Genomic DNA, 53,492 nt, shown 5'->3' on the forward strand with positions numbered 1-53,492 from the left:
TTGCAGTGAAGCCCGTGGAGAAAAGAATCAGATAAGTAAACCAGAAAAGTCCACGAAACCTGTTACTCCAGCAAGTGGCTCAACGACTGCTTTTAGCAGGATACATTGAAGCAGCAGAAGAAGAAAAACCGAAGATAACAAGGAGGAAGAGGAAAGGCTTAGGAAGGCAGAGGAATGAGAAAGGAAAAGGAAGCGGTTAAATTGAGGGAGCTACGTCGGCTGGAGGAGATAACTAAAGCTAAGGAGGCACTGGAAAGGAAGAGGCGAAACGCAGAGAAGGCCAAGCTCGGGCTGCACTAAGAGCTCAGAAAGAAGCTGAACAGAAAGAGAAGGTAAACTCATCTATATCATCCACACTATAATTCTGCGTTGTCTCCATACGGATTCAGTGGAATTATCCTGGGTGCAGGAAAGAGAAAAGAGGGCAAAGAAGAAGGAAAGAAGAAGGGAGCTGCAGCAGCAGCAATGGATGCAAGTGTTACAGATGAAACCGAATCCGCTCCGACTTCGGAAACTCCAGCTGAAACTCCACAAGATTCTCAAACTAAAGAGACACCAGTAACAGTGACAAAGAGGTCTCAAAAGCTTCCCAGTTCACAAGCAGACAAAGGCGAAATCCATTCCCCCGCCACTTCGGAACCGTGGCAAGAGAAAGATGCAGCCATGGATGTGGGTCCTCCTTACATGCGCGGTAATATTTACTTGTTTTTGGTGGGAAACTATAACTTCTTCTCATTCAACTTTGGGCTTCTGCAAAAGTTATACTTCTAAACATTTACACGTATATCGGCTTGGCTTAATAAGTAATCAAATATAGACCCGGTATATCCATATTTGATATAGGCAATTCTTTGTGCTTTCTCGGGGTGGGGTTTTATTTTATTTTATATATCTGATTTTCTTAATTATTTATTTTCCATAGTTTATGTATTTTTAAGTTTATTTATTTTAAGTATAGGATTTTTTTTAAAAAAACTTGGATTATTGCATATTTAAAATTTTAAGGTTGAAATTATTATGGGATCGGATTAGTGGGACTGAACTTTTGGGTTCTGGCCTATTTTGTTGCATCTATTGACAAATCCAAATAAAAGGATGGGTATATTACTAAAAGAATCTCTTGAGCTATTTCACTTGTTTTTCCAACTCAGCAGCTCCTTATATCCATATTACGTTGGTGTCTATATTTATCTCCAGCTTAACCAGCTTTGATATCCTCTTCCCAACGGCTACAAGCTCTCAATTTTAAATTTAAATAAATCAAACTCTGACTCTCAATTTTAGAATTTAATTTAATAATTAAACCGTTTTCTGTTATTATTTATATGGGTAAATTATATCGTTCATTGAATTTTACGCTCTTTCCTATTTTTCTCACCCAACTTTCAATTTGATCAATTTGATTACTGAATTTTACAGATTTAATCATTTTGTTCACTTTTCTGTTAACTATTTAACGGCGTTATGATATGGCACAGGCATCAAAACGATGTCGTTTTGAAAAACTCAAATATACGCCAAAATGTCGTCGTTTCGGAGAGTAAAATAGAGGAGAAAGTAAAATTCTCATGGTGTAATTTATCCTTTTTCCTTCTCTTCATTTTCTCTCCGTTGGCCACCACATCATTTTCATTCCGGCCACTCTTGACCACTGTAAATGGTGGTTGTTCGGTCCTAAAATAGGATGGGCCGGTTCGTCTCGACCCCTTGAGTCCGAATCTGGTAGTTGTTTCACCGAAAAATGTTCCAAAACTCGTGAATTTGGACTGAAACGTTTCTGTTTTCTCATTTTTAATCTCAAATTCAAGGACATCGGAGCAAGTTCAGAAAAATGGAGGTTGGATTCGGAATCAAGGTGTTTAGGCGAAGCGATCTAACCCATTTTATGATTGAACGACCACCATCTACAGTGGTTGATGGTGACCCAATTCGGTCACCTTATGTTTTATTTTATTTTTAATTATTTTATTAAATAATAATAAAAATGCCACGTTATCAGCTGTTAGAGAGAAATAGTTGAGTGAGCAAATTGATCAAATTGAAAGTTGGATGAAAAAATAGAAGAGAGAATATAGTTTAGTGAGGAACGATATAATTTACCCTATTTATATTTACCCCTAATCTATCGTCCCGACTCTATTTTTTATTGTAACGTCAAATATTCTTTTAAATGTTATGTGCCTTTACCTAAGATGTCTCAAACCCGACGGGTTTTAATCCGATTCAATTAGATTGATTTTTTTTAAAAAAAATTAGATTCAGGTTGAGGTCTGGTTTTTATAGATGTTATGTTTAAATCGGATCATGTTCAAGCTTAAGGTGAAAAATATCTAACCCAACTCTACCAAATAAATTATAATTTTAAATCTTTATTTTTATTAAATAAAAGTATTATTTTTAATAAATATTATTTCGGGTAGGAACGAGTTCGAAATTTATCTAAAAAAGAGGATCATATTCGGGTCAAATGGAAGGTGTATATCTTTCAGGTTGGATTCAGATCAAGTGGAGAGTGTTTAATTTCCGAGTCAAGTCAGGTGAACCAAAAACTTAAGTCAACCGGACCCAAACCCATCCCTACCTTCACCTGTATTTTTTGGGTATGGAATCATTCTTCGACGCCATTAGGCCCATTACCACTATTTGTTGGCTAAAAAACTCCATTTTTGTTTAGACTTCAATTACCGAATGACACGAATCTTTGGAATCACATTCTTTTTTTCTTGCCTCTGCATCCATAATGAGTAGACGTCAACAAATCCGATACACGAATTCAACTAAAAGTATGGATCAAACTCTTGTTTAATCAAGACAAACATTGCTTGGCTTAAGGTCATCAAACTTTGGCCGAGCACGAGAATTGAATACCTTTTTTATTTAATAAATGAACTTTTAATCAAACGAGTTTGAGTAGTTCATTTTTTTTTTCTTGAATGGACAACTTAAAATTTGTAACTTAGATCGAGCTTAAGCCAAATTTCGACCTCGAATTTCGACTTGGGTTCTACTTGACTCGATTACATGCCATAGATGTGTCACTGCATCATGATACAAGGAAATGTGTTTCAAAAGGGAGAGCGCTTACGTTGTCGGCATCAACTTCGGATATTATTTCCTTGATTGTATCGTCATCACCCATTTCATGTTCTTTCATGGCCGCTTCTAGCTCATCTCTTGTGATATACCTGCAAAAATATCGACAAACAAGTTATTCACCCCTTCAATATATGCTTTAATGGATAAATCGAGTCATGGTGCGACTGATTCAGAACATCTAATTCTTATATGCTGCCAGATAAAACTCAGAATTTAAGGGGCTAGTATCCTAAAATGATGCTGCAATTACTAGCATGCTTATAACCAAACTAAGGCAGAATTCAATATACAAAGACAAGACCAATAACACGACCGACATGGAAAAAGAACAATACAGTTATCGTCACTGCTACGACAGAAAAACTTACCCCCTTTAGTCCTCATCAAAATGCTGAAAAGCTTTGTCAAGAGTTCGTCTCTTTCAAGCCTACGTCTATGCATTGTACCAGTGATAAATTCGATATAGGCAATAGAGCCATTTCCATCCACATCAGCCTGCAACAAGTAAAACCAAAGGGTTAGTAGATATCATACAAATCGAAAAAGATAAGCGTAATATAGATATAATTAGTATCTTACGGCTTCCATTAGCTGCTGAGCCTCAGTCTCCGTGAGCTTTGATCCAAGTTGAGCTAATCCAGTCTTAAGTTCCTCATAGGTGACCGTGCTACTGTTGTCAGTGTCGGTGTTTGCAACATTTGCTTCAGACCCTGGATTCTTGGCTGGAAAGATTTTCAGCAATGACCTATAATCCACCAGGGGCATGTAAAGTTACATCACCAATGGAAAACCGAGATTGTAAAATGACTATCTGGTTTGCTACTGTATATCAAATAACAAGCATCTTGTGGCTACAAATTTCGGAATACAACTATACCATTTAAATAATTTCGAACTTACCTTTAAGGCAAGTCAGCTTTAGTTTGTTCATTCTTCTGAATTGCTTCATTCTCGAGAGGACTGCACTGTCTAGTGGTTTGTCTGATGCATTTCCACCCTCTCTTATCCATGGATGCTCTGCATAAACCACACAATTTCAATCTTCGGTTCGGCTTGCAATGAATTAGGCAAAACCGTAAGCCAAGCACAACCTGCCGGAATAAAACACGCACATGCATATAGGATGTAACTAAGCACCTTAAAACCAGTTCTCCTTACAACACATACATGATGGAATTCCAAGATGCATAGCAGATGAAGATAGAATGACCGGTTAAATTATGAATCTTGGGAACTATTTCTAGAGATTAATTTCTTATACAAATTCTCAGAAATTAAAAAGAATATGTACTTTAACTAATTACCTAGGACTTGAGCAGAAGTAATCCGCTTTTTTGGATCCTGCGTTAACATCCTGCGGACTAGGTCCTTGGCACTGTCTGAAATAAATGGCCATGGATCAGATTCAAAATCAATTTCTCCTTCCAAAATATCATCAAATATCCCCTTCTCCGTTTCTGCAGCGAAAATCATTCATTTAAGTTATTTATTAACATTGAAGAAGCAAGTTTGAAGGCAATATAGTGAAGTGCCAGCTATAAGTTCTGAGAATTGATGACATTATTTTCCTTGATCAAGCTTTGAACTTTTACCTGCCCAAAATGGAGGGACACCACTGAGTAAGATATACAATATAATTCCTGCACTCCAAATATCGATCTCCTTTCTGTATCTACGTCTTAATACTTCAGGAGCAACATAGTATGCACTCCTGACGATATCCCGATACACCTTTCCTGCCAAAAGTACGAAGAACAATCAGAAAAGAACACCAATGGTTATATTACACACGAACATACAATTATTGCCAATGCATAGTGCATATTATGTGGATGGATACACGAAACTTCCACACAGTTGGAGAATAAAATCCCACCATCATGTAAATAGTTTTTTTTCCTCTTTCGACTCGGAATAAAATGAAGTCGAGATGGTAGAAGCTGTAAATTTCCCTTCCTTTATGCATAGTTGAAACTAGTTCACGGCTGAACATAAAAGACATAAAAGATACGAAAACAGACATAAAAGATACGAAAAGACGAAATATATACACACTCACAAATCGTATCACAATTAAACTGATTTTGAATGCAGATTAAGACAATGAATTAAAAGGTCCTGGACAAAACAGTTGGGGGAGATGACCTGCCATCTTAATTGGTAGCAAAAGACTCCCAAACCAACAGTATTTCACAATTCGATTCGACTTGAACTGACTCATTCTTCTTTCAGTATTCAAAATATCGTTTAGGGGTTATGGGAAAAGCTTAGAATCATTCGAGAGCAAGTGGTTAAGGTCAATTAAACAATTAACATGTACACCATAAAGATCCACAAGCACAACATGGTAAAAAACAACATGAATCTTCATCAAATTTACCTTCTTCAATGAACACCGACAACCCGAAATCGGTGGCCTTCAGAAGGGCATTCTCACCCTTGCTAGACAACAAGGAATTCTCAGAGTTAAGGTCCCTATGTGTTAGAAATAAGTTGTAATTAGTTGTTAGTTTGTTAATCTGTTTTGAGTTGTTATTGGGTTGTTATATTTGGGCTATAAAATACTCAAATTTAGTTTTTAATTGATACAAGTCATAGTTACAATAAAATTACTTTTAGTTCTTTCCTTTCACTTTCTTATTTCCTGAATCTAAATCTAAACACCCACAACCGTCGTTCTCCAACTCAGGCCATCGATCTTTCATCACTCTCAGCCATAGTAACTGCTTCCGCCGCCGTTAATGATTGTATCTCAGAACTTTTGATGGTCTTGCTATCGGTCATCTTTCCGACTCAGTTGTGTGTTGTTTGACTCAAATATTTAGAGATTCAATTTGGTAACTTCATACTTGAATTCTTGATTTTTTTTCTTCTGTTATTGGTTAGGGATTGCGATTCATTCTTGAGTTTTGGTTTCCTGCATTTGTTTGTTGCTGAAATTTCGCTTAGTTTGTTTGGTTGGGTTTGGAATTTGTTGAAATTTGTGTTGTCTTCGTGGTTATTGTCTACCATAAGCCCTCATTTGTTAACAAATTTCGTTGGGGCTGAAACTTCATCCGAGGTATGATTTCTTCCAAGTTGAATTGAGTATGAGGTCATGTGTGATTTCTTCTTCTAATATGATTTCCTGCTTTGTTGGAGTTGAGTGCAATTCTTTTGTTCATCTTTTTGTACTTTAGCAGCATCTTAGACTTCTATTTCTCAGCAGCATCTTGGTTTGGAATTTGAAAAACAAGATTGGTGATTGATAATCTTCTTTTTATAATTCATTTTCTGCATTTAGAATATAAGATTGATTCATATTTGGGTTCATGTCTTTGTTTGTGCCTACCATCAATTTGATTGTTTGCTCTAAAGAGATGCTTTGCTTCTCCCTCGGTTATATTTCATCTTGGTTCATCTTGGGACTCTGAGTCGCTTAGACTGAAGCTTCCAATAATTCACGAGGCTCGTTTATTTGTCTTGGTTATTTGCACAATTCCTCCTCAAGGAAGCAATAATTTACGATAGTATAATATTCTTATTGATTGGTGATAGTGTGCATGCTTGCTACCGGAAGTCAATGTTGATCATGAGAGTAGAGAATGTTTGACATCGATTGGTTGAGCGAGACTTGTGATTTGTCGAATTATATGAGTGTTGGTTTCTTAAGATTTTTTATGCTGATTTTGAGCTTTAATTCTCCATTTGGGCATTTTGAAAGTCTTGAGTTGTTGATCCAAGTTTTTTTTACACTAGTCATTATTAAATCATTGGTTTCAGTGATTGTTGATGGTTGTTGATTTAGGTTTTTCACTTATTGGTTTGCATTACTGGTTTTTTTACTCAAGTACTCTTTGTTTTAGTTTCTTCATGGTCTACTGCTTTTATCACAAGGTAACATGAGACTTGAAAACTTCACAGCCAAGTGTTCATGACAGAAAATCTCTGGGAAGGGTTGAGAGTTTAACAACCTTGCCTTTCTTAACCAGACAAAGTACGGTGTTTTCTTGCCCAAGAGAGGCTTCAGATTGCATCCGGGAGCTCGAGGCTTAACTGCCTTGCTTCCAAAAAAAAGAAAGTCCAATAAATGAGAAGAGGTACAATCCTGAAGAAGGAAGAAAAGTTTTGAAGAAATTATGGATGAAGATTTTTCTTTTAGAAGAAGAAAATGAAGGTGAGTAACGAAAGAAAGAATAACACTTTCGATTCTCAATAGACCGCCTAGTTAAGGGAAAATGACTTTTAGTACTTCAACTTCAAGTAGTTTTGAGGCTAGTTTTGACCATGAACTAGGCAAGTGGAGAATGTCAGAAATGAGTTGTAATTTGCTCATGAACGAGTCAAGTTCTAAAGATCAAGAAGGTTGAGAAAGTAGGGAGAATGTTAGAAATAAGTTGTAATTAGTTGTTAGTTTGTCAATCTGTTTTGAGTTGTTATTGGGTTGTTATATTTGGGCTATAAAATACCCAAGTTTAGTTTGTAATTGATACAAGTCATAGTTACAATGAAATTACTTTTAGTTCTTTCCTTTCACTTTCTTATTTCCTGAATCTAAATCTAAACACCCACAACCGCCGTTCTCAACTCAGGCCACCAATCTTTCATCACTCTCATCCCCATGGCTTCTTTCTCACACTATGCATCACTCCCATTAAATGACAAGCATAGATAACATTCATCGATCTATATTAGAATGTTAATAGAATTAATTAATATTTGTTATTTTGTTATTAGGTAGTTACACTTTGGTTAAATGGCCTATATAAACCTCCTATTGTAATGCCTAAATTGAGATCCATTTGTAATTCATTTTTTAAAGTTGATAAAGAAACCTAATACTCTCCCATTTACTTGTTATCATCGTTTGTCTTTCACTTCTCTATTAAGTATTGTCGTTAAGCAATGTCCGTTCATTGTGCCGGAGTCTCAAGATTTCATCACGGTATCATTCACCAAAGATCCTGATGTCGTCTTTCTTCCACTGTTTCGTTCTATTCTTTGAACAGGTTCCTCAATCGCTTCAAAGTTTCCTCTGTCGCCTCCTTCTCAGTCGAAGATCAACGCTTCCTTCATCGCAAGTCTCACATGCACTACCGGTTACGGGCCGCTGACCGCTCTCCATTTCTTGCATTTTCTACATCCACATTTACCGTTATTTTCTTCACTCACGAGCTTCATCTGTGCCGTTGAGAGGTTTTTTTTCCTCTTCATTTCGATTCCGATTTGAGTCTCATCAGAGTTGTCAGCCGCCATGACAATGACTATTACCAATCTAAATCGAATCTGACATTTTTTCTGTTAGTTCTAGTTCTTTCGATGGAATCATTAAATTTGTTGTTGTATTTTAGATCTAATATCTCGCGCTTGTTGTTTCATCGACCATCGTTTACCTTTGCTGACGTGTATTACGGCTCGACTTTAATCCTTAATGATCATAACTGTTTTTCTGTTTACCGAACCAGATCATAGTCTCATTCACTGCTATGGCTTCCACTATCGTCGTTCGCTGTGTTTGGTTACTGTGATGAGATCTCACTTTGTTCGTTTGTAAAATCACATTTGGTGAATTTGTGATTCATTGTTTTTTTGGTCCATTCTTAGTTGCAAACAAAAAGAAAAAAAGAATAAGAAAATGGGAAATAACTACTAGTTCTAATGGTGACTTATAATTCTGTGATGTTAGGTGCAAGTTTGAATTCAAATGGGTGTTTACTTATTGGTTACGAATATGTGATTGGTTTTTACAAGGGTGGGCAGAAGGTTATGCAATTTGATTTGTGACTATTGTTATCTTGTGCATGAGCGAGGTCAAGTGTGATTTCTACTGTTGTTATGATATATGATGCTGGTATTGATTCATTGTTCTTCATATTTGGATTTTAGACATCTGAGTTCCAAGTTGGGTTATTGCTAATAGATGTTGGAAAAAAAGAAATGTGAATAAAGTAGAACAGAATGAAGCATTGCACTTTCGATTCAAGTAGATCGGGAGGAAGCATACTTTCGATTCAAGTACAACGGGAGAAAGCATCACACTTTTGATTTTCATCTAAAGTAGAACGGAAGGAGGCATAACACTTTCGATTCTCTTCTAAAGTAGAACGGAAGGAAGTATCGTACTTTCGATTCAATTGGAACGAAAAGAGGCATAACACTTTCGATTCTCGATGACATAATGATGAACGGAGAGAAAGTATATTTCTTAATCAAAAACCAGCTCAAGTGCTATCTTTACTTCGAGAAGGTTAATAGAATTAGTTAATATTTGTTATTAGGTAGTTACACTTTGGTTAGCTTGTTATCAATGTTTAATGGACTATATAAGCCTCCTATTGTAATGGCTAAAAAGAGATTCATTTGTAATTCATTTTCTATGGTTGATAAAGAAACATAATGTTGTACCATTTACTTGTTATCACCGTTTGGCTTTCACTTCTCTATTAAGTATTATCGTTCAACAATGTCCACCCGCTATGCCTGAGTCTCAAGATTTCATCATACAAACAGAAGTAGTTGCTCGTTCACTATAATGACCCTTGGCAATGATCCTATCAAACAACTCACCACTATCATACAATTACATCACGAGGTGAACAAATAACTTATCCTCGTATGCCCTTTGAACTCCACGATATTAGGTTGTCCACTCAAATGCTGGATAATCTGAATCTCCCTTCTCATTTCCTCCTTATCATTTTTCGTGACTAATTTCCTCTTCGATATCATCTTGCAGAGGTATTGTTTCCCGGTCGAATTCTCGGTGCAAAGATAAGTCACATCGAACTAGCCTTTCCCTAATTCCTACCGATTGTATAGTAATTATTTTTCTCTTCAAATGGCTTGCCGATAATCGTGTCGGCTCTCGAAGCAGGCTTGGGGCTTGAACCACTGGCTTCCATACCGTTTGAGTGCCTGGCTTTTCGGGGATGTGGTGGAATTGTGGCTGAGCTGGCGAATATGCCTAGTTGGCTCCTGGTATCTTTGCTGATGCACGACGGTTGTAGTGGCGGTGGCGGCACCTATCCGTACCCAATCTGCGCTGGCTTTAAGTCTTTGTTTTTCGTCAGGCAAGAGCCCATCTGGTTGATCTAGAGAAAAACAAACAAAAAAGATCCAGATTCAAAAACATGATCAGAATTCAGTGATTTGATAGAATTAAGGTAGAAAGAAATATACCCATATTTCAGGGGCGATTTGACCAAACTGACACTGTTTAACCGAATATTTACCTTTTTAGCACCGTTTGATATATATTTCCCGAAGTGGCACACTTTCGACTGAGCTGGCGAAAGGCGTATCCCCGGGGACGCGCTTTACCCGGGTTTTCGCTGAGTTGGATGTCATGTGTGGAAGGCGCATCCCCGGGGACGCGCCTTCACGGGATTCTGATGACTCGGTTGCCATGCTGGTATTTTGTTTAATAATAAATATTTTATTTTTATTATTATTATAAATTAGTAATATATTATGTAAAGAGTTTCGATTATAATGTAAGAATTATCAAATGTATTTTGTTAATGTGTGTTAAAGGTGGAGTGAATTATCTACATTAATATGATAAAACAATATATGAAAACCAGTTTTGATTTTATTGTAGTTATAAGAAAAATGTATGAAATTATAATATCACACATATGGTCATATTATTATTTTTGATTTTGATTATTGATCTATTAATTTTATCAGTTAATTATTTAAATGTTATCAATCTAGTCATTTCTTATCAATATTTAACGAAAATATTGATGCATAAGTTAATAAATTAGTATAATTGCACATTTAATCTTCAAGACTTACATATTTTATGAATTTAGTCTTATTGAAAATTTAATTTAATAAATTTAATCCTCCAATCAGAACATGAAATGTGTCATCGTATACATAATTTTTTTAGTAACTTTTAATTTGTTTAATTTAATATTTTTCTCTACTTAGAAGATGTAATTATTATTATATTTTAAAAAAATTATAACTAAAAATATTAATTATTATATTAAATAAATATATTGAAAATATTTATGTATTTAAAAGTTAAAAAAATTATTTAGGTGTACATACATTGACAAATTATATAAAATGCAATAACATTAAATTATTAGAAACAAAAACATTCATTTAAATACAATATTAATTACATAAGAGTTAACGGTTATATGATGATAACAGAGCTGGACATTTTTTTCTATTGTGCCCGATGTTTCTACAATGCCCACATCGTTTTTGTTCTGTTGACTTATCACGAATATCCATATCACAATGTATTCTAGTAGATTTTGGACGACCTGAGTCCCTCAATAGCAATGGATCTGGTACAATTGTAAGCCAAGTTTGAATCTCATTTGGGTCTCTTTCGTTTCCTATGGGCGGAAACTCAAATTCATATACCTTGAATACTTGTGAAAGTTTGTATACGGAATCAACATGATTTTTGTAGTCCAAATGCGAATGTGAGCAAGCTGCAATGACATGAGAGCATGGATATTTGAGTACTTGAAAGAAACCAAAATCGCACCACCTCTCTTGCAGATTAACTCTGAAAGAGTTAGCTTCAATCCCTTGCAGTGGACGTGGCATTTCGGTTACACGAAATAATTCACAGGTGCGAGAAAAATTTGTAACTAACATCTCATTTGATGCAGCCACTTTTTTCTGTAAATCAGCTACTAGTCTTGGGGTGGTAAATATGGTCGTTTTGCATCTAAGTAAGAGCTTGTCCACCGAGCTTTACAAAGAGTTGACCCAAACGAAAATAAGTCATTTTAACCAACGCCGTGACTGGTAAATGACGCGCCCCCTTTAAGGTTGAATTTATTGCTTCAGCCAAGTTTGTTGTCATATGACCATAGTGATACCCCCCGTCATACGCATTTGTCCACATTTCTTTGCTGATATCCATAATGTACTCGCACCCCTTCTTATTTTTGTCAAACAGCTCTTGTAGCATCGACTCAAACCTTTGAGGTAAGAGTTCGTAACCTAAGCTATTAGGAATATGTAATAGTTAATATGAAGTATAAATAAGTAATAAGAAATTTATAGAAAAATTGGGAAAAAGTAACATACCCATCCGCACGACTAACTGACGTTCATCGTTCTTCTTGTATTTTCCGTAATAGTTTGCAGCAATATGACGGACACAATAACGACGTTGAACATGTGGAGGTCTATACATTGTACCCAAAGAGTCCATTGCTACTTTTATCCCGGCTCATCGGTCTGAAATAATGCATACTCGTTCCCTGGTGACAACATGTAAACGTAAATTTTTAAGGAAAAAAGCCCAAGACTCAGTGTCTTATCCTTGAACGAGGGCAAACGCAACAGGAAGAATATTGCGGTTTCCATCTTGGACCACATTCAATAATAAAACTTGTTTGTATTTCCCATACAAGAAAGTACCATCAATTTGGATAACTGGTTTACAATACTTGACTGCATTAATACACTGAGGGTAAGTCCAAAAGACACGATAAAATTGGCAGTGATCGCGAACCATTCGATCATTCACGTAATGATGTTGAGTTTCGAACTCAACAATTGTCCCGGGATTGAGAGTTTGCACAACATGAAACCAACTGGGCAGCTCGTTGTAAGAGGAATCCCATTCGCCATGAAGTTTGCAAATGGCATTCTGTTTTGTCAACCATGCTTTTTTATATGAGACAGTGTACCCATATTGTGAATGTATAGCAGAAATCAACACTGCAACAAATATATGAGAGCTTTGCTTCACAATGGGCATGATTGCTTGGCAAATAATGTTGGAGTCCAAATTGGGATGATCCTGGTTTATACCTCTTGTACAACATGTATGAGGACCGTTGTATCTGGTTAGTTCCCATAAGTTGTTCTTCCTCTTCCTCTTTGATACACGGACCATCCATTGACATCCGTTGTCACGTTGGACGCAGTAGCAGACATATTTCTCCATGTTAGATCGATCAACTCGGGACTGAACTGAGTTACGAATATTGTAACTCTTTATTGCCATCATTGCTTCCTCCTTCGATGCGAACTCCATTCCAATATGTAAATTACCATCATTGACTGATGATTGAAGTCCATAGTTGCCAACATCAGGAAGATTTGGAAATTCAGGCTCATACGTTGCAGCATAATCAACCTCATACATATGTGCAGGAAGTTCAGCTGGTGTTGTATTTATCGGAACGTCATCCTCGTCATCATCAGAATGTACGTTAAAATATGGTGAGTCAGGTTCAACGAATAATCCCGTTTCAGCACCATCTGCACCTGGCTCCCGAAGAGGTTCTTCTGGTGGAGATGAGGGTTCCTCCGATAATCCAATATTGAGGTCAAATAAGTTCCCGCTTGTGTGTCCTCCCCTTGAACTTGAGGTTATTATATCACGTGGGATGTGAATAGACTGCCGTCTCGTTGGCATTTCCATATGTAAATCGAAAACATTGGCAGATGAATGTCTGCCCCTTGAAGTAGAAGAGATGTTGCCATATGGATTATTGGTGAAGCCACGTGGGTTGAGATCATAAGGAGTTGCAGATGAATGCCTTCCTATTGAACTTGATGGCATGGCATCTGGTGTTGGATCCGCCATTAATGATGTGAAATCATTACAGATCAGCTGTGTCGGGCTATCAACTTGATCAGCTTGATATGCAATGCCAAAGTGAGAGGAATATGAGAGACCACGAGAAACACGAACCTCAATAAAAGTGGCATACATTTCAATAAGAGATTGTGAACTCCCCATATGAGCATCAACCATCATAGAAACATCATCATCGTTTGAAAGCTGAAATAATGTATACGTGAACGGAAAAAGTTCAGTAGGAAATCTGTACTGAAGTGAAGATAGTCTTCTCCGGCCTGCTACACGAATCTTTAACGAAATTTTTGCGATTAACTCCTCAATTGTGATGTTTCTCTTCAAGGTTAAGGGGATATAATGATCTGACTCAAAAACAACCCCCTCTTCAGCTTCCTTAATTTCTCCATCATACAAAACAACAATAGAAAGATGATTCATTTTCAGAGAATTTGAGAATTTAGAGTTTGGGAATTTGAGAATTTGAAAGCTTGTGAACTGAAGTTTGTTTTGAAAGTTTATAATACGTTGCATATAATAGTGTCTATAATCGGGGTACTATTCACATGAAGGCGCGTTCTCAGGGGCACGCCTTCCATTATTTTGTCAGAGAATATGTTATCATTGTCCTATTATGTCACTCATGTCCCTCGGGGACACTATTCATATCAGTACCTATTATTTCTCAGGGGACTTGAAGGCGCGTTCCCGGGGGTGCGCCTTCCATTATTTTGTCAGAGAATATGTTATCATTGCCCTATTATGTCACTCATGTCCCTCGGGGACACTATTCATATCAGTACCTATTATTTCTCAGGGGACTTGAAGGTTTGTTCCTGGGGGCGCGCCTTCCATTATTTTGTCAGAGAATATGTTATCATTGCCCTATTATGTCACTCATGTCCCTCGGGGACACTAGATGGATTGTGAAATCAGGTAAATTATAACCAAAATTTAACTTCTTTTGAAAGTTCAGCAAGTTAAGAATAAAATTATACATATAGATTAATTTAAGTTCATAACTTAAATTAAAACGTTATGTGAAGTTTGAATAAATTAGATAAAATGTTATGGATAAATTGAATAAATGTGAAGTGATAAGTTGATTGTGACATTGAAATTGTATGGAATGAGCATCGAGATGTTTTTACGAATAAATATGAAGTGATAAGTTGATTTTAATGTATACGTTTTAATATATATGTTAATGATAAAATCATATGTATGGATAAATTTAATTTCAATTTAAGTATTGTGAACTATAATTGGAATATAACTTTTAATTTCGAATACAATTGGAATATTAAGTTGAAATTTAATGTTAAATTTCGAATACTATAATTTATATTTTAAATTTAAATTTCGAATAATATTATTTTTATTTTTATTTTAAATTTCGAATAATATAATTTGTATTTTAAAAACATTTATCAAACATTTAATGTTAAATGTGAATAAAAAAACATTAAAAATATGTATGTAACAACCATGAAACATTTAAATAACATAACCAAATTACATAAAATTCTGAAATATAACTATTTAAATAACATTAAAATACAACTGGATCACCGATGTCGTCTTCTCGAATGAGTTCCACATGACGGTGGTTGTCTATTTCGTGGAGGATTTCTTCGTGGAACTTGTTCTTCAGTCTCCTCATCTTCACTATCATCATCAGCAGCATTTTCTTCATTTGGTGTAGATGACGCTGAAGGGGCCGAAGGGCCTGTATAAAATAACGACCCTGGAGGAGTGCTAGTAATAATCCCACCGCTCCCCGGGAACTGTGAAAACTGTGGAAACATTGGCATCGATGTTTGTGATCCACATAGAGATTGAGGTGTCTGTGGAGAAGCACCGCCAGCCAAATAAGATGCATATGAACCATATGCTGGATCATTAAACATAGTTGTATATGAACCTCCATATGGTATAAAACCCTACGGGCTAGGCATATAACCTGGCAGGCTAGGAATGTCCCTACGGGCTCGGAATGTAACCTGGCGGTCTAGGAATGTAACCCTGCGGGCTCGGAATGTAACCCTGCGGAAATGGCATATGAACTGGAGGGCTGGGTATGTACCCCTGCGGCATTGATGGATAAGGATGTTGTGGTGGGACTGATGCAGAACCGGTAGCGCCTTCTCTCCGTCCACGCATCGGGGGACGATGATATTGAGACGGTTGACGTCTTTCTCGGCGCCTAGGAATGCTAACCCCTCGTGCTTCCACCGAAAGTAGAACTGGCTTCCCATTTTCATTAAACTAGTCCATATAGTTATCCGTAACCATATGACCAGTTTTAGCGTAATATTGTCGAGGGGCCAACAGTGCATATCGGTTCTCCCAAAGCGCAATCCAATCTCTGTGTCTCACCACCCAGTTAACCTCTTTCTTTCCTCGTCTATCTATGTTATGCACGTCGTCTAAATTCCTAGGTGCTCCAGGAATATATTGCGTACAACCATACTGACGGAGGACGCGATCAACTGGATGCCACTCAATAATAGCATAACATATAAGAGGTATAACCGACATCTATACCTCTAATGACCCACTAAGGTGGGGTGGGATGCAAGCCTTCACTTCATCGCTCGCATAAGGTATCCACTGAAACTGAAATATAATATACAATTCAAATAAATAAAATATTCTAATTATATCTAGCATTTTAAATTAAAATATTAATATTTAAACAGATTTAAAAACATACCTCAGACCCAGCTTTCGTATCAATAAATAAACGAATTTCCTCTAACCCAGTAAGTATACTTTTATGGTTCTTTCTTTTCATCGACCACCTATGAAATATAATATAAACTAAATATCACCCTATTTAATTAAAAATATTTAAATCAAAATTTAGTTCAAAAATTACCTCAACAATAAGGGGAATATGTATGGTTCATTCACGATCGGACATAAGAAAGGCATGCGGAACCACGCCCATGATTGTAGAAGCAGGAGACATCCACCAATAGCAGTTTTCTTATAATTCGTCGCCCGACACATTTCTCTAAAGAGAAATGTCAAAACTACAACGCCTCAACTATATCTTCCAACTTTATCAAAATCGATCAGATGTCGCAACCACATACAATGCACCTGGTTGCGAGATTTGTCAGGCATCAATATTCCTCCAATTATTCATAGAATATATGCTCGAGCACATGCCTTTGCTTGATCATCTGAAGCATTTTCATTTAAAACCTCAAAATTAGCTTTCAACCAAGATAAAACTATTCTACCTCCATTAAACTCTGGCGGAGCAGTTCCAAGATAATCAATGCACATTTACTGCCAATCACCATCCGCCATACCACACATCATATTTCCGTCGACGGGAAGCCCCAGATGCATAGAGACATCCTCCAATGTAATTGTAGCCTCTCTACATGGAAGGTGAAAAGTGTGTGTCTCGGGTCTCCACCTCTCAATCAGTACAGAAATTAGGACAGGTTCGAGTTTGCAACCGCCAATAATTGTTGCAATATACCCGAACCCGACAGAAGCCAAATATGGCAAAATATGTTCCGGTGTCGGTATACGTTGATTTTTAATAAAAGTCTCTAAAATACGACCAGTATCCTAAATAATATATATTATAAAAAATTAAAATTAATATAAATTCATAATAACTTTAAATTAAAAATAAATTTAAATACTAACATTAATTATAAAAAATATTACCATATCGCTAAAATGTATGGAGATATGATCAACATCCAATCGCAGCAGCATTTCGTTTTCCATTATAATTGTAGACAAAACAATATAATTAGCACAAAAAAATAATTAATAATTCTAAATAAATAATAATTATATAAATAATATTTTAATAAAAAATGATATTTATATAATTATATTAATATAAATACAATAACTATTTAAAAATACTAACATAAAAATAAATTTCTTACCACTAATAAAAAATTTAAAACTCAAATAGTTGGAGAATTTGAGTTATATAAGAGAGGAGAATATGATTTTGGTGTGAAGACTGATGGAGGGTTGAGAGGGTTTATATAGGGGAGGAGGAGGGGTAGTTAGGGGAAAACAGATGGGGGCATTTATGGTATTTAATGGAAGGCGCATCCCTGGGGATACTCCTTCCACACGTGGCAGCCGAGTCATCAGAATCCCGCGAAGGCGCGTCCCCGGGGATGCGCCTTCCACACGTGGCATCCAACTCAGCGAAAACCTGGGTAAAGCGCGTCCCCGAGGATGTGCCTTTCGCCAGCTCAGCCGAAATGGTATCACTTCGAGAAATATATATCAAACGGTGCTAAAAAGATAAATATTCGGTTAAACATTGTCAGTTTGGTCAAATCGTCGATTTCAGGATGGGTAAACTGACAAGGACTGAGGAATCTATTGAGAGATCTTGGGAAGTTACCTACAAAACTTTAATATATGATTAAAAAATGTTAATGTTATTAATTTTTTAATATTCTTGATAAAAATTATCTAAATATCATTTTTACTTAAAATATTAATATTTTTTTAATATTTCTGATAAAGTACTTAATATTAATATTTTCGGTAAAAAAATAATGTTTTAGATAGCACTTTGCCGGATATGTTAATAAATCCGGTAAAACACCAAATAATAACATTTCTGGTAAAAATAATAATATTTTAGGTAATTTTTACCGAAAATATTTAAAAAATAATAATAAATTTTTTAGTAACACATTTCCTTTGTCATAATTAGGTTGTCGCACGTGAGACTTCCCCGATAAATTTAATGAAAAAGAATCAAACTTTGAGCTCGTGATTGTAAAAATGAAGGATTTATATGGAAAAATTAAATAAATAGAGATGAAAGTTTCAAGCTTTGAGGAGGCTATGACTATGGGACAAACAAAGGGGAAGGCTTGGACTGAGTTGGCTCGTGTTTGGTCAACTGAGTTATGTTTGAAACATTGAATTGTGATGAGACCAGAGAGAGAGAATCTTCCTGGCTAGAGAGGACAGCAGAGCCAAAGAGCAGCCAATGCAATCAATCTATCAATCAAAATATTCAACAAAAACTAAAGATAAGATAACTTTTAGTATTCAATTTAGTCCCTGAATTTTTCACTTTTAGTCCCTTTAAAGATGTGGATCAAAATAGATTTAGGGACCAAATCAGAACTAAGGACTAAAATTTGTTTTGTCACAAAATGAAATAAAACTGTAAAATTAAAGACGCATTAGCTGTCCCAAATCTTATAATATTATTTTCCCTCATGAAATAAAATTAAAAAACAATAAAATAATGTTTTAAAGTAAATTAAAAGTGTAAAATTAAAATTAACAAATAAAATTTCCATTTTACATCTTCGATAATCGATTTTATCAAAGGCAATATATATATATCTTTAACATTACCCCTTCAATTCTTAAAGGTTTTATTCCCAAATTTAGGCAAGGGCTATTTTCTTTAAACATGAACATTCCACAAAGTAATGGTTTCTTTTCAAACAAGAAAACTTCATAAAAGAGTTCATGTTCTTCAAGTTTTCTCCGATGGATAAGATCTTCTTTAATCAAAATCCATCACTAAAGAAGTATCATAAAATTGACTGAAAATTCCTTTTATCTAAAAATAAGCTTAACATATTTTACGTGTCTGAATTATACCTCAAATTGAAATTTGGTGTTTAAAGAATTTTTCGTTAAGAATAAGTGTCTACCGTTAAAAAAACCGTTAAGTGACACGTGTTATGTATATACTTTTGTTTTTTCTTAAAAATAAAAAAAAATATTTAAAAATGTTATTTTAAAAAAATATACATAATGCGTGTCACTTAACGATTTTTTTAACGGTATACATCTAAAAGTATGACAGAAAAAATATTAAATATTTATTTTTTACGAAAATTTTTAAACACCACAAAGATAATTTGAGATATAATTTAAATACATATACATATTAATCCTTAAAAATAAGAATTTCTAAACAAAGAATTCTTGCACACTAAGTTACATTTGAATCTTATCCAAGAATCACAGAATAGATGGACGAATGTTAACCACAGCCAAAAGAAGCCAAACTAATATTACACACAGAACAGGACAAGAGACAAAAATACAGGCAAAACCAGCCAAAGGCCCAAAGCCCCAAACTCAGGACAATGGCTCTGTTCTTTTCCAAAAGCTCTTACAGTTCGATAAATATCTCCATAGATATTTTCCTCTGCATTAAAACCGTCATTAAACTCTAGTTTTATCTACTTATTTTATGTCCGAAAACCCAGAAGAAGAAAAACTATAAATAACAGTTCCAATAATACAATATTCTGGTGAAAACTAACACTTAAAGGCAATATCAACGGGAAGGCATTGAATCATTTAATCAATGAACAAGGAGGGAGACTGTCTTATCCAGCCATTAATGCCCCCATTAAAAGAACCACTTGCCTCAATGCCTCCATCCCCAACCGGGATGCTCTATCCTCCCTTACTTCAATGTCTCCTAGATTTTCTAATCCATCCCCCCATATTTCTTTCGAATGACGTCGTTTTTAATATCGTGTTCGTGTTATTTTTATATCATGATATCATCTTTTGATGTTATTATGTTCGCGTTATGTTCGAAATAATCGAGTCTGATTATGTATTACCGCTTAAGTTTTCAGCCCACAGGAAATTTTATGTATTGCACATGGTTTCTCTCTGGGAATTTTAGTGCCCATTGTTTTTTTTTTTGGCAACTGACAAGCTAAGGCCACCCTTTTTATTACATGGAAATCTACTGCCTTTTAGGGTTTGGGAACAACCAATATCTCCATTTCCAATTGCTTAGGGTTTGCAGACAAGTTGTCAGGGTTCTTCCTCAAATGTCCAATTGGGTTTTGCCCTAATTTATTCATTGACCTTTGGAACAAAAGCTTAGGGATTTGAGAATTCGATGACTTAATTTGCAATTGAAAACTTTTCCCTCATTTTTTTGAGCCTATTCTTCGGGAAATTGAACCTCATTTTTTAAACTTTTTTTTATTTAATTTCAAGCGTTCTTAATTCTGGTTGTGAGTTGACAAATGTTGTGCACAAATTAAAAATATTATCCTGCCTAAAATGCAACTTTATTATATATCAAAGGCCTAAATGACCAAAATCATGCAATCATTCCCTAAACTCAGTTAATCTATTGTGATGTTAGGTCTTCTAACCTAATGTTATTAGTATAAATGGATGTCCCTTTTTCCCATATGTATGGGGTAAGGGGGAGATAAGATAGTAGGTTACCTACCAACACTAAGTTGAGAGCAGCTTCCGTAAGAGACCTCCGAATTATGAAATGCCCTCCGTGGGACTCGATCTCACGACCTCAAGATTAAGAACCTTATGCTCTACCAACTGAGCTGGATGGTCATTTTCCTAATGTTATTAGTATATTATTGATATACTCTTGATTTAGACTTTTGGTCTAATTCTTTTATTTCATCAATCAAGCTTTCGCAATTATCTCAAATAAATCATTTTTAAATTGTGATACAATCGGTTGTTAATGCATCATCGTTATTGCATTTATCTATAATGTTAGTGTTGATGATGTTTATCTTTTATCGTGAATATCTTCAATATTTGTAGTTGTTTGGTGTAATCTTTTAACACTTTTCTTTTATGATCCTACTTTTTAATAATTAGTTTAATTTTATCTTTATATATTTTTGTAAAGTAAATCGTATTCATTTTATAAAAAACACGGATTTCATAATTGTACAATTAATGGTGGATCGAGGGAGTGTTGGATAATCTCATCCCTTCAAAATTTTAAATTTTTATTTAATTTAAGTGTTTTTCTTCGTATTTTATACTAATAGTATAATTTCACACTTTTGAAATTATATAATTCTATGCATCTAAATGATGAAATCACTGCATTAAAAGATTACTGATATTCAGACTCGAATTCAGATTCGAATGAGACCTATCATGTACATGTGCTAGTTGCGTCACGGTGAGAATCTAATATACGTTCCCCCTTGATTATTATCCGTGCATACATTAGTTTAGCTTCGAGGCTTAGCCCCCATCATAAATGCCGCCCTTCATTCTTGACCCTATAAATGCTTTACAAACTCCCCCCCATCTCCCTCAAATAGCCTCTTTCATTTCCCATACACATTCAAACAACGAGAGATTCACCGCATTTCTTTTCCCAGATCTATTTCCCAATGTTAATGGAGTGGTTTTCATGCACAACCGAGGCAGCATTCAGGCACGGCGGAGCCATCTCTTTCCGGGTTTTCGCCGCCGTGAAAGACCTCCAAATCGAGTCCTTCATTCGAGTGTTGAGGAGAACCCTCTTTGCCACTTTCACCTGCATTTTTGCACTAGGTATATAATATAAATATGCATACACGTATATAGATACGATGAATGCATTTGTAGTTTTTTTTACAGCTTACATGGAAATATGTAAACAGGAGGATCCATGGTGGGAACTGTGGTTGGAGCGATGAAAGGGCAGACGACAGAAACAGGGTTTGTGAGGGGAGCTGGAATCGGAGCTGTTACAGGTGCAATCACAGCCGTTCAATTGCTGGAATCATTGGTTGATGGGGAGTCATTATCAAAGGTAGTATATATGGAGGGTAGAATTTGCCAATTCAAGCCCCCTGAGAAAATAATTTCCAGATGACCATATTTTCACCATTATTGCATTCATTATTTCATCCCTTCTTTAATTTTTTGCTGTTTTATAGGTAGCTTTATTAGTTAGCTTAGTAAATGGGAAGGTGTTCGTTGAGTGGGTTAGTCCAGCAGTGCTGAAAGCTTACCAATGGCAAGTGAGTAAACTTTCTCAGTAACCAAACAAACCTTTTCCCTCCCCCCCCCCCCTCTCTCTCTCTCTCCTTTTTTCTAATTTCGGTTCTGTATTTCAGATGAACTCGGTTGAATCAACGTATAGAGAAATCTCAGACATTTACGACGTGAATGGAGCAAAGGGTTTGTCTACAAATCGAATTCGAAAGCTTCCGGTGTTCGAATTTCGATCGAGAGAGATGATCAAATCCATGGAGGAGTCTTGTTGCTCGATTTGCTTGCGGGGTCTAAAGGAAGGAGAAATGGGGAGAAATCTTCCGAGATGCGGGCATGTCTTCCACTTGAACTGCATAGATGAATGGCTAAGCCGACAAGGCACTTGTCCCATGTGTAGAGAACATGTTTTTAATGATGTTAACCAGGAATTGTAAATCACGTCAAAATTTTGATTCACCAAGAACAACAAAAATGTTTTTTTTTGGGTTCTCCTTCGATGTTCCAACGTACAAATTTGGAGAATGAGAATGAATGGCGGTAGAGATGAAAAGAAAATGTTGTAGTTATACTTCATTGCAACCTTTCATTTGAGCTTTGATTCACTTGTAAAAGTGTTGTACAAGCCATTTCAAAACAGATAAATCTGTCGACTAATCACCGTTGCAGTGATAAAAAACTTGTCTCGTTTAGCTTCTTATTGACGGCCAAATCTAATATTCAAACTTCAACTATAGCTTCCCAAATGATCACTCTAAAAGTTATAAAATGATTATTATATTTATCAAACTATTACAAAATAGTCATTATGATGTTATAAAAATTGCAAAAGCTCGATCAATTTATTAAATATTTTATAATTTTCGATAAATGTAATGATCATTTTATAATTTTTGAAAGTTTAATGATTAGAATAATCATCTAAACATAGTTAGACCACCTCTAATAAACTTTACTTCTTTGATGAAAAAAAAAGTAACCTTAAGAAAATCATTTTCAAGAATATAAATGAAGTGCGAAAAGAATGGACTGTGGATTTAAGATTCAAACAAATCCATTTCTAAGCCCAAACCTTTAAAAATCATTGTCTGAAATAATCGGCAAAATTGACCCAACGTTATAGGCGGGTTAATTATTTAGCCCAATACAACACCAAACAAATTATATAGGGATCTACGACAAATACTACAATGCAGGAGAAAACCATTACGTCGGTGTGATAGGTTTTCTTGCATTATAACATTTGTCGTAAATTTCAAAATAATTTTAAAGATGACCTAACGAGCTAAATATTTTATCCGATTCACTGATAACCTATTCAGTCAATTTTGCGATTTCAGGTTTGGGCTTCACCAACCGAAGGGTCGATCTAGGGAACATCGAAAACCAAACACGGAATCCTTCTCGGTTCATAAATTACAACACCTCTTGTTTTCCAGGTTTTTTCCCCCAGTACAGCTTCAGCTGGCTATATACATGCATAAAACACAAACAAAACACCATAGAAAAAGAGACCAAAGATGGAAATTTGAGAGAGAACAGTGTGAAAATGACTTGGTGTAGTTTAAGACCAATCAATGTTCCGACTATCGATGTCGGCTTGCCACTACTAGCTAACCGGTAAGGTACTACTCCTTCAGACCGTGCCAATGCCGGTGTGTCGCGTACATATCAACACACCGGTGTGGTCGTAGAGTTCCGGAATATAAACGAGGTTCCTTCGTGTCGTGTCTATGTGGTATTTTTTCAGACCGGAAGTAGAGGATCAAACGGAGCAGGTAACCTAGGAACATATGAACTAATGTCCCCGTAAATTTGCCACCGAGTACATGATGGTACAGAGCTATGCAAATCTATGGGTACTCAGAGCAGTCAATCTCTATTCTTCGTTTTTGGATACCCGATTTCGATTATTGGAAATTAGGGTACCATGTGTAATACGATCAAATAATAAATAACTAAGGGTAAATTATATATTTAGTACCTAACTTATTAGTTTTGATTCGTTTTAGTATCACACGATTAAAAACTTAACCGGTATTTTGCAAGCGGCACCTTTTTAAGTGTAAGTTGCATAATTTATCACCCAACTATCTTTTCAGTCTTATTTTGGTCACTAAAGTTTATTTTTTTAATTTAATTACCTAACTTTCAAATTACCCCTAAATTAATTACTCAATTTTCGTTTTAGTCATTTAAAAGTTGAGTAGTTAAATTTAAATTTTAGTACCAGAATATGAGTGAGAAGATATTTGAGTGATGAATGATGTAATTTACCTATAAAAATACAATACCGTTAACTTTTTAATAAAGATGTACTAAAATGAAATAAAAATTAAAATATTAAATGTTATGCATGATTTTAAAAAAATTGAAAGTTTAAATATTAAAAATGATCAAAATTGATAGTTTAAATACTAAACACATAATTTATCCAATAATTAATGATTGAGTATCGATGTTATTGATAATCGAATTAATAGTTAATTAAACCATAAAACAACACCCTTGGAAGTCTATTCAAATATTATTCTTTTATCTATTAAAAAATATTCTTTTATCATATTTCTATTAGTTTAATTTAAAATAAAGATAGGATAAAAAAATAATATGTTTGACAAACCATTATATAAAATCATGGATATTTTAAAGCCAACATTAGATATTTCCCTGAAAAGTGGGGCCAAGGGACAAGTGGAGATGACACATTTAGCCATTTAGGTCATATTTAGATAGATGACTAGATTGATTTTTATTTTAATTACTAAATAAAAATTAAATTATTAAATTTTTGTTTTAATTTCAGTCTAATAAACTACAATTAGCCACGAATTTAACATAATAATCTTGAAATTTGTATCATAAAGTAAGAATACACGTGGGGTCCATTTGTTTATCTTTTGAAGTCCCTTTATTTTAAAGTTATATCATTGTCGGTGTCGATTCTAGATCTGGGGGCATTTGTTCTTTCGTGATAACATTCGGTTCTTCTGTATTTCCTTTGAATTGCATTTCAGGTGATTTAATTTCTTTGAATTTTGACCATTCTATGTTTTTTTGGTAGTTTTCTCCGTCTGTGTTGATTTTATATTTCGTTGATAGCATCTCTTGTTCTTTGATTGAATTATTCCTTGTCGAAGGTTCAAAGTTTTGGTTTTTCTTTTACATTTTTTTGCTGTTTAGTTTGATTTTTTTCTCCATTTTTTCCTTTCATCTCTTTTGTTTAAATTGTTCAGATATCGTATATTTATTGCTAATTGCTTAAGAAAAGTTAATTTAGATTATATTAGTATATATATATTCCTGGAATTTAAAGAACTGATTGTTTGCACCAACCGAACGACCTTAGAAGGAATTGTCGTTATTTCTTGAGGTCTCGAATTCGAGCCCCAGGAATGACAGGGTGTGAGCGTGAGCGTTCAATTTCAAATGATTGAGATTTATCTTTGAACATATATTGTCTTATATTTAGCTAGATTAATAGAAGAAATAACCGATTGCTTAGCTATTTCCATTATCAATTATTTAATCATATATTGATGCAAGACAATTTTGTGTTTTTTATTAGGTGCATAATTATTTGGAGAATGGAAGGTATTGTTGTTAGAAGGGTTATTCCCTCGGACAACAGCTGCCTTTTCAATGCTGTTGGGTTAGCACATTAAACTACTGGATTGTTAAGTTTCTAGTGTTTATTAGTTTGATTGGTGTGATTATTGTTTACTTGAGATCGTCGCTCTTCATTTCCTCACTTGTAGGTATGTTATGGACCATGCCAAGAGCAAAGCTCCGGAATTGAGACAGGTTCTTATCTGCATTATCTCATTATTATTTTTTTGTTGGAGCACTTTGTTTTGGTCATTATGTTATTTTATGTTTGCCTGGTGATTCAAGACATGTTGAAACTTTTTATGCAGTTTATGTTACCTAGTCAATTCTAGTATTTAGACTTCGATCTGTAGGTAGAATGGTTACAAAATAGGAAGCTTTATATGTAGGTATGCAAATCCATACAGCTGGGGCTTCAATGGAAAATGTTCAAGATTACCGTGTTACTAACATTACCGTATATAGCTTGTTTGGTATTTTAAATGAAGTCCGTGCTTTGCTATGTTCGCGTTATATTACTACTGTAATCTCTGATGGCTCTACGAGAGGTATGACATGCTTCGTTATTGAGTCATTATCACTGCTATATATGCTGCATTCATCTGGAATGCCATAGTAGATGGAACAATCAATGTGTTTTAGCTTGAAGGTGGAAATCTATGAGCATACATTAAGCGTCAATATAAGGCCATTTATCCTTACCATTTTAATGCAATTTTGTTTTCGTAACCTAGTGTGATCGATGACTGTTTGAAGGTTATAGAGGCAACAGTGGCAAGTGACCCAACGAAATATTCTGAGGTGTTTCTTGGAAAGCCAAATGCAGAGTATTGTTCATGGATTCTTGACTCAGAAAAGTGGGGAGGTTAGTAGAACTCCCCCCTCATCTTTCCATGTCCATTCTAATATTAATTAATTTTATCGGAATCTATTTATTACAAGGACAGTCTTCATGTTATTTTATTAATTGGCTACTGGCCTTGGTATGTTATTTCCTGTTTTGAAGGCGCCATTGAGCTTTCAATATTAGCAGATTATTATGGACGGGAAATCGCAGCATACGATATTCAGACAACGCGTTGTGATTTGTATGGTCAGGTTAGAACTGCTGATGTTGTCACTCTTTTTTGTCTCTATCTCTAGTCGTTATTGATGCTTACACCCCCCTTTCTTACTTCGACCTTCATGACAGGAAAAGAACTACTCTGAAAGAGTCATGCTGATCTATGACGGTCTCCACTATGATGCATTGGCCGTATGTTGTTTCATGATCAATTTATTATTTTCTGAGGCTGTCATTGTCACCTTTAAAACCAGAGGAATAACACTAAGAAGGCATTAGCTGATAATAAATTGATATAAAGGAAAATTTGAGAGAATCTTTACGATATTATGACCATTAATTAGGGCATCGCAGATGCTGATTGTGTTCTTTTTCTTTCGCAATGTCTTCATCTTTACTTCTTGTTGCTGCCATTCTATTTTGTATGCTTATGTTTTCTGGTTTTTGGGGTTGGTATCAACAGATGTCTCCGTTTGAGGGTGCTCCCGAGGAGTTTGATCAAACTATATTTGCTGTACGGAAGGATAGAACCATCGGACCAGTGGAAGGTCTTGCATTGAATCTGGTTAAGGATCAACAAAGGTAGCATTTTAAAGTATTGAATATATTATATTTGTTTTTCGAGACAATGTTCGAATAATCCCCATTTTATCCTTTAACTGACCTTTTCGAGTGATGACTGATGAGCATTAGACCATAACTGATTTTGGCTAAATTTCATGTCCTTGCTGTTTAGGAAGAGAAGCTACACCGACACTGCCAACTTCACTTTGCGATGCGGTGTTTGCCAAATTGGCGTGGTCGGCCAAAAGGTCATTTTCTCCCTCGTTTATAAAGCTCACTATTTTGCATTTGATTTCACTTTATTTTCTTTTAAATACGATGCTTCTCACGTAGTTCCGTGCAAATGTTTAGGAGGCTGTTGAGCATGCACAAGCAACAGGCCATGTGAACTTTCAAGAATATAGATGATAGAAAAACCGGAGAGGTTAATGTCGTTTTATTAACTCAGCTCCACGTTATACCTACTTTGTCCATTGAACTTGTATAATTTCTATTAAAAAAAAAACTTGCATCATTTGGTTGATAAATCATCTCATCTGATTCTCAGAAAACCAAATGTTGTTGTTCCAGTTTATTTTGGGAACTGTTGTTGTAGGATCGATGTTTTGCGAGGTGAAAAATATTTACCGGTTTCTTGTTATATCATATAGCAATGAAAAACATTCAGTTACATTCATGGAATGATAAAAAGATCATAATAGTGAGATCATTCTGTTGTTTTCATGCTTGATAACTTGGGTATAATTTCCAAAAGTTTCAACCTTGATCATGCCATCAATGAATGATTCAACCTGGAAACACAAACCCCGTTTCCGGAATGTCAAAAATGGGACATTAGCTTAGTAAATGGTATTTGCAGGCATTGGCAACCAAGCATCCCTTGAAAGGCAAAGATCTTAGCCTTATAATAAAGGAAGTTGTTTATTAGATACTCATCGTTACACCTTTGAGAGAAAGAGGCGATATCGATAGATAAATTAAAATAAGCCAATCAATCGAGGTTACCATTGTGGTCCATTTTATCAATTAGGGCATAAAAGAGCGAAATATAAACATGCGCACATACATATATAAGACAAAAATTACAGAGGGAAATGATATTATTTCAGTCTACCATGAACATGTTTTCCTTGATAACCTCGAGTGATACAATACAAATGGCACGTATTGCTTTATAACATAGAGAATGGCAATGTCACCATGTAGAATTACAAGCTACGGATAAAAGAAGATGAGCCAACTAACCTGTTTCATGAGGAACATCACCCGACTCTAGGGGTAAGAACTCGATAACCGGAAAATCAGATAATCTATGGGACCAACCGGGTGTTTTCTATTGAGATTCTCCTTTAACTTTTAACTAATTCCAAACTAGCAGCAGAAGGTGCCTTGAGTATGACGAATATGTTCTCTCAGGTGGAAACCTCTGTTGAAATCACCATCAACTTCTAAATCTTCTGTTTAAGAACATGCCGTAGTTGGACCTTTTGGCTTTCCATCCTTGCCTCCAAAAGTCTTGCCTTCAAACTGTTCTTCTGTGCGCCACGAGGCCAGTCCATGCATCCTTTCATCCCTTTCATTATGTGTGAATGACTAGAGTCGGGTGAACTCCACTGTCCCGCCGAGGGACTGAAGCCACCTTTACCCGATCCTCGATCAGGGGATACAAAACTCCCAATAGATGTTCTTCCATTTGAAAGCCGGCCATGAGCTCCTTCTACGGAGACTATCTTGTAATTGTCTCCGTTGTTCGGGCATGACCTCCAAAGCCTTGCTATGGACGACACCTTCGACTTCCTAGCAGGCAATGAGCAAACTTCGCTAATCTCTGTGTTTGGGGTATCTCCATATGCATTTCCTTCCCATTCAGTTCCACTACCTGAGAAATTGCTGTCCTGGTGATTCTTGCTTGCAGATGCAGCACTTTCATCGGGTGAATAACTTGAACCCTGATCCTCGAAAGGGCTGACAGTTTCCCACCCACTCTCATCTTCCTCTATCTCATCATTCTGATTATATAGTGCGTTTGAATGTCTAGCCGTGCTGTCTTTCTTCATCATTTTCATCTCAGGACTCACTGTATGAACTTTTGAGGCATGGCTGGCAGGACTATATGCAGTACATTGTTCAATTTCCCTTTCGTTTGCTTCAGCTAACACATCTTCGAAATCAGCAAATATGTCATCCGGGTTTGCGGGCTCATATGTAAATTCCTTGATTTCTTCAACGTTAACTGACAGAGCAGCCTGTCTTAGTGATTCCACTTCTCGCAAGTCTTTCACATCAAGATTTCCAGTTCTTGACCTTAGAAAAGTTTCCAAATCAGCTATAAGCTTGTTCATTTGTGAATACCTCTCTTCAAGTGCTACCTTCGCATCAATGAGCTTCATCTTAACACGTTCTTCACGCCAGACCTCAGCCATCTGCAACATTTTTCTTTCCTCATCGACTTCCTCCCGAAGCTTCATGGAATCTCTCTTAATTTCCTCCGCTTCAGCCTTGTCTTCTCCAATTTCCTTAGCAAGCTCGTCGCATACTTCTTCAATTAGTTCTCTGGCCTTTCTTTCCTTTTCATAATCCTGCATATATTGCTTTGCCGATAACTTGGCAGCAGCCAACTCATTCACCACTTTGGAATTAACAATTTCAAGCCTCTGGCGTTTTTTCTTTTCTCGATTCAAGTCAGCTTTGACATCCTCAACAAAGGCACGTATCTTCTCATGTTCTCTACTCCGCCATGTAGCTCTTTCCTCGCTAACCTTCCTCAGGAAGTGCTCAAGTTTCTTCTTCGAGGACCGGTGCTCAGTCTCAAGCTCCTCAATGTGAGTTCGAGCCTGTGCTAGCTCAGCTTCAAGGGTAGAAACAATTGACACAGCACTTACTTGTTGGTCAATACGCTTCATGTGGTTGTAAATTTTCCGTGCCTCATCCGTTGTTTTTAAGCAGACAGGGTCCCACTTTGTTGCTCCCTCCATTGCAGAGTTTGAAAATTGAATTGAAGGCTCGATCTTAAGAAGGAAAAAAGCAGGATAAGATCAGAAGAGCAAGGAAATCAATATGCAGAGCATGCAGCAGTCTTCGTTTTCATACGTATTAAGCAAGCTACAAGTATGTTTATCCTAATTTTTCTTACAAATATCCTTTTTCGAGCGATTTCCCTAGTTTATCCAAGAGTTGAAGTGATTATTGCCACTCATCTTTATATAATCACGGTTCATGCATTCAATGGAAGTGGCCTGTAATTCTAGTTTTTTCCCTTCTAGTTTTTCTAGACTTGTCAAGAGTCTCGGATAGGAAATGAACATAAAATGTTCTAATAGGGAGATTAATAATAAATCGCTCGAGCACACGAAAACGTCCGAAAATATAGTGAAAAACAACTGATTCAACTGATTCTTCTTTTACAGAATCACCAGAATGGAACATAATAAACCCCATCTAAAAGAAATCACCAAATGTGAGTCCCACGCGTAGCACGACACATGTGCTGTGTTACGAATGAAATGACAAAAGACTTGGTTTCCTATGTGAGTTCCATTCATCATTTCCTTATTGACCAGGTAATTAAAAGTTCAAGATTTGGTTATGTAGCTCACGGATGCAAGCATACCTTACGCAGGAGGCCGTTCTTTTCGCCAGAGACCGAACTTGGGCTCTGTAATGGATCCTCTAAGCCATGATTTTTGTCCTTCTGATGATAAAGGTATGGAACACCCATAAAATCTTTACCAGACTGCAGTAAATCATAAAGTAATGAGCTTGAAATGTCCAGAATCATGATTTAAATTTCATAACAATTAAGATACAATTGTTCGTTCAAGATGGAAAAGAGTGTGAACTGTTAAGAAAGACTAATTAGGCAGCACAACTTTCAGAAGCAATTCAAACAGATGATTGAATGCATTTGTTGTGAATCAAGCAAACCCGTAATACCAGCGAATGCATAGCCCTTTCTCGAGAAAATATCCATAGAAAACCTATCAAACCATGCTCACAAAACGCCTCTCATGATTAGGAAAACAAATCTATAACAAAGCATACAATGATGACAAACTGAAAACATGATAAATGCATTGAAAAGGAAACTTTCGTGTACGAAATCATTCGAATCGATTACATTTAGCAAGTTGTGAAAGGTTCACTTCTTTGTTAGACATGCAAGGGAAATGTAAAGCATTATAAACAAAACAATGGTGGCATTGTAAAGATCAGATTCTTTTCAGCATCAGTTGCTATAGCTTCAAATATAAGCAAGAAATTAACAGTTCTTGAACTCGATTACCTTATTCTCATTAATACAAATAGTCTATAAACTGATGGGAAAAAGAGCATAAAAGAACAGATCATGGGGGAAAAGGTTAAAAATTCCAACCTTGAACCCTAACCAGTCGCTCCTGCCTGCTCCACCGGGCGCCACCGTCTCCTGCAACTGCAACCGCCTCAATCCAGCTGCAAGCTTCCTCGCGGACACTTTCGAAACACCTTGCCTCCGACTTCCACGACCACCACCTCTCCTGCAGCCATCCTCCTCGACTTCCTCCTCCTCCGCGTGCTCCTCTTCAACTCCACGACCTTTCTCTTTCTCTTTCTCTTTCTCCTCCACTTTCCATTCCATCAAAGGCGTCTCCGGCCTACTCCGCCTCCCCACAACCGGCGTACCAACGACCCGTTTCCACCTCCTGTTCCGTGTCTTCCGCTTCGTCGCCGGCTTGAGATCCGCGTCCTTCGGAATCCTACCCGATAATGCGGCGCGTAAACTAACTTTCCCCGTCACCTTCATCACTCTCTCAAACTCAGACCTCTCCCATCAGCATCCCAAAAACCAACAAAAAGAAAAATCACAAAATTCCCACTTTATAAACAACCAAAAAAAGTTCGCAAATTAGTTGGCTAAAAAAAATTTCTTCTTTTGAAGTGAAATCGAAATAAAAAAATAAACACACAAAAACAAAACAAAGAGCAAAAGCTGAGCAGAGAGAGGATCGACAGAGTGTGTTTTCCTATGTTTTTTTAACCTTTGCTTGTATAGTGGTATCTGGAAATGGAGAAATAGACGTATCTCAGATACGTATAAAGGTACGTTTATATGTATCACCGTATATTTATAAAGTCAACGTATAGTTCGGAAAGATACGGTGCCTTTTGGCGCGTACCAGGACGCGGGTTTAGTTTTGCTTGATTAGTGGTGGTGGGTTTACAGAATGACGTTGCTAGATTTCTACTCCTTAAATACGAAACTAAGCCACTTCGGATATAATTTTTTCATTTAATACTTTTCGTATAAAATTATATATTTTAAACTTACAATTTTATTTATTTATTAATCGTTATTTTTCAATTTTATAATCTTTCTAAATATAAATTAACAAATTATATATACACAATAATTTTTTAAACATACTTGTAAAATTAAAAGTTAAACTACGTATTTAGTACTTAAATTATCAGTTTTGGTATGTTTTAGTATCTAAACTTTTTAATTTTTTTTCAAAATCATACCTAATGTTTAATTTTTGTTTCTTTTTAGTATCTCGCTATTAAAAGTTTAACGCATTTAATACATAAACTATTAATTTTGGTCCATTTCAGTTCCTAATTTTTTAGAAATTTTTTTAAAACTTAACTTCGAGTTTTTAACATGGGTAAACAAAAACTAAATATTACGTATAATTTAAAAAAATAAAAAAATTAGTTACTAAAATGGATATACTAAACAATTAATTTACCCAAAATTAAAAGATATTATGAAATTATTATATCAAATAGTTAATTATTCTTATATCTCTACAATTTAAAAATAAATATATTTGATTATTTTAAGATTTAATTTTTTTCACAACGTAAAATTTAAAGGAAATAGGAAATTATAAGTAGAATTCATCATAAGAATCAAAAAGATAATAAATATCATATAGATTTTAACGAATAATAAATACTTAAGGAAAAAAATGGATCAAGTAATTATTAAGGAATAAGATAGGTTTAATAAAAAAAAGAATAAGATAGGATCACACAAGAAATGATAAAAATATAATTAAATAAATTAAAAAATAACACTCTCATTATAATCACTGAGTTACATACTGCGAATATAGTCGTCTCTTTTTTTCTCTCAACCTAATTTTTTAATATTTTCATATCGTATTCGTCTTTGATCTTTGTTTAGCCGGCAACGACACCAATTTTAATGTTGATTACCGACCGTCGGGAATATTAGTTCTCTTATTTTTTATATTGTGTCTTTATTTTTTTTCTTGAGTGTTTTTAATTTTGAATAAATATATATGCCCTTGTGATATGATTTTTCTCTATTCTTCTAGCACGATCCTCATATTTTTCGATACATTTTCGGCATACCTTTACGGTCGTTTTGGTTCTCACACAAAAATCATCACCACATTTATTTTTTGATTGGTTAGTAGGTCATCACGCATAGTCAGATCCCCTCTTTTGGTAAAATATTATTTGTCGATGTAATTAAAATTGTATAGCGAAGTAACCTGCCAGATTATTTGGTTCACAATCCACTCCTTTATTACTTCGTCAAACGTCTCATTCGACAGAGACAATGAGCTTATACGAAAACTATTGGGTTTTGATATTGGTCATCATTCTAAATGGAAGATTTTAATTTTTTTTCGTATTTTTAGGTTTATTATTTACTTTTATTTGAGTATTTTGGTGACTGTTGTCTCCAAATTTATATCTTTATTCTGATACGATATAATTTTGATTGCTTCCATTGTTAATAAAATACAATTGCTATTATTAAAAAAAAATAGGTACAAACATTAATTTATCTCTTTAATTATGATTTTTTTTATCTTTGATGATTATAAGTATCTATTATTTATTAATAAAATATAAATATTATTAATGGTATTAATATAACATATTTATACATGTATCATACCAAATATGTGTGTATAGATCTACGACTACTTCTAGCACACGGCTTGGCAGATTTTTCTTTTTGCATTATTTTAGACCGGATCTCAAAGGCATCCGAGGAAATTCCACGTGGCTAAACATCTAGGTCACAGGTGGAAGACGAACCAAATCAAATAATTTAACCATGGACCATTACTTTTTTGATGTATTATTCTTTTCATATTCGCAAGCAGACGAACTGTACCCAAATGGCCTGGCTTGATGTCCGAGCCATCACCAATAAAATGGAATAAACTTATGGCCTTAATTTTTACTCTTGCCACATATTTTAATTTTCGTATTTAATTATTATAAATTAAAATTATAAAAAATAAATACAAGGGGATATACTTGTATTTGTTTTTACATTTCATTCATGTTTGATTTGTAAGTATTTGTTTAGAAATTCCGGTTGGTCACCCAATTAGACGATCCCTCGACGTATAAGTATTTGTTTAGTTTAGATGATTCCTTCTCTATGCATGTTTAGATATTTCTTAATTACCGTAAATCTCAAACGACGATTACCCTTAAACCTACTAGAAAATTGTCCCATTGTTTGCGGCCAACACTCACATTGCATATATTTAGGCAAAACTCTTGTCTTACATGTGTTTTGGTATAATAAAAGATTATGGCTACCCAAAAGAAAGACAACTATACAATCAAAATTATGGGTTTTCTTCAATATTGTAGTAATTGTGGAGTTCCATGGGATTTAGTGGGTAGGGATGGGTATGGGTCGGGTTGGATCGGGTTTTTGGTCCACCCAACCCGACCCGAGAACAAGAGAGCCTTCACTCGAGACCCGACCCGACTCGACCAAAATAAGGTTTTATCCGACCCGATCAAAACAAGGTTTTACCGACCCGACTCGACCCGAATATATGTCATAGAAATCCGACCTGACCCGACCCGAGCCGAAATGATAAAAAATTATTTTTATTCAATAAAAATAGTGACTTAATTAAAAAAAATTATATAGAGAGGGATATTATTATAATTATCCCTAAATATATAGGGCAAAATTATATATATTTTCGGGTCGGGTTCGGATTTAGTTTCGGGTAGGGTCGGATTTTTTCACCCTAAATCCGAACCCAACCCGAATCCGATTTTTTAAAGAAAAATCCGACCCGATCAGGTCGGGTCGGGTTTAAATGCCCATCTCTATTTGTGGGGATATAAGCTGTTCTTAATCGAATATTTGTGGGTCAAATTGTGTTTTATTATGCTTAGATTACACTTTATTGTTATTCTTGTTAAATTGTGACGATGTATAAATATTAAAGGATTAAATATATTACGAAGAGTTGTCAATTTCTTTTGGGCATTTTGACTTTATATCTTAGAAAGTTTGAAAATCTGAACTTCAATCCCTTTGTTTTGCATGTATCAAGTTTCATGTGATTTATAGGATTTGGTCCATTGAATGCCAAGATTCACATGTGATGCTTATTACAAAGGTGTCAATTTTAATTTCTAACCATATATTATTGCTTTCATAATTAGATTGACCTATGGTGTTTTTAATAGTTTTTTTTAATAATTATATAGTATGAATATTTATTTTTATATAATGTTTATACTATTTATAATCATTCCTCTTATAAGTATAAATATATTAACTATTTAAGTATATATTTTTTCGAATTGAAAAGTGGAAGCTACAAAACTATTGCAACAAAGGAGCATCAACGTAGTCTTGTTCCAACAGGAAGAGCACTTCGGCCGGAGGGAGGGATAGGCAAATCAGCTCCAGGAAATGAGGCGTGGCAGTTCTGGCAAGGTAGTCTACTGGTTTATTGCATTCTCGAGGGGTCCAAACAACGTCTGTAGCCCTAGCGCTACATCTAATAGCATTCAGATTATTCACTATGTCAACAACTTCAGCACAATCGGATTGAATCTGAACCATTTCAAAACCTTCCTTTTGGGCACATTGAAGACCAATGAGAATCGCCCAAAGTTCGGCTTGAATTGTAGAAATTATCCCAATAGGTTTCTGAAAGCCATGGATCCAAACACCTATGTGATCCAGGCCACCAACTGAGCCTATACCTGTCGTTGAAGAGATGGCAGCATCGACATTCAAGCAAAGCCATATTGGTTTCGGTCTCATTCATTTGGCGGGTTGTTGAAGTGCAACAAGAGATATCGGAGATACATGACTAACATGATAATATCTGGCCCAAGTAATCCCTTTGCTTAAGATACCGGCAGTGAAGACTTTTGAGCTGTTGAAGACGTAATCATTCTTCGCCTTCCAGAGCTGCCAAATTATTGAAGAGAAAAGAGTTGGCCAATGAAGCTTCGAGCTTGTAACAGTAGCGTTTGATAGGAGACAATCCCGAAACCATTCCTACAAAGACATGTTAAAGAAAGAATGGAAGAGATTAGGCGGGAGAAAACGGTGTCATACAGTCCACATCTCCTTACAATCACGCAGGATGTGAATCAAAGATTCTTCAACTGAAGAACAGAACCTGCGAAAGGGGGAAGAACCTATAGATCGACGACACCTCTCCAAGTTGGTTCATTAGGCGATTCCTATAAGCAACCCACAAGAATAGTCTTAACCATTGAAGGATTTGAATTTTCCAAAGGACTTTTCATAATGTATCTTTCGGATCCCAAGCAACATTACTGAGATGAATGCAAGTGCTGTCGACAGAAAAATTATGCTTACGATTCCAGCGCCAAATAATTTGATCCTCACCTGCCGATCTGTTAGGACAATTAATACTGAGAATGTGCATTACCGTCTTATGAGTAAAAGTCCGAGAGAGTTTACCATAATCCCATTCCCCACGATTATTAGTGAAAAGAATTCAGCATTCACCACATGCTCGCTCAACAAGCAGAGCGAAGGTACCCAAATATCTTTGAGAGGTCGAATAGACACGCCATTACCTACAGACCAAGAAATCCCCACTTGGAGATCCTTCCAATATGTTGCTAGAGCTCGCCAGAGAGGGTATAGTTGGTTCTCGAAATTGAATCCGGACATTGGTCAACCATCTTGTACTTTTCGAGCAAGAGATGAGTCCAAAGAGAAGTAGCGTTGGTAATCAAAGCAAAACCAATTTTGAGAATAAAAACTACGTTGAACTCATGAACCTTCCTTAAACCAAGACCCCCGTGATCTCGAGGCTGATAAAGAACTTCCCAATTAGCCAATGACATCTTGGGGGTTTCTGTAAAAGAGCCCCAAATGAATTTACGGACAAGTTTTTAAATATCAAGACAAACTCTCTTGGGAAGCATTGTATACTGCATAAAATAAATCAGAATAGCTAAAAGGGTCGAATTGGCAAGAACAATACAACCAGCCATAGAGAGAGAGAGAACAACCCATTTTGAAAGACGATTACGCATTTTGTCAAGAATAAAATCATAATTTGAGCATTTGGTTCTGCTGTGTAAGACTGGAAACCCCAAGCATTTCCCAAGGTAATCAACCTTCTAAAACCCAAGAAAATTACTAATATCAGAATGAATCGAAGGATCCGTGTTGGGGGATAAAAATATATTAGTTTTCCTTGCATTAACGCGATGGCCAGAAGAATTCCCAAAAACTGCGAGAGTGTCCTTAATGATTATTTCCTGGGTTATGTTTGCACGAGAATAGAGAATAAGGTCATCTGCAAAAGAATAGATGAGATAGCGGGCTGTCATTCTTCATAAATCTGAAAGGTTCCCAGTCTGTCGTAGAGACAAAAAATTGATCAGATGCCCTAAACGTTCCATCACAAGGACAAAAAGATAAGGTGATAAAGGGTCACCCTGTCTGATGCCTCTCTGAGGACGGAAATGCTGAGATAGAGAACCATTCCACTGAACCTGAAAACTAGTGGAAGTAATATTATCCATGATAATGCGACGAAAATCTCTAGGGGAAGTCCAGTGTCTAGAAGGGTATTGGCGATGAAGTTCCATTCTTTCCTGTCGAATGTCTTCTCGAAATCAACTTTTATTGCCATCCAATCCTTCTTAGTCTTTAAGGAGCGAATAGAGTGGATGACCTCCTAATTGACAATAAGGATTCTTCATAATAGACCAACCAGAGATGAAACTAGTTTGATTATCTCTAATCAACAAAGGGAACAAAGACTTTGGCGAACAATAATTTTGGATATCAATTTATAAAGAACCGTACACAAACTGATAAGTTGAAAGATGGTAAAAGATTCAGGATAACCCCTATTCGGAATAAGGACAATAATGGTGTTATTCAGAGCCCGCTCTAAAGGAATGCCACTGAATATTCTTTGGATCATTTTGCAAACAGACGGCTCACAATCTCCCATAACTTCTGAAAGACCTCCACATGTAACCTATCCCAACCGGGGGATTTTAAAGGAGCCATGTCCTTAAGAGCATCATGAATCTCTTGAGGAAAAGGGACCGAAACCAGGTCATAAAAAGGGCGGGATCAAGAAGGGGAAAAGTACCCGAAATCGGAAACGGTCCAACATTGTTGGAATCGCTAGTGAACAGATTGGTAAAGAAATTTACCACATCATCTTTAAGGGTCGTATAATCGTTGCACCAATCACCATCATCGATTTTTAGGGATGAAATTCTATTTATTTGTTTACTGCCAATAGGTGGATGATGAAAATATTTGGTGTTGCGGTCACCAAGCAAAACCCAATTCGATCGGGACTTCTGCCTCTAAATAAGCTCTTCTTGGTCAAGTAAATTTTCAAGCTCGATAAGAAGATCAGATTCCAACTTGGGGAGATAAGCTGAAGAATGAGCTTGAGTGACATTTTGAATACCACAGACACGAGCCATGAGGGTGCGCTTTTAAAATCCAATAAAACCAAAGACATATTTGTTCCAATTGTCTGCTGCCGAAATGAAATTGGATAAGGTATCCGTCATGTAAGAAAAGAAGTTCTAGTTTTTCGAGACCACCCTACTGAAATCTTCGTGAGAAAGCCACGCAGAGATAAGGGCTACGATTATTTCTCCTAGGAGAGTGACCCACTTGCAAAAGAATTGGCCTATGATCTAAATGAAGACGGAGAAGATGTTGAACAATAGATTCCGAATAGTCTTCATCCCAATAAGAGATTCCACCTAAATCGTATCATACCAAGCTAACCAAATACCATCGGAAAACCCCATGGCCAAAATGCGATGGGAATTTGAAAATCTAAGAGACTCAATAACTGAATCTGCTTTACGGCCACTGATAGAGGTTCCACAAATAAAACCAAATCCCGATGAAAATCACGCAAGAATTGTTTGGCGGCGGGAATAAATCTAAAGTACCCACAACCCTGAACATTCCAAGACAAAAATTTTAGATTCATTAGATAAACAGGTGAAGGAAGTCGAGTTTACCGTGCTTATTCAAGCATTGCCACGGCATGATCAATGTCAAGTATTGCCACGGCATGGGCACCATCAAACATTGCCACGACATGTCACTAGCCATAACAGGATGATCTCCGTCAAGATGAACACTCGACAAGGGTCTATTTCCTGTTGCTAAGGGAGGAACCTCTGGCTGTAACTTAGTCATCTGCCTGTCATTATCAGGGGGATCTCCTGAGGGAGAATTTTGTGAGTTGATGGCAACCCGTCTCGCATCCGCAAAGATAGATATGGTGTTTGGGTTAGCATTCTCATCTATCACAACGACCGAATAATTGGATCCATATAGATGAACTGTTTTAAAGGTGGTGACGAAGGGTTTGCATACATTAACTATTTTGGATCGGTTGGTGACTGCCGGAGCTTTGCCTTTGTTAAAAGTTTCAAAGTTTGGCAACCAACTTTGGAAAATGTTTTTTCAAAGTTTGGTAAAATTTTGGTAGATGTTTGTTGAAAATATGAATGGGTAAATTCACTTTAGTCATTGCACTTTAGGGTATTTTCAAAGATTAGTCCCTAAGTTTCTACTATAAATACCCTTACCCATTTAGCTTCAAAATCATCCCAAAACATTTCTTTCTTCCTATACTAGAGAACTTTCTTGTGAGTAGTGAATGTTTTGTAAACACCTGTAAATTTTCTCTCTTAGTAAAAGATCTGCAGCAGCCCGGAGACGTAAGCACAATTGGCTGAACTCCGTTATCAATTTTCGGATATTATTTTTTCGCTTTTATTTCGCATTCTCACTAATCTGGTTATAAGGAAATTACTTGTACTCGGTTTATTTTCCCAACCACTGGTAATCAGAGCTTTTGGTTGTGAATTTTGTCAAATTTTCTGCGAGGTTACTATTCATTACTATTCACGTGAATAGTGAATTTCGTGAATAGTGAAATTCGGTCGGCGATACGAGTTTGTCGACGGTGGTGTTCTAATACACGGTGATGCCATGATTTTAAGCGTCAACAGTCCGATTGAATCATGGATCTTGGATTCAGGGGCATCTTTCCACTCCACCCCATGCCGAGAAATTATGGAGAACTATGTCAGTGGTGATTTTGGGAAAGTTCATCTAGCTGATGATGAAACCTTGAAGATCGTCGGAAAAGGAGACATCCGACTAAAGCTGCCAAACCAGACCACCTGGAAGCTGACAGGAGTGAGACATATTCCTGGCCTCAAAAGAAATCTGATTTCTGTTGGACAGCTTGATGGAGAAGGATATAGTACAATTTTTTCAGGTTGTGAATGGAAGATTACCAAAGGAGCGCTCGTCATTGCTCGTGGTAAGAAGACCGGTACTCTCTATGTAACCTCAAATTTAGAGAATATCATTGCAGTAGAAGATGCTGATGGAAAATCAAACCTATGGCACCAAAGGCTCGGCCATATGAGCGAGAAAGGAATGAAGATACTTCTGTCAAAAGGGAAGCTGCCGGATCTAAAGAATGTAGATGTCGGACTATGCGAGGATTGCATCTTTGGAAAACAAAAGAAAATCAGTTTTACAAAGATTGGCAAGACTCCCAAGGTAGAAAGGTTAGAATTGGTTCATACTGATGTATGGGGACCATCCCCTGTTCCATCTCTTGCAGGCTCATTATATTATGTCACCTTCATCGATGATTCTACAAGGAAGGTGTGGGTTTATTTTCTGAAGAAAAAATCAGAAGTCTTTGATACCTTCAGAAAAATGGAAGGCCATGGTGGAAAATGAGAATGGTATGAAAGTCAAGCGGTTAAGGTCTGACAATGGAGGAGAGTACAGAAATAGGAGATTCAGAGATTTTTGCGCAAACAATGGGATCAAGATGGAGACAACAGTTCCCATGACACCGCAGCAGAATGGTGTAGCAGAGCGCATGAACAAAACTCTGAATGAACGTGCCAGAAGCATGAGGAAACATGCCGGATTGCCCAAATTTCTATGGGCTGAAGCTATCAACACTGCAGCTTACCTGATCAACCGTGGGCCCTCATTTCCTTTGGATGGCAGAATACCAAAGGAAGCTTGGAGCAAGAAAGAAATAAACCTTTCACACTTAAGAGTGTTTGGTTGTATTTCTTATGTACACATAAACTCTGCTGAAAGAAGTAAACTTGATTCCAAGTTCAACAAATGCGTCTTTGTTGGTTACGGTGGTGATGAGTTCGGTTACCGGTTTTGGGACTACGAAAATCGAAAGATCATCAGAAGCAGAGACGTCATTTTCAATGAAAATGTGATGTACAAAGATAGGTCAACCGTAGAATTAAGTAATACCGAAGCTGAAACAAAGGAATTTGCTGAGTTCGAGGAGATTTCTGGAAATGATGTTCAGATCAATCCTGAAGCAGTTCAAGAAGAACCACACACACCAGAATTGAGACGCTCCTCTAGAATTCCTAAACCAACCCAACGGTATTCGCCTTCTTTGCACTATTTGTTGCTGACTGACAATGGTGAACCAGAGTGCTATGATGAAGCAATGCAGGTGGAGGATTCAGTCAAGTGGGAGTCTTCCATGAAAGATGAGATGGACTCGCTTATGTCAAATCAGACGTGGGAATTAGCCGAATTACCACCAGGCAAGAAAGCGCTCCATAACAAGTGGATTTACAGGATCAAAGAAGAACATGATGGGAGAAAACGCTACAAAGCAAGATTGCTTGTCAAAGGTTTTCAGCAAAAAGAAGGTATTGACTACAATGAAATTTTCTCTCCAGTCGTAAAACTGTCTACAATCAGACTGGTGTTGAAAATTGTAGTTGCGGACAATTTACATCTTGAGCAGTTAGATGTAAAGACAGCTTTCCTTCATGGTGATTTGGAGGAAGAGATCTATATGAGGCAGCCAGAAGGCTTCATAGAGGCAGGCAAGAAAAACCTGGTATGCAGGTTGAATAAGAGCTTGTATGGTTTAAAACAAGCTCCTAGACAGTGGTACAAGAAGTTCGATAGTTTCATGAGTAGCAGTGGTTTTACCAGATGCCAAGCAGATCATTGTTGCTACATCAAGAGGTTCAACAATAGTTTCATTATTTTATTGTTGTACGTTGATGACATGCTCGTTGCAGGCTCAAACATTCAAGAGATCATAAATTTGAAGCAAAAATTGTCGAAGCAGTTTGCTATGAAGGATCTGGGCGCTGCAAAGCAGATTCTTGGGATGAGGATCAAGAGAGACACAAAGTCGGGGACTTTGATGTTATCACAGGCTGAGTACATCAACAAAGTACTCTCTAGGTTCAACATGCAAGATGCTAAACCAGTAAGTACACCTTTAGGTGTTCATTTCAGACTCTCCAAAGACCAATCACCAAAGACGGAGAAAGAACGTGCACACATGGTGAAGGTGCCGTATGCCTCAGCAATTGGAAGTCTGATGTATGCCATGGTTTGTACCAGACCAGATATTGCTCATGCAGTGGGAGCTGTTAGCAGGTACATGAATAATCCGGGCAAGGTACACTGGGAAGCAGTCAAATGGATCCTCAGATATCTTCGGGGTACCACAAACAAAGCACTTTGTTTCAAAGGTGGAGATATGATACTGACAGGCTATGTAGATGCTGACTTAGCTGGAAATGTCGATATCAGAAGGAGCACTACAGGGTATGTCTATACTCTAGGAGGAACTGCAGTGAGTTGGGTTTCTCAACTACAGAAGATAGTTGCTCTCTCCACAACTGAAGCAGAATATGTCGCTGTTATGGAAGCCAGCAAGGAGATGGTTTGGCTCCAAAGTTTCTTGGAAGAGTTAGGCAAGAAACAAGAAAACAATATCTTGTATTGCGACAGTCAAAGTGCTATCCATCTAGCACAGAATCCGTCTTTTCATTCCAGGACAAAGCACATACAATTGAGATATCATTTTATCCGGTCTCTTCTGGAAGATGGGATTTTGAAACTTGAAAAGATTAGTGGAGCTCAAAATCCGGCAGACATGTTGACAAAGACGGTGACTACGGACAAACTGAAGTTGTGTTCAGATTCAGTTGGCATGCTAGAATAACAAGACCAGACATGCTGCTGCATTGATCGAGGTGTGAAGACATATTAAAATCAGTCTTCAAGTGGGAGATTGTTAAAAGTTTCAAAGTTTGGCAACCAACTTTGGAAAATATTTTTTCAAAGTTTGGTAAATGTTTCTTTGAAAAATGTTTTTCAAAGTTTGGTAAAATTTTGGTAGATGTTTGTTGAAAATAGGAATGGGTAAATTCACTTTAGTCATTGCACTTTAGGGTATTTTCAAAGATTAGTCCCTAAGTTTCTACTATAAATACCCTTACCCATTTAGCTTCAAAATCATCCCAAAACATTTCTTTCTTCCTATACTAGAGAGCTTTCTTGTGAGTAGTGAGTGTTTTGTAAACACCTGTAAATTTTCTCTCTTAGTAAAAGATCTGCAGCAGCCCGGAGACGTAAGCACAATTGGCTGAACTCCGTTATCAATTTTCGGGTATTATTTTTTCGCTTTTATTTCGCATTCTCACTAATCTGATTATAGGAAAATTACTTGTACTCGGTTTATTTTCCCAACAGCCTTTGTTTCTCGGTCTGGGTTTTGCGTGGGCATTGGCTAGTTATTGAATTTGAACTTGAGGGGGGAGTCGTAGCATCAACATTCTGCACATCGCCACCTTCGATTTTATTATCAAGTATTGGGTTGAATCTTGAGTCAGTGAAACCCACAACGTTAGAAGCGCTCAATAAGGGCTCCGATTTCTTTATATTTTGATGTTGGTATCTTTCGACAATCATCCAAGGACCAAAAGATCCATCATTGGAGGCCCGGTTCGTTGCAATAGATGGATCACCAGTCGATTCTTTTTGTTGCTCAGATGACCTACATGGCAACCATCTAAGGTATGTCCATACATACCGCATTTGAAGCAAACGATGGGAAGAGACTCATATTCAACAATCTGAGTTCTTTCATTGATGATAATTTTTAATGACATGACCAATACACTCGCCTATTTCCGTGATAATGCTTCGTTTATAGAGGGTGACCGAGAGGCCAGTCAATCTTATCCATGCCATGACAGTCTTCGGGTAAGGATCAGAGGAGAAAAAAATCTGGAGTCCATAGATCCACTGTGAGATAATGACCAAACACTGTCCACGGACCTTCTGAAAGACCCTTAAGATAATATGAATGGATTCTGAAGGTAGCGAGGAAATAATCATTTTCGATGTCCATAAGCTTTATCGGTTGTGACGGCTTCCATAAATCATAGATCTTATTTCTCAGAGTTGTGTAACCAATCTTGCGTCAACTTAACCACAACGGTTTTTCGACCAAGGACAGAACTCTAGAAGAGAAAGTGATAGTCAACAGACCGTCAGAAGTACTCCTTACGACATCGTCTTCCTCAAGATCAATGTCTTCTTCATCCATAATCTCATCATCTTCGTTAGGGATTGAAGGATTTTCCTTCAAGAGGGAGTCTTTGTAAGAAAGAGCATGACCTAAGTTAATCGCTTTGGTAGTCGCACTATCGATCCCCACGTTTAGGAGGATCATCACCAATTCGTCGTTGCTTCCTTGGGCTACGTGGAGTGGAGGCGTCGTCTTCAAAGAGAGTAGTCATTAGGGTTTTTTAGCAAAAGAAATTATTATATAATTTCTTTGTTAGGTTTTTAACTATTTAAGTATATTTAGTCTTACGTTTTTCTGTATAATCTAAAAGATTAAAATTAAATTCAATGAAACAATTATTGGGTATTTGATTTTTAATGGAATTAAATTTAATAAAATAATTAAAGAATATTATACGTTCAAACATTGGGTAAATTATGCATTTAGTATCTAAACTATTAGTTTTGATTCATTTTAGTACCTAAACTTTTAATATTTTTTAAAACCATACATAACATTTAATTTTGTTTCATTTTTGTAATTTGTTCAAAATTTAACATTAAGTTTTGAAAAAAAATGAAAATTTAGGTACTAAAACGGGCCAAAACTGATAGTTTAGGTAATGAACATGTTAAGTTTTTAACGACGATGTACTAAAATGAAACAAAAAACTAAATGTTAAGCATGATTTAAAAAAAATGAAAGTTTAAGTACTAAAACGGATCAAAACTGATAGTTTGGATACTAAATACACAATTTACCCTTAAAATTTTTAGGTTGGTACTAAGATAGATGAAAATTCAATTTATTTTTCTTCAAAAATGATCTTGATGGGGAACCATGTTGTTTCACATCTCTTTCATTTGCTGTCTTTAATTATAGGTTGAAGTTTGTACCAAACAAGCCATTAGGACCAATATGTTACATATGATTTTCTTAGCCAATAAGAAGAAAAATCTTAAAATAGACAATTAATGTGAAAATGATCTTTTAATATTTATAAATAAATGCACCAAGGATGAAGAGGGTCCATGAATAGTTGCCCCATTGATATATGTGGCTTACATGTTTAGTAATTCACTGTCCCAATGAATAATATGGTCAGTGTGGGACTGCTGCAAAGGAAAAGAATAGATCTCTAATCATCATCATCATCATGTAAACTTTATATTTATATGATTACATAATATTTGATATAATATTAAGGAAAAAAATCCACAAATCTCGAACATTGATGGTAAGAGGTACGATTCAGCTTAATTTATTTAAAAAAAATAAACTAAGGGGCAACTTTGCCCATGTAGTATATTCAATTTATCATTTTTGTCCATATCGTATTTTCTCATCAATTTAGTCCTTAAAGTTGTTTAATTGCATCATTTTATACTCTACTTCAAACTTAAAATCCTAAATTATAAAGCCTAAGTTAGGATTTAGAATTTAAGGTTTATGGTTTAGAGGTTATGGGGTTATGATTTAGGGTTTAATTTTATAATTTAGGGGTAAGGTATAGAATGATGCAATTGAACAACTTCGAGGGCTAAATTGATGTAAAAATACGATAGAAATGAAAGCAATAAATTAGGTATACTATAAGGGTAAAAGTTACCTTTTTGTCTAAAAAATATAAATATTTATAATATATTTAAAATCAAATTAGTACAAGTAATCTTTTAATTGCGTATATCAAGATTTGAATTCCAAAATCCTTTCAAAATTGAAGTTACACCTAATACATTTTGGATTTGGAACAAATTTATTAGTCCCCATTGATTCTTGTTTAGGTGTCCACAATAAATGAGACTATAAATTGTTTCCACCTTCCAACACTCAGACATGCATAAGATTCCTTCTAGGTTGATGAAATCAATGTATTAAATACAATATATATTTGAGTTAATAAAATTTAAATCTTCATATGCAACTTAGCAAGGCTTATGAAATTTAATTTTATGTTAGTGTTTATTTTTCATCATCAATAATGTTGTTTGTCCTTATTCATCGAAAGGGTAATCTTATTTAAGTCATAAAATGCCTAATCACGTTAGCTTTTTAGGCAAATGGTTAATGACTACAACAATGTAAGCAATGGGTCTTTAGGGGACAAACCAAGAGCATCAAAATCAGTGATGTATGTATAATATAATTAAAGGCAATACCTAAAGAGCAATGAAACATATTAAATCCATTAGCATATTGTAGCATTCTTTGAAGGCAATTGTGAAGCCATGGCTAAGGTTTGGTTGGGAATGGGCTAACCTGCCAGTACCCATGTGAAATAGGAGCTAGGCTAAGGCTGGGATTTATTTAAGTTTCCTTATCATATATGCTATTGCAAAGCCCAATCAAAATCTTGTTTCTATTTTTTCTTTGGGTAAATTAAGTGTTTAGTAATTAAACTATCAGTTTTGGTTTTGATTTGTTTTAATTTTTTAAAATTATACATAACGTTTAAATTGTCCTAATTATGCCAAAAGTAGTAATTCAATGAATAATATTTATAAAAAAATATTTTAAAATACGATAAACTTGAAACGGTTCACTGAATACGAAATCGACACATGTACCAATGTTATACCGAGTAGCTAAAGTAAATCGACAAATAATACGAGCTTAATCAGAAGTTGATAGCCATTGAAAAGCAAGAGTCTGATTCAAAAGTTAAGGGGGGCGCTAAACAAAAGAAGCCGGGAAAAGTGAAGCCATGAAAACGGATGATGAAGAAACATGGAACCTCTCCGGAACCCAAACCCACAAATTGTACAGCAATCAATGAAACATGTCTAGGATCAATCCAACACCTAAACCGAGTTTCGAGCAGCAGTACAGCGGCCGCAGCTTACTGCAGAATACAAAAGAAAACATTCAGCATGAACACATGCATCGTCAAACAAGAGAGCAGCCATAAGTAACAGAGTTAAAGATGAAATTCGGCAAGCTTGCAAATACTTTTGCTTTAGAATTACTTTTACCTGTGGTGGTTGTTGGTAAGCCCCTGGCTGCTGGTAATTGCCATATCCGGGATAGCCGCCGTAGTACATGTTAGGATCTTGGGGAGGAGGTGCATATCCATATGCTTCATATCCTTGAGGATATCCATAGTATCCACTGTTCCATTGAGCCTGATCAGTTTGGGCCTGAAATTCCAATACAATCCCTCTTAGTTTTTACAGAAATGTATGTCTAAATACAGAATACAATGCCTTTAAAAACAATACCTGTTTGCTTGAGGGACTACGTCCCCATGAAAGCCTAACATTTCTTCCTCCTAAAACAGTACCGTTCAAAACCGATAATGCTTGTTCAGCGCTGGTCCTGAAGTGCATTAAATTGCAGAATGTGTTAATACGATGCAATAATTTTTCATGTGCCAAAAGAAACATGAAAAATGTTACCTGTTAGCATACTGAACGAAACCACAATGCTTGTTAGCAGGAATTTTTACATGAACTACCTCACCAAGCTGGCTAAATATTTGTTTTAGTTGGTCTTCGGAAACACTGGGATCCAAGCCACCGACAAATATCTGCATTTAAGCTTGTATGAGGGTCAGTTGGCCATACCATGAAATTAAGTATGTTAATACAAAAGACAAAGCTACCCACTGTGGTATTATTCGGATCACTCTCGCCAGGATTTCCTTGGGTATTCTGGTAAGAAGCTGCAAATTACAAATACATGTAAACTACTGTAGGAATAGATGATAATAAGAGATAAAAACAACAGGAAAAGCCACACGTGTGCTATCCCTGATATTAAGGTTTTCATTTTGTTACAAAATATTTGAAACTAATACAGTACATCTTCTAAAAGTAAATATTTCCATGTAACAATGAAAGCTACAAACCTATTCACAAACACCTAATAAATTTCCAGCTATAGCATTCTTACATCTCTAAACTCGAATTGAAAATTGTTTAAAAAAAAACAAAGCATTAACCTCACATACACAAATATAACAACACAATTCAAAATAAGCAGCTAAAAATAATTTCTTCCATGGCATGGAAAGAACAAAAGTGTACAATCACCATCTATATATCACTGAAACAAAAGCAATCATAAGAATCTTTTGGGTTAAATCGAGGCTTCCCTCTACCAGGCAAAGTCAGCAGTATCAGATTAAATAACTCCAAGAAACCATTCATTACTGATTACACTAAACTAAGGGAATCAGTAAGGGTTCTTTCAGAACACTAACACCTTGAATAGGATGAAAAGGGTATCTCATCTTTTTGTCCTCACTTGACATGAAATATTTCCTTCTTTTTTTCATTCACAATTTTTTTGGAAGGGGAAGGGGAAGAGGACAGAGGGAGTTGCTGATCCTTCAATTGAATAATTCACATGTTCAACTTCAAATATTACTTACGAGTAGAAAGAACCTACCTTCTAAACAAATTATGAATTTTGAGTGATAGCATAAATTCTCAGACAAGACAAAGCACATGTTTTTTGGAAAACTAAGGAAATTCTTTTTAACATGAAGCGACTTGCAACCTCAAATGAAAAGTAGAAAAAGAAAAGTCTTCAAAATGCAAGATAAATAAGGTTATATTCATCTGCAACCAGATATTCATTATTTTCGCTACAACAATAAAGAAGGCCAAGTGATCTACTTCCATTGAAGCTAAACTTGAATTCTTCAACTGGAAATGCTTTTAGCTACAAGTTCCAGGTGTCTTTCCGGACTCAGTTTTTCCTCATGTGCAACGGATCATAGAATCAAGAATACGCAGATATTATATTTTAAAAAGAAGAAAAGATTTCAAAAGCGATAGAACGAAAATAGAACCAAGGTTCATTAACAGAATGGTGTAAAACATGCATATAAATTTCACCATAGCTGCTTCACCTACTTTTTAGTGTTGAAGCTTGAATCTAAAGGACAAAAAATGGAGTGCGTAAATGCATGCAAGTACTGAAAGGGAACTGATCCAGAACGACTAAAAACAAAATTTCTGGACTTGTAAAGTAAATAAAGATTTAAAGGAAACATGTTGGAAAAAAGGAACAAATTGAAATTGATTGGAATACTTAAAATGGAACTGGAAAAGAAATTTCCAAACGTAGCTCAAATATTGCCACGAGAAAAATGAAGCATCCGACATAAACAAAGTAACTGACCTAAAATGAGGCCACGGATTAAAGTGGAATCATTTCAGCTGTATCAGTTCCAGGCCCCTCAAAATGAGAGCCTCTTGATGTCCTGCTTTAAGAAAACATGAGTTTTATATAAGTTTTTGCATGTTTTAACTTTTAATATAATTAAAAGTGACAGGTTTACAAAGGCAGACTGGAAGGAAATGACTTTGTATAAATTCCGCCAATCTTCAGGTCGTAACTGAAAGAATTTGAATTTTAAGAAGACTGTAACAGATCCACCTCAGAAAATTAAAACCAATAAAGAAGAACACAATCACCAACTAGCATTCAACTTGTCAAGTCAAAGTACTTGGGCGCAAAGCATGGAAAATAAATACTATACTCAACCAAGCAAACTTCATAAGGAAACCAAGATAAAGTATAACTTAAACCACAAGAGTCTACCTTTCGGATACTGCTGATCAGTGAAAGGCTTCTTACTAGCAGCCGGTCCAATGCGCATTGCCCTGGTAGAACAATACATCCCATTCATTTCAGTCATGGCACGAATCTGCTCACTTTCATCACCAAACTTCACAAAGCCATAACCTTTAGACCGGCCCGTAGTCCTATCAGTAACCACTTTGGCACCCTTAACAGATGGGTAAACAGACTTAAAAGTCTCTTGTAACATGTAATCAGAAACATCTGCAGCTAAATCCCCAACGAAGATTGTGTATTCAGGACCCTCTTCTTGCCTCTTATCTCCATATCCTAGTGCAGCCCAGTTCATCCTAAAATTCTGCTCAGCACTTGGCATTGGCAACCCATTATACGACTGCAAAACCCTCTCAGCTGCTGCATGAGACACGAACTCGATAAACCCGTATCCCTCTGGCAGACTCGTTTGCTTATTCCTAATCACCTTAGTTGAAACCACCTAAAACAATCCAAAAGATTAAACGTTGTTTAATTGACAGTAATTATTACCTTAAAAGCAAAAGAAACATAAATTCATTTACATACAGAAAGTGATAATACTTTTTTAATTATGAAAAAAGAACGATATCAACTCTGCCGGAGATATTATTAGACTACAATATATTTTTCCCCTTTTAATCATGATTCTCAACATAAAAAGTAATAATATTTTTTTCTAATCTAATTACCTCTCCTGTTTGAGCGAAGATGCTGATGAGGTAATTCTCATCCATCCATGGCTGAAGATCACCGATCCAGAGAGACCGAATTTCGCCGGATCCGGTAGCTGGGGAACCGTCGGTGTACTGTTGCATCTGAGAGGGCGGAGGAACCGGTTGCGGATTCCAACCCGCAGGTGGAGCAACCGGCTGACCGGGCTGCTGTTGTTGAGGCATCATCATCCACGGCTGCGACTGCGGTTGTTGCTGGTACTGCTGGGTTTGAGACGGATCGTTTGTCATGGAAGGCGGCGGACCTAAACCTCCTGGTGGTGGTTGCTGCATCATATTTGATAGGCGAGGAGAAAAGATTTCGCAAGATCTCAAAGATATACACCAAGTGAAACCCTAAGGGGATTATTTATTCATTTCTTTATGGCTTTCATATAGGGTAAACTACACTATTCGTCATTCAATTATCTTATCATTCTTATTTGACTCATTAAAATCTAAATCTTTTAACTTACTCACTCAACTTTGGACATTAAATCTTTTTTGTCACTCCACCATTCTTCTCCAATATTGTGGTGACCTGGCATTTTTATTAATTATTAAACTGTCGTGTAAGCATAAAAAATACTCTATATTTTTTCACTCACTGTAACCCCCTAGACCCGGCCTATGCGTTTCGACTAAGTCTAGTGGATCACATTATGATTATTAAAGACATTTTTCGCAACCGTTATTCCATCAATATAAAATCACATTATAAATAACATGAAATTATAAACAAATTATACTATCAAAATCCAACTCGTAAATATAGTACAAATAAATAATAATTTAATTTAAAACATGTCTTCAAATTCAAAATCACAATAAACCGAGCAGTATTAGCAAAAGAGTTATCATTATAAAATCCGATATTTTTAAAATAAGGTCCATGTCACCAAAATAAAGTCAACTTGCCAGATCAAAACATTACAATCTGATTTACTTCAAGAGATATGTTGATCCTCCAAGTGCTCGAACCAAGGTATCTAACCAACAGTATCTGAAAGGGGAAAACATTTTCAAAAGGTGAGCTAGGTTCAGTGTGTCCCAACATTTCCATAAAATCACAATAGGTACAAATCATAGTCCAGTAATCTAACAAATTCGTAAAAGAGTTTAACTTTTTGAAAATCATAGTTTAAACCCTTTTCTGGTACACCATCATTAGTTGCCAAAAATTATTTTCCATATAGCTTACTTTATGCACATAGAAAAAAGAAAGTCGACTTAAGGATAGGCTCTGAAGCTTGTATCCTTAAGCCCAAGTCAATAAGTCCATATAGCTTACCCTAAGCACACAGCAAAGGAAAGCCGACCTAATGAAACATCTTGGGGCCCTCAAGAGTCACATTAGGCCCAGTTAGCTTGATCAGAGCTATTCCATCGTAATTCAATTCCAAAATTCAATTGCACCGTGACATAAATTCCATAAATCCAAAACATGGTAATCATATACCATTTCAAAACAAAAATTAGATAGCAGCCATATTCCATAAATTGTCACATTAAATTGGTGCATCCATAAAACAATAACCAATGAATTCGGTGTACCACATATTAAAACCAATAAAACAGTTCAATAATAAGTAGGGAACACACCTCGACAATAGATTCAAATAACAAATCTACTGATTGTTGGTTTCACCACGCTCTGCTACAGTTTTCGAACGGGTGAATACTAGCACACGTGGTTTAACTGATCTAGAAGAGCTGGGTCGAGCTGTCAAACGATCCGGAGAGTCTCTTGTACCTTCAAACAATAATATTTATCAGTCTCAAATCCTATTTAATTGTTCAAAGCTAAACTTCTTAAGTATATACGCATTTTTCGGGTTTGACTATCAATTTGAGGTATTTCGAGTCTGAATTTGGCCAAACGAATTGCGGAATCGGAATCAATGCGTCGAAAAACATAA

The 53,492-nt window shown here is 36.0% G+C and overlaps 3 protein-coding genes and 2 pseudogenes across 6 annotated transcripts; 2 read left to right on the plus strand and 3 right to left on the minus strand.

The window, feature by feature from the left end:
- Window positions 1-3,043: 3,043 nt before the first annotated feature.
- Window positions 3,044-10,260, minus strand: LOC120209372 (annotated as a pseudogene).
- Window positions 10,261-21,723: 11,463 nt separating this feature from the next.
- LOC120209478 lies at window positions 21,724-22,854 on the plus strand (annotated as a pseudogene).
- A 2,446-nt stretch (window positions 22,855-25,300) lies between these two features.
- LOC120209488 (OVARIAN TUMOR DOMAIN-containing deubiquitinating enzyme 2) lies at window positions 25,301-28,118 on the plus strand. The gene is made up of 9 exons (XM_039208485.1): window positions 25,301-25,416; window positions 25,968-26,051; window positions 26,158-26,203; window positions 26,765-26,873; window positions 27,015-27,106; window positions 27,201-27,263; window positions 27,535-27,653; window positions 27,808-27,883; window positions 27,987-28,118. Exons 2-9 carry the CDS (start codon window positions 25,987-25,989, stop codon window positions 28,041-28,043), a joined length of 627 nt encoding a protein of 208 aa, XP_039064416.1. The 5' UTR covers window positions 25,301-25,416; window positions 25,968-25,986; the 3' UTR covers window positions 28,044-28,118.
- A 614-nt stretch (window positions 28,119-28,732) lies between these two features.
- Window positions 28,733-32,620, minus strand: LOC120209496. Its single transcript, XM_039208495.1, has 3 exons — window positions 32,008-32,620; window positions 31,246-31,368; window positions 28,733-30,643 (listed from the first exon to the last, which is right to left on the minus strand). The coding sequence occupies exons 1-3, from the start codon at window positions 32,413-32,415 to the stop codon at window positions 29,084-29,086; spliced, it is 2,091 nt and encodes a 696-aa protein (XP_039064426.1). The 5' UTR covers window positions 32,416-32,620; the 3' UTR covers window positions 28,733-29,083.
- Window positions 32,621-47,906: 15,286 nt separating this feature from the next.
- Window positions 47,907-51,908, minus strand: LOC120209506 (polyadenylate-binding protein RBP45C-like). 4 transcript variants are annotated; one of them, XM_039208504.1, is made up of 7 exons: window positions 51,553-51,904; window positions 50,849-51,323; window positions 48,904-48,959; window positions 48,694-48,824; window positions 48,517-48,613; window positions 48,271-48,435; window positions 47,907-48,140 (listed from the first exon to the last, which is right to left on the minus strand). In XM_039208504.1, the coding sequence occupies exons 1-7, from the start codon at window positions 51,868-51,870 to the stop codon at window positions 48,138-48,140; spliced, it is 1,245 nt and encodes a 414-aa protein (XP_039064435.1). In that variant the 5' UTR covers window positions 51,871-51,904; the 3' UTR covers window positions 47,907-48,137. The 4 variants fall into 4 exon arrangements, 3 of the variants coding, with proteins under 3 accessions (XP_039064435.1, XP_039064438.1, XP_039064445.1); XR_005524405.1 differs by lacking the exons at window positions 47,907-48,140; window positions 48,271-48,435; window positions 48,517-48,613 and adding an exon at window positions 50,426-50,507 and having other exon boundaries at window positions 48,743-48,824; window positions 51,553-51,908; XM_039208507.1 differs by lacking the exons at window positions 47,907-48,140; window positions 48,271-48,435; window positions 48,517-48,613 and having other exon boundaries at window positions 48,690-48,824; window positions 51,553-51,905.
- Window positions 51,909-53,492: the final 1,584 nt, after the last annotated feature.

Source organism: Hibiscus syriacus, unplaced genomic scaffold (assembly GCF_006381635.1).
Source record: "Hibiscus syriacus cultivar Baekdansim isolate YM2019G1 unplaced genomic scaffold, ASM638163v2 tig00000656_pilon, whole genome shotgun sequence".
In the NCBI taxonomy this organism is placed as follows: Eukaryota; Viridiplantae; Streptophyta; class Magnoliopsida; order Malvales; family Malvaceae; genus Hibiscus; species Hibiscus syriacus.

Excerpts from the sequence above, each read along its gene's own strand:
- LOC120209488 (XM_039208485.1), top strand. The coding sequence starts at position 25,987 with ATGGAAGGTATTGTTGTTAGAAGGGTTATTCCCTCGGACAACAGCTGC. Across the intron at positions 26,204-26,764 it reads AAGCTCCGGAATTGAGACAG|GTTATAGAGGCAACAGTGGC; the intron begins GTTCTTATCTGC and ends GACTGTTTGAAG. Across the intron at positions 26,874-27,014 it reads TGACTCAGAAAAGTGGGGAG|GCGCCATTGAGCTTTCAATA; the intron begins GTTAGTAGAACT and ends CCTGTTTTGAAG.
- LOC120209506 (XM_039208504.1), bottom strand. The coding sequence starts at position 51,870 with ATGATGCAGCAACCACCACCAGGAGGTTTAGGTCCGCCGCCTTCCATG. Across the intron at positions 48,960-50,848 it reads TGATCAGCAGTATCCGAAAG|CTTCTTACCAGAATACCCAA; the intron begins GTAGACTCTTGT and ends TGTAATTTGCAG. Across the intron at positions 48,825-48,903 it reads GTGATCCGAATAATACCACA|ATATTTGTCGGTGGCTTGGA; the intron begins GTGGGTAGCTTT and ends GCTTAAATGCAG.
- LOC120209496 (XM_039208495.1), bottom strand. The coding sequence starts at position 32,415 with ATGAAGGTGACGGGGAAAGTTAGTTTACGCGCCGCATTATCGGGTAGG. Across the intron at positions 31,369-32,007 it reads GCGACTGGTTAGGGTTCAAG|TCTGGTAAAGATTTTATGGG; the intron begins GTTGGAATTTTT and ends GATTTACTGCAG. Across the intron at positions 30,644-31,245 it reads AGAACGGCCTCCTGCGTAAG|ATCGAGCCTTCAATTCAATT; the intron begins GTATGCTTGCAT and ends TTCCTTCTTAAG.